Raw genomic sequence first — 72089 nt, forward strand, 5'->3', positions numbered from 1 at the left:
AAAGACAATGTGTTAGTATTATTTCTCATTTCGGGACAGTGGGGAAGCCAAACAAATCACTACTTTGCACCCTATTGGCCAGATGAACATCCAGAAATGCTGGTGTATAGTGGAAACATAACCTGAAATTATTGAGCAATTTATTCCAAACTGCATACAGCCGAAATAAGATGGGAACTTCTTCCATGTGTATTACATTCAGATTGTGGTTTGTTGGTGACCTCTAGGGGTTAGCAGGGAGCATAAAATCCCTGCTTGAAACACTTGTGCTGGACTTCATTTTATCTTCAAAAATTCACTTTCATTTCGCTTACACTCAAAATTTAAATGTGAATCATGCATTAGTACCTATTGCTGGTTTTGCATTGAATCCAGGGGAAGAGATAGGCTAGGAATCATTATGCAGGCTGTCCTGGCACTGGTCATGTAACATAGTGCCTATCAGGGGCGGACTGACAACTCATGGGGCCCCTGGGCAATAGCGGATCATGGGGCCCCTGTGTCCTTGCCCAAACTCAAAAAAGCCTCTGAAAAAGTACCAGGAGCATCTCATGGGGCCCCCTACTGACCTCGGGCCCTCGGGCAGTGCCCGAGTTTCCAAATGGCCAGTCTGCCCCTGGTGCCTATAGATTTCTTATGGGGTGAAGAGCTTTTAGTACATATGGCTATAGGGCTGCACGTAGAATGGGTATCTATATATAAAAATATAGTGAGCGCTCTCAGTAATTTAGCAGCTGAACATACAAGGAAAACGCATAAAAAGTGAGCCAGTGGATGAAGTCAGCCCCGAGCAGTGTGCTGCATGCTGGAGCGTGATTGGTCTGCCTTCTCCTCTCCGTCCTCCGGAGCATGGACTACTAATCTCCGCCGAACACCCGTCTGAGCAGCTATTCCCGTGACCAGACCAGAAAGAAGAGGGGAATCTTCAGGATATTTATTCACATGCGTATTACCAATACGCTTTCTGGTTAGTGCTCATTCTTATCATTTGCACTGGGAATCAAGGATCACCTTTATTGGACTGTGTTTCATCACTACTATCCATAATATATTAATAGCGCTGCATTTTTATATATATGTAGAATGGGTATCGTATGTGATATGTCTGCTTTGAACTGTAACAGTTCTGCTGTGAAAAAATCAATCTCTCTAGATAAATGGTACACATTGCAAGGATTTTTTTAAACCATTTACAAATTCATATCTTTCTCAGTTTTAAAGTCATTTGTTCTTGATTTGCCATACCCTATCCCAAACAGATTTCTGAGTGGGAAGGCCAGCACTCTTCATCATCAGATGAACAGTTTCAGTGTTGTAATAAAAAGAGCTGGGAAAGTCTTAGAAGCATATGGCATGCACAGAAGAAAGAGTGGCCTCCAACTCCTTTTATTCTAAAGCTGGCTAAACACTGGTAGAATTCTGTTCAAATGTTTTTGTTGCGGGAACATTCGATTTTTGAATGTCAAATTGACATTTGTTTTCGACTGCAGTGATGAGAAAATCCGAAGGAGCAGGATGAAAGGTTTTTCTCAAATGAACAAATTTCTAACTGCATATGTGGTTTTCATTCAGGGTGTAAAAAATTGAATGATAAAAGCAAATGGAATTTTAAAGTACTTTAGAACGACATTCGGCAAGCTGTCAAAACTACTGATATGTATGCATAAAATCTTTTTTTATGAATGTTTGTACAAATGTCTTTTCAGGAATCTAAAAGCGTATGGCCAGCTTAATTCTCCTACATATGTACAATGTATGACTGTTCAACTCATTGTTTTTAAAAAAAGGATTACCGGTATTTTATGCTTCTGAATTTGCATGCAACCAGTGCTAAGAAGAGTTTGTTAAAAGCAAGAGTCAACCCAAAAACAGTGTTCACTCTGTCTCCTTCCATTCTGGGTACCAGAAATGATGTAACCCCTGCGTGCATATGCAGGAGTTACATTATGGTCATCCAATGGCCAAAGATATTGATGGGGAACCCATAAGTACCAGTAACAGAGATGGCAGCAGCGCGGGAGCAGTCATCACTGGAGAAGGGCACACTCATAAGGTAAGTTTGCCATAATGTGTAAATATGCAGAGTTCACCCACTTTACTTCCTCTTTAAGGTGTTAAGGGTTACTAAAGCACAATATCCTGGACTTTTTAAAGTTCATTTTATGCACTGTGTTGCAGACATTTAGCCTTGGACTCTTTATTGCAATTTTTCAATACGAACTCCAAATGGACATGGACAAACACATCTGCACTGACCATTTTCCATATACTCATTTAAAAATTAAAGACAAATAAAAATACATTCTCTGTGAGGTAGAAAATACAAATATTACTTCACTTCCAAGGAGATATTCATTCACATTATACAATATTTATCATTATATTTCCAACACCTACTGTATTTCCAACAAGCACAGCTGAAAGTGGTCATCCTTGAAGAACTGCTGAAATTCAAGTCTTTAAGTAGAATGCCAATATCGGATGGAAAAGAAAAATGGAGGTATAGCCCCTAGGAAACAATTGTTAGCTTTTCTTTCTGATGGGTTTTAGCAAAATTATAGCTATATATGAACTGGTTGTTAAAGAGAGTGTCACTTTAAGAAAACTAAAAGCTTCTGATAGGCATGCAGAGGTGCACCGAACTACAGAGGTTTAATAGCACAAATGCCAGGCATTTGTGGTCAGGAACATTTTTGTCCGGTCAGTAGGAATGTGTGGAAGAAGGGTGGGCAGTTCAGCATTATGTGGAAATGTAGAATTGTTGTATGATTAGAACTGTCTGGCATTTGGGTGAAAAAGAGGATTCTGAAAACTGTTGGTTGTAATGTGCAACCCCCTCTGGGCGCCTGCACTTCATACCTGTCAACAGCTATCAGTAATATTAAAGTGAAATGGTCTCTTTAAGTGCATAATTGACACTTTAATTTCCTCCAGTTACACATGTACACTTTGCTAGACGATGCGGTGCCACCTTCATCCAGTCAGCTGATGCTCTAGAGCAGCCATTCTCATCCAGGGTTCTTTGGAAACCTGGGGTTCCTTTGGAGGTTGCTATGGGTCCCTTGAGCTGTGGCTGATTGACCTTATATTTGATGGTGCCTTCATAGTTACAGGACCAATGCCACCTGGTAACGTTGCAACACCAATTATATTTTTAACTGTCTTTAACTGGTATACTGACTACAAAGTCGAATAGGAATCTTCTCACTGAACCCTGATGAATTGGTCTTTGCAGGTGTTCCCCAAGGCCTGAAAATTATTTCAAGGGTTCTTCAAGGGTAAAAAGGTTGAGAAAGGCTGCCCTACAGACATCTGGTATAGAAACCTCAAACGTATCCCAAAGATGATTAAAAAAATGCTAGATATGCAGAAAAATGGATAGCTTGAACCATTGAGGTGGTTTGCCTAGTTGCCTAGTTGTAGGCAGATATATTGCTATAAACTGTTTTTATAGTAAAACTTGAAAACCAGCAAAGTCTCATGAAGGATCTTCTTCCAGCTGTGAAATAAAATAAGAGAGACAATTAAGGCAGAAAAGGATTTTCCGTTGTAATAGTAGTCCAATGCATCTGGCTCTCACAGGGCTCCTATCTGTGAAAAGTGTAATCAATATTTAAGGAGACACCACCAGCAGTCCTATTCCAAAGACTTTGCTTAAAATCATAATGGAGTTCATTTTTCCTTGTAAGAGCCATTACTCCCAGGGCCCCCAGACACCAGATGCTCCAGGGTCACACCTCGGGTCATCATCTGGGTAGTAGATAGGAACTGAATTATTGTAGTAATATTCCAGACGGGAAAGAAGTTTCTTCACCACACCAGGGTATTTGTCTGATAAATCCTGTGTCTCTTTGGGATCACTGATGATATCAAACAGCCAGAGAGATTTTTTCCAAGAACCCAGAGAAGGAATGTCGGTGGCATTTGGTGGGGGAAACCAATGGTCACAACCTTTTCAGAGAAAAGGGAGAAAAATAAAACATAGCATTGAAATCACACAACTGTGGATGGCAAAAACATTTACTAAATCAGAAGACTTGATGAACACATTGACTGATACATGCAACTCTTTGTTCCAAGCTATTAGAAAAAGGAGAGTCCATACTTCTTGAACTTGACAGAGTTATGTGCAAAGATGGAAATTCCCCCTAACATGCCACATAAAATGTATGAAATACAAAGAGGAGACCAAGTGTAGGGGATTCTAACTTGTAAATGCCACCTCCATCTACGACAAAAAGACTATATACAGGGGTAGGCAACCTTTGAGAGGTGGAGATCTACCATGACAACATGGAAGAAAACAAAGATCACTGAGGTGCGACACCCTTTTTTTTTTCTTTTTTAAGATGTTAACTTGCAAGCCCCCAGAGGTCAGAAGTGGGTAGGGTAGTGTACAGAGGTTAGTATTAGGTAGGGCAGTGTACAGAGATCAATCAGATGTATTGCAGTGTACAGAGATCAGTAGCATGTAGAGCAGTGTACAGGAATCTGTATGACAGATGACAGAGGTAAGCAGGACAGCAGTTAGCAGGGCAGAGAACAAGGTGTCAACAGAGCAAATGACAAGAGGTCAGCAGGGCACGATATTGGGGGGAAGTCAGGAAGACATGGTATTGAGGGACAGGAAGGCACAGTCCTGAGAGCATCAGGAAGGCAGACTACAGAGATCAGCACACTGCACTCCGGGGTATAAGTGCCAGAACCTGAGATAGCGCTGTCAAAGCTGGCAGTGGATCCTAGGTGACAGAGGCATTCCCTGACCCGCAGCTGCACATGCTTCGGAGCGGGCAATGCCTCCACTACCTAGGACTCAATTTGACTGCTTCCCTGCTTGAGAGCTCAGGCGAGAAGATACCTGAGCTCATCTCTGCTCTGCCACTTGAGGGAAAAAAGACGAGGCGCACTAAAGGGTCGACAGGTAGATCCTGATTGACAAGTTGCCGAGCTCTGATAAAATATATATAGCTTAAATACAGAAAATAAGATAGTACTATTTGTCATTTAGGTCAAATTGTACCACCTTGAATTATGTCTCAAGGGTTTGAGAGTTTGACACAAAAGCATTTGCATCTATTCCCCTAAGGGTGCTCACAGGTGGATGGATAGTGGGCGATGTAGAAAAGGGTCAGTGGGATAGTTTGGGATTTAGATGCAGGAGAGAGTGGCAGGGATGTTGGCTGCATGAGTGAAGGGTATGGATAGCAAATGCAGGAGTGAGGGGTAGGGATAGTAAATGCAGGAGTGAGGGGTAGGGATAGTAAATGCAGGAGTGAGGGGTATGGATGTTAAATGCAGGGGTGAAGGGTATGAATGTTGAATGCAGGCGTGAGGGTATGGATGTTAAATGCAGAAGGGAGAAGTATGGATATTAAATGCAAGAGTGAGGCCTACATTTAATATCCATTACACTCCATCCTGCATTCAATAACCATATCCCTCATTCCTGCATTTAACATCCATATACCTCGCTCCTGCATTTAACATCCATATCCCTCACTCCTGCATTTAACCTCTTGCCGACCGCGCATAGCCGAATGACGGCTTCGCCGCGGCCGGCCAGTTCTGGGTGGACGTCATATGACGTCCTCCCAGAACGCGCTCTCCTGCGCGCCCCAGGGGGCGCGCACCCGGCGATCTCCGTGATCGCTGTGTCCTATGGACACAGCTGATCACGTGATGTGGTAAAAGGCCAATCACAGCGGCCTTTTACCACCTGATCAGCGGTGTCCAATGACACGCTGATCAGAGGGAAATGCAAGTGCCGGTTCTCGGCTGCACTTTCCTCACACTGTCAGATCGTGAGGAAAGTACTGCCGAGAACCGGCAGTTGTCAGAGCGGGGATCGGCACCGATCATCAGGGCACTGATGATCAGTGCCCTGATGATCGGTGCCCAGCAGTGCCACCCGCAAGTTCCGCCCAGCAGTGCGCCCACTAGCTCCGCCCACCCGTGCCCAGCAGTGCACCCACCTGTGCCCAGCAGTGCACCCACCTGTGCCACTCTGCAGTGCCACCTATCTGTGCCCAGAAGTGCCACCTACATGTGCCCAGCAGTGCCACCCACCTGTGCCCACCCACCTGTGCCCACCAGTGCCACCCACCTGTGCCCACCCACCAGTGCTGCCCACCAGTGCCACCCACCAGTGCAGCCCAGCAGTGCTGCCAGTCAGTGCCACCAGTCAGTGCCCAGGGGTTGTGCCAGTCAGTGCCGCCGCCAGTCAGTGCCCAGCAGTGATGCCAGTCAGTGCCGTCTATCAGTACCCATCATCAGTGTCACCTATCAGTGCCGCCTATCAGTGCTGCATATTAGTGCCGCCTATCCGTGACACCTCATTAGTGCTGTCTATCAGTGCCGCCTATCCGTGACACCTCATTAGTACTGCCTATCAGTGCCCTTTAGTGCTGCCTATCAGTGCCCATCAGTGCCGCCTATCAGTGCCCATCAGTGCTGCCTCATCAACGCACATCAGTGAAGGAGAAAAAATGCCTGTTTGAAAAATTTTATAATAGAAACAAAGAAACTTTTTTTTTTTTCAAATTTTTTGCACTTTTTTATTTATAGCGCAAAAAGTAAAGCGCCCAGCGGGGAGTAAATACCACCAAAAGAAAGCTCTATTTGTGAGGGAAAAATGATCAAAATTTCATATGGGTACAATGTTGCATGACCGCGCAATTGTCAAAGTGCGGCAGCGCTGAAAGCTGAAAATTGGCCTGGTAAGGAAGGGGGTATAAGTGCCCGGTAGGCAAGTGGTTAACATCCATACCCCTCACTCCTTCAGCCAACATCCCTTCCACTCCCTCCTGCATCTAAATATTCAATATGGATATTGAATGCAAGAGGGAGGGGTATGGATATTAAATGCAGGAGCGAGGGGTATGGATATTACAGTAAATGCAGGAGGGAGGAGTATGGATATTACAGTAAACACAGGAGTGAGGGGCATGGATATTAAATGCAGGAGTGATAAGTATGAATATTAAATGTAGGAAAGAGGGGTATGAATGTTAAAAGCAGGAGTGAAGAGTACATATATTAAATGCAGGAGGGAGCGGTATAGATATTAAATTCAGGAGGGAGGGTTATGGATGTTGCATACAGGGAGTTTGGGTATTGAAGGGGGATTCTGTATATTGAGGTGATTAGAAGCTATAGGGAGGTAGTGGCAAAGGACAAGGTCCTGATTCACTTCTTACATTGGGACTCAAACTACAAGCCATACCACTGCAAAACAATACACAAATATTGAAAGCAAAGAATGTAGGTGCATGAACTTACAGTCCTCATATTTGAATGTTTTGTGTAAACATTTCTCGGTATAGCAGATAAATAGTACCTGGATATCCAGTCAGTAGCTTCCATTTCCCATGACGAATAGCAGCATGAATTGATACATTGAACATTGAATGTTCATATTCAGGGATGGTGTTGGACAAGGGTGTTATGGGTTCATTATTTGCAGAACCTAAGAAGGAATAAGTATGAAAGAGCTTTCAGCATGTTATCCTTATATTTACCATCACAAGACTAAATGATCACACAATCCCCATCCAATCACAGTTCAAATTTCAGTTGTGTATATACACTGACAAATATAAATTAGATACATGATGTCCCATAACCACAGTTGAGCGCCAGGACTATTATTATTTATTTAACGTCAATACTGGCATCTAGCACATTGTGCCCATAATGGGCTGCTCTGGGACCAATGGTTTACACACTCAAAATGTATTGCTGTTCTCACCCGTCAACATGCAGGAGCCAAAGTGGTGCCAATCAATCCCCATTAACTGCTCCTAGTGCAAGGAGTATGATCAGGAGACTGCAGATTGTATCACAAGCAGGGGCACTTGACTAATGCTTATCAGTGCAGCTTATTGTCACAGAGGATGTCCAGAAAAGACACTGACACAGCATTGCAGAAATGATTACACAATTCTGTTTGTAAAGAGTGTGTTACTTACATGGAAAAGAGTCCACAAACAAAGGGTCTATATTATGCAGCAGCTCTTTTCTTGGGGATGGCCTTCCTTCACTAATGACAAATACAGAACGGAAAAACATTACTTTATTAATATATGCTAGCAGTATATTCTATATATCTACTCTACTACAACTGGGGGATTCTCTTGGCAAGAAGATAGTTAAAGAAACACATATCAAAATCATTTTATACCATACAACAGCTTTTCTCAACCAGGGTGCCCAGGCACCCTGGTGTGCCTTCAGGCTTCTTCAGGGGTGCCTTCGGGCTTCTTCAGGGACGCCTTGGCAAAATGCCCCAATATTGTATACCAGCCAGCCGGTGGATCAATCCTGCCTTTTAGTACACAAAGTCACAGGTTTTCATTGTGCACTTTTATGACCTTCTAGCTGCCTGCATCCTAACAACCAATTATCAGTTGATAAAGAGGACGTGGGGTGCATGCACATCATCCTTGTTTGCCCCACCCCTGCCGCTCTCCATCAGCACTGGAGTCACATTAACAGAGTAAGGGAGAGAAACAGAGAGACACACTGGAATACTAGTCGGTACCAGTGTGCAAGGTGTATTTGCTTTGGAAGAGTAAATCGCCTCTAACATTGGGTGTACCGGATGTGTGTAGAATAGTTTTTTACATTTTAGAATGGGGTGGCTTAAGATTGTGCAGAATTTTAAAGAGTGCCTTGAGATTATCCATAATTTTAAAGGGTGCCTTGACTGAAAAAAAGGTTGAGAAACACTGTCACACAAGGCAAATAACCTACATCTACATGATATCATGCATAGTTGGTACACATGAAATTATTAATGCTCTGAAATGCCAAAATCAGTTAGAGGATTTCCAATGAAAATGAAAATCTCCATTAGGAATGAAAGTCAAGCTCTACCTTAATAGATCCTACCCCAAAAAGAACAGGGAAATACATTTAGACTTTGTAACATGACATTTCAGGCCCAAACTTGCTGATGTCAGAACGGAGGGTTTGTGAATAACACATAGGTGTAGCTTTGCCTTGTTCAGCCTTGTATCAAAGTAAAGGCAAATATTACAGCATTCTGTCGCCCCCAGGACTGTAGCACAGTTGAAAACTGTGTTAAAGTGGTAGTAAACTACCACTTTAAACGTGTACCTACAGGTAAACTTACAATAAGCCTTACCTGTAGATACAATGAATATCTCCTTAACCTCCCTAGCGGTCTGATTATGTCCATATTTCTGTGCTCAAACGGTACATTTTTTTGCATGGAAATATGTATTTTTGTTATTGTAGGCCTGTAATTTTTAGGAATAACTCACTGAAATCTTTCCGAACAAGAGTCTAGTAAACATCCCGGGTAGGATAAAACGTGAAACACGAAATCATAAATTATAATTTAATAAATAATCATAAAAAATAATAATATAATAATAATAAATTTAATTCAATAATATAATCAAACCAAAAACACTGAATTTTGAAATATAGCGCCAAGTTTGCATATCACTGAGCAAAGTCGCAAAATCGTTTTCAGTGTCTGATGCCGAATTTCCCCACAAATCATTATCACTCAATTCTGGAAGTGGTTCTGATTTACTATCGCTGTTCTCTAGCTGGTCTAAAACCGCTTTTGACCTAAAGGGACGCTTTTTGGACGCCATGGACATTTCTCAGTTTCCAGGCAGAAAGAACAGTCAAAATGCAGGCAGGGCACAGGACAAAGCATTAGGGACAAAATGTATGTGAAATGGTTTGATACAGTAATGTTTTACTATGTGATTTTAGTGAATGTCACTTTTTGTCATTTTCAAATTTCCCGCTGTTACATCCGCTGTATGTCCCGATGCTCGCAGGGGACGGAACCCAGATGACAGATGCCGGCATCCGCCGGATTACATTGCCGGGGACACTGCAGGAGGGACATCGCGGGAGCGCAAGACAAGGTAAGTGATCGAGGGATCCCGGAGCAGCGCTGCAAGGTATTCCCAAGTGTAGCTCAGGGGTTACCGCTTGTGGTACTGAAACTTTACCCCGAGCTACACTCGGGAATACCGCCAGGGAGGTTAATGTGCACTGTTTAGGAGATATTCACATTGGCAATAACTGATGACATCACCAGCATATGTGCAGCAACATTCTGCATTTAGGGTGTAGCAAACTTGCTCATCACAGTTGGACGCGGAGTTCCCCTTTTTTATTAGAAGTATTCCTCAATCCTTTATTCCCTACCCCCTCCCTTCCTGAGAGGCACAGGGACAAATGTGTAAGTGTTAAAAGTTGCCAGCAGGCTGGAGCTGCAGGGGGCCCAGCGCTACAAAGCCCCTCCATAGAGACAGCAGACACTCTGTCCCAAGGCCTGTGTAAAATATCACACCTCCTAATCAAGATAAGATAGTTTTTTCCCAGGACTTGAAAAAAGTTGGAACCTCATAAAACCTAACAGTTAAAGGTGGCAGAATGAAATGAACATTCCTCAAGTCAGGTTTTTCCCCTATGTTTTATGTCATGGATTATGATAAATGTTGGTTCTAATTCAGGGTTCGCCCGACTGACCCCTCCCAAAACAGCGTATTGGCCAGTGTTCAGAGCCACCACCCCCCCCCCCCCCCCCCTGCAGGGGGACTTTAAAAGAAAGGCTGGCAAGCCTAAAAAGCTAAGCTAAAGACATCTCCTAATTTTAACATCGTAACAGCAGGAGATCAAAGACCCTTTCCGCTCTGCATCTTGGATCTGCTTACCTTAAGGCTTAACATGGCAAGTAACTTAACCTTTTAACTTCTTCCTGTTATCTCTTTGCAGTGCTGGGCTGTTTCCTATTTTTTATATATACAGTAAATATATATCTTAGTTACATCTTTTTCTGTAAATATTTTATTGCACCTGTTTGACTCTTTTAGTAATAAATCTTTATTTCTTAAAGTGTTAAACTGTTTCTAAAGCGTTTAATTGCAATTCACGAATTCCTGCCTTTTGAAGAGACGCTACCGTGTTTGTTTAATCCTCTGCCCAATCTGCCTGCGGTGACCGTATTGGACAGGAGACTTTCAACCATTACAGTGTATATTGGATAAAGAGAGTTTCCCCTTTCTCTGTACAAAAAGGGGTGGTGGCAGTGAAGGGTTAGTTGCGTGATTAACCCGACCCAGTAACAAGCGCATTCAGGCTGCCGGTGCGTCGATTGTGTTCCATTAGCTGGACAATCGTTGTGCAGGGCGCAGCTGAGTGTGGCATTGTTACGCGCGTCACATCGCGGTTTTAGATCGGCCGGTCCTTTGGTCACGAGTTTGGTGAGAAGGTCTGGGGTCTGACGCCGCGGGCGTGACGTATTATTGTTAATCGCGGTTGTGCGGTTGTCGCATGTTGAGGGTGGCGATCAGGCGACCGTGACTTAGGGCACACAGAGTGCAACTTGGAATGCCACGCAGCCAGGGACCGACTGACAACTCATGGGGCCCCCAGGCAATAGGGGATCAAGGGGCCCCTGTGTCCTTGCCCAAATTTAAAAAAGCCTACGAAAAAGGTACCAGGGGCATCTCATGGGGCCCCCTACTGACCCCGGGCCCTCGGGCCGTGCCCAAGTTTCCAAATGATCAGTCCGCCCCTGTATGCACCATCCCACGATCATGACTCATTTACAGAAGTGACATCATGGTGGCCCAGGCATTCAGATGTCGCAAACTCGGCAGGAAAACCAGGTGAAGATAGAAGCACCTGGCAGAAGTGACAGCGCAATGTTGGAGGGCTTCGTTTGAAAGGTAAGTTTGCCATAATGCATATATTAGTGCATATTAGTACACATTATGGAATAAAACTGAAGAAGGTCCCCAAAAAAAAATTATTTATATATATATTTATATATACACATACATACATATATGCACACACACATATACTGCACATACAGTCAGGTCCATAAATATTGGGACATTGACACAATTCTAACATTTTTGGCTCTATACACCACCACAATGGATTTGAAATGAAACGAACAAGATGTGCTTTAACTGCAGACTGTCAGCTTTAATTTGAGGGTATTTACATCCAAATCAGGTGAACGGTGTAGGAATTACAACAGTTTGCATATGTGCCTCCCACTTATTAAGGGACCAAAAGTAATGGGACAGAATAATAATCATAAATCAAACTTTCACTTTTTAATACTTGGTTGCAAATCCTTTGCAGTCAATTACAGCCTGAAGTCTGGAACGCATAGACATCACCAGACGCTGGGTTTCATCCCTGATGATGCTCTGCCAGGCCTCTACTGCAACTGTCTTCAGTTCCTGCTTGTTCTTGAGGCATTTTCCCTTCAGTTTTGTCTTCAGCAAGTGAAATGCATGCTCAATCGGATTCAGGTCAGGTGATTGACTTGGCCATTGCATAACATTCCACTTCTTTCCCTTAAACAACTCTTTGGTTGCTTTTGCAGTATGCTTTGGGTCATTGTCCATCTGCACTGTGAAGCGTCCAATGAGTTCTGAAGCATTTGGCTGAATATGAGCAGATAATATTGCCCGAAACACTTCAGAATTCACCCTGCTGCTTTTGTCAGCAGTCACATCATCAATAAATACAAGAGAACCAGTTCCATTGGCAGCCATACATGCCCACGCCATGACACTACCACCACCATGCTTCACTGATGAGGTGGTATGCTTAGGATCATGAGCAGTTCCTTTCCTTCTCCATACTCTCTCTTCCCATCACTCTGGTACAAGTTGATCTCGGTCTCATCTGTTCATAGGATGTTGTTCCAGAACTTTGAAGGCTTTTTTAGATGTCGTTTGGCAAACTCTAATCTGGCCTTCCTGTTTTTGAGGCTCACCAATGGTTTACTTCTTGTGGTGAACCTTCTGTTTTCACTCTGGTGAAGTCTTCTCTTGATTGTTGACTTTGACACACATACACCTACCTCCTGGAGAGTGTTCTTGATCTGGCCAACTGTTGTGAAGGGTGTTTTCTTTACCTGGGAAAGAATTCTTCGGTCATCCACCACAGTTGTTTTCCGTGGTCTTCCGGGTCTTTTGGTGTTGCTGAGCTCACCGGTGCGTTCCTTCTTTTTAAGAATGTTCCAAACAGTTGTTTTGGCCACGCCTAATGTTTTTGCTATCTCTCTGATGGGTTTGTTTTGTTTTTTCAGCCTAATGATGGCTTGCTTCACTGATAGTGACAGCTCTTTGGATCTCATCTTGAGAGTTGACAGCAACAGATTCCAAATGCAAATAGCACACTTGAAATGAACTCTGGACCCTTTATCTGCTCATTGTTATTAAGATAATGAGGGAATAACACACACCTGGCCATGGAACAGCTGAGAAGCCAATTGTCCCATTACTTTTGGTCCCCTAATAAGTGGGAGGCACATATGCAAACTGTTGTAATTCCTACACCGTTCACCTGATTTGGATGTAAATACCCTCAAATTAAAGCTGACAGTCTGCAGTTAAAGCACATCTTGTTCATTTCATTTCAAATCCATTGTGGTGGTGTATAGAGCCAAAAATGTTAGAATTGTGTCGATGTCCCAATATTTATGGACCTGACTGTACATACATGCAGCCAATGATCAATGAAAGTCTTCCAGCATGTCTGTTTGACAGAAGCTGATCTAACAATTGACTTCTGCCAAACAGAGAGGGCCAAGCACAGGTCAAAATTCATCCGGTTCCTTGAATCTATCTGTATCCTGCCAAACTCAGATATGCCAGTGTAAATGAGGCTTTAAGCCCCGATTCACACTGAATACGACTTTGAAATCGCTTGACTTCATGCACAGATGTCTATGCAGGTCATTACCCGAGATCGCATAAAAAAAAGTGCAGGAAACTTTTTTCAAATCGGTGCTGCACCGCAAAGTCGAAGTTGCACTGATTTAAATGATTCCATTGCTGCCCATAGGGTGCAAATTGTAATGCGATTTGAAACTTCAAATCGCATGACAAGTTGTGCTGGTGTGAATGGGGGGGTAGGTGACGTGTGTGGACGCAATGTCACTCCTTATTGGTTGGTGGGCAGAGCTATATTTTAAAATATAAAAGATGAGGTTGCTTTGAGGAAATAGATACCAAATACTCCATGTCTTAAAATTGTGTGCGCCCGCGATAACGCCAAAAAACTACGGTGCCCAAAAATCACCATAGGCGATGCTTTAAAACCGTTACAGATCATTAGTTTAGAGTTAACTAGGAGCTCTTGTGCTAGAATTATTGCTCTCACTCTGACGTTCGTAGCAATATGTCATATGTGTGGTGCGACCGTGGTTCACATACGTGTTCACAATTTAGGCTTGAGTTCACACAGGTGTGCGAGGCAATGGGGGTTACGTCTACTTTTTTGTTATTTTAATATATTTTATCATAATTTGAATTTTTAAAACTTTTTTTCTTTTTTTTTTAATTTATTTTTACTTGATTTTTTTACTTGAGATCCCAGGAACCACTGGAGGAGGGGGGTCGCCAGCGGGAAGGGGGGGGGGGGCACCGTGCTGCTGGCTCTGTGAAAATGATCGGCAGCTACAGAGCTGCCACATCACTTTCCAGTGGCTGCTTCAGACAAATTAGGCGGCCGCGAGGCCCCAGTGGGTGAAAGGACTTAGTCAGCCACCTAAATTGCCTAATTAGAGAGCCGCTTCTGCTTGCAGGAGACAAACAGCAATATAAATACCACAGGGGCTCTTAAAGTGGAACTTAACTTTATCTGAGCTCCACAAACTAAAAATGTTATTTCATTCATTTTTAATATTCAGTGCAATCTCACCCATCCATCCTTGCCTCCATGCTTTATTTTGTTGAAACATATTTTTAAAAAACACCTCTTAGCATTTTTAGCCGTGACCATCTTAAGAAAGAGCAGATGGTTCATGTAGTATTTACTTCCTGAAATCCATCATCCCTTAGCTCAGACATGCATGCATGAGGGTGTGCTTAGCTGAGAAAGCCCCTCCTCCTCTCCTCCAGATGAAAGAAAAAAAATGCCCATGAAGACTCCTGAGATGGATGACATTTTGTCCTAGGCCAGAAACCAGGAAGCAACTAAAGAAATCTACGTACTTATGCTAGCAGCACAAGGATTACAAATAGTTAATGCTGATTGAGAGAGTAAAGTTCTGTTTAATTTTCACCACTGTATCTGTTTAGTAAAGAAAAATTACCTGATTGTCTCCCATACATCAAAGCCATCAAGGGGCTTCGTCCCATTGGTAGATCCTCCTGCTAGGTGTACTAATGTGGGCAGCCAGTCTGAAATATGGATCAGCTCTGTGTTTGTGACTCCAGTCTGCTTTAACAAGGGGCTTGTAACAAAGCCCACTCCTCGCACTCCTCCTTCCCAGAGGGTCCACTTCCTCCCACGCAGAGGCCAGTTGTTTCCCCCTGATAAGGTCTGACCACCGTTATCTGTAAGCAAAATGTTGGAGTTATCAATCTGACAGGAAGCTGAGATAGCAATGCAAATAAAATAATTTTCTAATTTTGGCAATACTTGATACACTGAATAGTCTAAGAAATGTACAATCACTGGGCCACTCCTAGCCTGAGCAACAAAAAAATCCAGATCAGCATATGCTATAGCTCCTATAACTGGAACAACACGGGATACCCTACTCCGTAATGCTGTCTTCACTCTGTATCACTTGAAATGGGTCATGCATTGTTTTGGCTCCTCTGGCACAGAAGCTGCACAGTCGTATAACAACTTATTGATGGAATGGCCTCTTACATGACCTAGTGACTGTTCCATTGAAATGTACCCATTGGACTTCTCAGGCCTTCTGCTTACTAAGCTGTACTGTATCTTTCTAAGTCAAACAAAAGGAAAAGCAAAGTAGAGAGCAGCGGCGTTGCTAGGAGGGGGGTGCAGACTGCACCCGGGTGACCAGGGGCCGTAGATAAGGGGGTACCACCAGTCCTCCTGTCACACTGGGCCCCGGCAGCTGGGTGAATTGAATATGGGCAGAGAGTGTGATTGGCACAGCAGGGGGGCAATTACTGGAACCAATCCCCTGTATGGCTCTCTCTGCAGCAGGTGAAAGCTGGCTTTTTCTCCTCTCCCACCAGATGGCTTTCAGCTGATACAGAGAGAGCCATACAGGGGATCAGTTCCAGTAATTGACCCCCCCTCCCATACCCATCACCCTCACTGTGCACCATACATTCCCCCTGCTACCCAGGCCCCCTTGTGTGCCCCTGCCTTGCTGCCAGCTCCCTTCCTCTCATTCCCACCGGCAGCTGCAAGCACACAATAGGATCCTTCAGGATGGAGAGTGCGAGAAGGGTCCGGTAAATATGTCACATTTACCTGCCTCTTTCTTTCATGAATGAGCACAATGTGTGTTTAGTACCGATCACTCACTGTGTTCGTTCATAACTGAAGCACAGAAAACTTTGGGGTTTTATTGGGGGGGGAGGGGAGCCATTCGGGTTGGCTGCAGTTGACACCTGCCAGAGGGGTGACACCCGGGTATCGCCCCCCACCCCAAATATAAATGAGCCCTTACAGTCTTGATAAGGCTGCTTTCACAGTGATACATTGTGCTTTACCCGCACCGAGGGTGCAGCACAGTGCATCTGTGGCTTGCCTGTGGGCTAGCTGCGTTCTGCCATAAACATCTATTATATCTTGCTGGTGCGGTGTCTTTCTGAAACGGTCCCAAAACTCTTACATTCAGTTTGCGGTGGAGGGACACATCAGAGGGCTCTAAGGACCACATGTTGAGCACCTCTGGTGTATACAGTATGTACAATTTAAAAAATGACAGAACCCAACTTCCAAACAAGTAATGTGGATGCACGGCTCTCCTCTACTGCGCTATTGTATTCTGACAGTGTAGGCTCCCCCTATTAGAATGCACAGATCAGCACTGCAGCAATTGCCTACAAGCGCTGATCAAATGCTGGTTTTCCAGCATGACTGTTTGACAGAAGGTGGTTGTTACACGGGCTTCTGTTTAACAAAAAGTAGTACACACAGACCACTTGACCAGCTGATTTTCGGTATGCGTGTACCCGGCCTAACTCTCTACTTCATCACTCACTTCTACCAGCCTAGCTTATTCACTGCCAGGAGATTGCTGGTCATTTCTAAAATAAGGCAAGATATCTCCCTCACCTAACATAACATGTATATCACAACACATTCATTTATTTCCTCAGATGACCTCATCAACACATACTTTTATTTGATGCCTGCCTATCCACCTGCCCCCTGGTCCCCATTCTCTCACACCTACTATGGCCACCCTTTAGCTCTATTTTTTTCCTTAATCACATCTGCAATCTCTCCCTATCTACTGCCATATTTCCCTCTCCTCCAAAATATACACCGGTGTCCCCCATACTTAAAAAGTGCTCCCTGGACCCCTCCAGTCTGACCAGCCTAAGGCCCATCTTGCTCTCCTCTCCTTGCACCTCCAAACATTTTGAATGCCTAGTCTACAATTGTCTGAGCTATCACTCCACTGTTAACAAGCTTCTCGACTCCTTACAATCTGGCTTACAGATCCAACACTGCACAGAGTCTGCCCTCCTAAAACTTGATAATGACTTACCAACTTCTAAACCGACGGCCACTACTCTGTACTTATAACCTTAGACCTTTCTGCTGTGATACATATAACCACCCGCTTCTCCTCCAAAAACCTCCGCTCTCATACAGTGGTGTCACTATGGGGGTGTAGTTGGTGCGGACCGCACCCAGGTGACACACTCAAGAGGTGTGATACCATCCCATCCGTGACAGTGCACTGATCGATATCTGCTCTTTCCTGCTCCTGCTATCACTCCACAGCGGCAGGACAGAGTACTGTGGGAGGCTAGGGGGGGATGGGACCTCAGGATCTAAGGGGGTGCTGGGGTTCTTTCAGTTCTGCCCCCCCCAGCCTGGCCCTCTTTGGTACAGTGTGCCCACCCCTGCAGAGCTCCTCTCCCTACACCCGCACTCAAGGATGGGACAGGGAGAGCAGCCGACACAGTCAACGAAAGTGAACAGTGAACTCTGGACAGGAGAAGTGGCAGTTGTTCAGGCTTTCCTGTCATAAGAGCAATCCTTCATCATACAGAAGATGACACTGGATTGTGCCAACATCAGACTGTACATCGTATGAGTACCCACTCTACCCACATTTCCTGCTGCCTGGAGAACAGCAGTCCTTGGAAAAGATGGGGGCAGGTAATCATACAGTGCACTGTCTAATGTTAGAGCAATCCAGTGTCATCTTCTGTATGATGAAGGATCACGGTCATGACAGGAGGGAGAGCACAGCTCAGCCTGAACTGTTGCCACTTCTTCTGTACTTCCTGCCTGTAACATTCAGGGGGAGTGGGGTGGAGAATTGTACTGGGAACACAATGGGGGGGGGGGGGTGAGGGGTGAACAATCATTTGGGCATTGATTGAGAAGTATGTGGAGGAGTTATGCTGGCATGAGGAAGTGGGGGAAGGGTATGTGTTATGAAACAGGATTTCTGGGGAGGGGGTGGGGGGTCCACTAAATGCCCTCTGCCAGCACTGACCCTATGTCTTCTTCTCTGCTGACCACTGTACTGTACAGTGCCCTGCTGACCCCCTGTACACTGCCCTGCTGACCCCTGTACGCTGCCCTTCTGACCCTTTGTCCTCTGCCCTGCTGACCCCTGTCCTCTGCTCTGCTGACCCACTGTAAACTGCCCTACAAATCGCCAACCTTATCCTCTGCCCTGCTGACGCCTTCTACAATGCCCTACCAACTCTCATACACTACACTGCTGACCTCGCATCTTCTGCCCCCTGACATTTATTACTGTACCCCCACATTGGACAGGCTAAATCCAGCAGTGCTCATAAAACATGGTGCGGGGAGGATGACACCATGTTTTACCACACCAGATGACAACAGCCCTAGTGACGCCACTGCTCCCATAACCTCCAAGACTGGCGTTTCCTAGTTCCCCTTCTACCAATCTCAACTCTTTTGTCTCTCCATCTCTATTCTAAAGACACCCAAATCTATTTCTCTAATCCTCAACTCACCTCTTCTGTCTCCTCATGCATCACCAATTGATTACTTTCACACCAATTCCTCAAAACCCATTCTCTCCAAAACAGGTGCTAGGGAGACTCTGACCTCTCCTTTCGGCCCCACATCCAATCAATCACTAAATGTTGCCTCTTTATCCTCTGTAATATTTCCAAATTCTACCCCTTCTTAACTAATAACACAACAAAGCTATTAAATCACTCCCTAGTTATCTCTCACCTAGACTATGAAGCTATCGCCCCTTCAGTCTATCGTGAATGCTGCTGCTAGACGTATTCACTCTACCAAGCTTTGGTGGCCGTTGCCCCTCTCTGCCAAAGCTTTATAGAAGCTGTATTAGTTTCCATGAATGAAAAACGCTCTATGAATGAAGGAGGTGTATTTTTCACCCACCCATCCTTCATTCAGAGAGTGACTCTCAGTGTCTATAAATTGGGGAAGGAGGCAGAAAGGGCAGGCATAGTCGGCACTCTTCTCAAGTGCATATTACAAGTCCCTTGGTTCATATTAACCCCTGCAGTACCAGAAGATTACAGCTGCAGGGGAAGGAGGGGAATCATTGGACAAAGAATTTCAACTAAAACCACAGCCAGCAGCAAAAGGAACACTTTCCATGGATTTAAAACAGTGTCCCTTTTTTAATTCTGACTAAACTTGGGCTTTAGTTCACGTCAGAGCATTGAAATATGAATTCAGATTTGCTATGAGTTACTGCAATTTACACACTGGGTGTTATTTAATAAAACTGGAGAACAGAAAATTTGGTGCAACTCTGCATAGAAACCAATCAGCTTCCTGGTTTTATTGCCAAAGTTTAATTCAATAAGCTGAAGTTAGAAGCTGATTGGCTACTATGCACAGCTGCACCAGATTCTTAGAGCTCCAGTTTTAGTAAATCCACCCCATTTCTCTTTGCTGATAAAGAAATGAATGTGTGTTCAAGAAGAAAACTTTTAGATAGTTATCTTCCATTAAAAGTCCTATTACCTTTATCTACAACCCAAAAAATAAAAAATCCTCATTTACAAGCACATTTAGCTGTGATCTCCTGGCACCTGTACCTTCAAGAGAGTCTTTATATCATCTGCACAAATTCCTGCATATTTTTCAAAACTAAAAATTATCTATTGTCACACTGAACGTGGTCAGGCTTACATTTGTTGAGCTACCTGTGGAGCTTCAAGGACAGCTCCAGCACAGAGGCTGCAGTCCGCTCTCAGCATGCAGACATAGAGAACTCCGGCCCCCTCATTGTTTTCAGAACATCAGAGCGGAGCACCATGTGTTAGTGACTCTCAATACTTTCCACCTGGTGAGCGTCACAATATGTCTGCTGCTCAGCAGGTAACAATTTGTTCTGACAATTATCAGAGCCTTGTGCCAAGCTGCTTTATGTTTTGTACAAGATATTATTTGTGTGGGCTGCGATAGATGTGACAGATTATAAAATGAGAGACAATGTACCTCTCATCTTTATAAAACCATTTTATGGGCTGTATATAGACAGTTACTGATTCTGCTCTGCAGTTGTGCCCTAGGGTGACTTTGCTGCTTCTCCATAAATAGCTGAGCCTGCTCAGTAGGTGGGGGAGAGTTTGGTTAAAGTGAGAGGCTGGAGAGCAGGAGCCTAGGAGGGGGCCCATAAAGATGAGGGATCACCCACAGGCAGAGGAACTGGAAAGGAGGAAAGCTCAGGACCTCACCAGCGCCCAGAGAGGGGACCACCTGTGCAGCAGGGAAGGAGAAGTCCAGGCCTGAGAGCAGCCATCGACCCATCACCTCACAGACAGAAGGTGTGAGTAGACCTACACCCCCTGGGTCAGTAAGGGGGAGGAGCACTGTAAAGTGAAACTGGATTAGCTTGCTAGCTGGGGCTGTATTACCGTTTAAAGTGACAGGCACTGGATTCCCTGCCCAGGGATTCCTTAAGACAGCTGGAAAGAGGTGTATCTTGGGTGGTATGCTAGAAAAAGCTGGCTAGCTCTCTGAGAAGAGAATTTTGCTGTTTAAAGAGACTTGTACATAGTTCCAGGAAATTGTCTGATGTTGCCGTTCCTTGGGCATCCCATACACCCCTTACCCCAAGTTCAATTCCCCAAATAAAAAACAAAAAACAAGCTCAAGGACTGATTACTGTCTCTTACATGCAAGTCTGTGTGGAAAATGCATGTTGCCTGGCTGTGCAGGACCATAGGGGGACCCAAACCTCAGCAAGTTTAAGGGGGTAGTGTTACAAATAGGTGAGGTATATCCGAGCCATAGTAATCTTATGGGATTGGGAATAAGGAATAGCTGGGCTGCACCCCTTAATCCAGGACATAGCCTGCCAAATATATCTGGAGATAGAGGCTGAATGTGAAGGTGATAGAACTGCTCTGTATAATGTTACACATTTATAAGTAAAGGAATGAAGAAGACTGACAATCGCTTATTGGGAACAAGTTCTGAATTATCCTGTGTGAGAGTGCCTGCAACCAAGAGTGTATGAGTAGTCAATATAACAGAGTTTTCTTGAACAGAAACTCCAATACATTCATGTGACATCAATGCAAAAGGGAGGTGCACTGGACCAGCATGGTCATTGCTCGTGGCCCACCAGGGGCCTCCTTACAATTGGCCTAGTCAACAGGATGGGGTATGTGACCACATGTGGAGAATGTGCCAGCCTTGCCAGTTGGGCCTTGACCATAAGGCAAAGCTGAAGAATGAGTGGCATTTCAGCAGCAGTAAGTGAGTGTGAAATCTTTTTGGATGATGTTGCCAGAGAAAGAAGTGTGTTTCGACTCCCATGAAAGAGAGCCTCTGAAGTTGGGGTCCGGCCCTATATCTCGGTACCAATAAGTTGAGGATCAATGGTGGATACTGGGATACAGTTTATGCCCAGGAATGGACTGGATTTATTTCTGTGGTATCAGAAAAACAATGGTGGCAGAATGCCAATGCTGTAACCGTGTAACACTGATCATTCCCCCCTCCCCCTCCAGGTAACTCTGTGAACAGTGCCATGCCTAACTGTTCAAGATGCTCCAGAAGTGAAGGGAGCCTTGGGTTCCTTTTAGCACCTGGGAGGAGAATGGAACATGGGAAAAGATTTTGCTTGGCAGAAATGCAGATTATGGGTCCTTGGTGATGGATCCCCTGGGCTTTCCTGGCCCCAGTCAGTCTTGGCTGGTAGAACTGTGGAAAGACTCCTCAAATTATCAATTGAGTATACTCAGCCCACAGAGAGCGTGTAGGAATGGAATTGGAGGAAGCTCAATTGATAGGTGTGGAGTCGGCTCTGAGTGTGCTATTAACCACAACCAAACAGTAACTGGAAGAACCACAGCAGTCTATGCAGAAGGGGCTGGAGAGGAATACCAAGGTGACACATGTACCTCTGGAAGTTGCTCGTGAAGGGGAATGTTTCCCCCTGACAGGATGGATTGATGCTGTATCCCAGATAATGTGGAGCTATTAGTGGATTGGGTGGATGCTATGGGTCCTAGTAAGTTGTTTGGAGTGCTGTGGACAGCAGTAAGACCTCCAGTGGAAGTGGCACAAGTCCCAGCTGTGGGTGCTTCCAGCCAGCTAAAGAACCCTAGTGCTCCAGTGAGTCTAGAGGAGAAGATCGATGACATTAGTATGAACATTGACAGCATCTAGATTTGGGCAAATAAGTGGACTTGCCTAATCCTCATTGTGTTTGAACTAATTTTTATTCTTGTAATTCTAAGTACCCTGTTTTGTAGTGCTAATGTAACCATTCTATGATTGGGTTGCTAACTGATAGGAAGAGGGGTTCCTCCAGATCTTCAATGTTCTGGGTTATTGTGCATTATTAGTGTTTGTAACATAGTAAGGATAGGTCAGGTATTGCACCTGTATCACATCTATGTGTATTTAAAAGAGAAGTAGGGATTTCGTTTTTTTTTTCCCATTTATACTTACCTAGGTGGATGTAGCATCGGTTCAATGCTGCATTTGTCCCCCTCCAGTTCTAAGTGTGAGAACTCAGCGATCACATGACCACTTAGCGCTACGTTCTCTGTCCAGAGAGCCGCTCTGCAAACACCCCCCATGCACTCACAGGAGCATTAGGCTATGGAGAGGAAAAGAAAGCAACTGGCTCAGGCTCTTAGCAGCTCACTGAGAGGCTGAGCCAGGTGCTGCTCCAGACACCGGAGTGGATCCCGACTTTAAAGTCGGGATCTTTCCCCAGCAGGATCTGCTGAGTGACGTCAGCTGACAGCGGGCTTCAGCCCGCTGTCAGCTGAAAACAGGTCATTGCACTCCTGTGATCCACAAGGGAAGTACAGCCAAAAGAGCTTTGACTGTACTTCTCCTTTATGTGACATCTTATATTTTGTTCAGTATTACAGAGTGTTTTTGAGGTTATGTCATCAGCCTTCCAAAGATGCCATGCCATTGATAGGGAAAGAGGGGGTTAAGCAGGGGTTAATACCCTGTTTTGGAAAGTCCTGATCCTGGGAGTAATTGAAGGATGAGTTGTCTTCTCCCTAAATAATGGCACTGCAGGATTGAAGTAGCAGATGTTCATGGGAAGTAGTGACCATAAGCAATGAAAATGTGAGCTACAGGGGACTTCAAGAAATACCCCTCTAGGGTAAACCCTAGCCATAGATGGGTGTGGTATATATAAGCCAAGGAAACCTTGTGGGGTTGAGAGTAAGGAAGAGCTGGGTGGCACTCCCTTATCTGGTACATAACCTGCCAAATATATCTGGTGAGAGAGGCTGAATGTGAAGGCGATAGAACTGCTCTGTACCATGTTAAACATTTATACGTAACACAATGGAAAACGATGACTCTAAAGTAAGCTGGTTGTTTGCTCATTGTAATGCTTCCTGCCAATGCACCTCCAATAAGTATATTAAATCATAACTAAAAAACAAAACCTATTTGTAATCAGTGATCTGCATATTGTACATACAGTATGTCATTATAGGTACAGCAACATTAGATGATTGATACATGTGGGGAAGTAATGTGAACATTGATTATTCGTTATACGCCAAGCCTCCTCACATTTTTCCTAAAATGTATGCTGTGAACAGCAAAGTTGGACTTTGACAATTGTTAGACGCAGCTTTTCACAGATTGGTGAATCTCTGTCCGTCTTTACTTCTGAGACACTCTGACTCTCTAAGATGCTCTTTTTATACCCAATCATGTCACTGAGTTGTTGCCTTAATTTAATTATTTATTTGAAAAATGTTTTCCAGCTCTTCCTTGTTAGTACTACTTACATTGGCAGCTTTTTGTTGCCCTGTCCATTTTGAGACGTGTTGTTGCCATCAATTTTAAAATGACTGTTTTTCTTTTCTTAAAATGGCACATTTTCTCAGTTTAAACATTTGATATGTTTTCTATTGTGAATAAAATATGGGTTTATGAGATTTGCAAATCATTGCATTCTGTTTGTAGATTTTAAACAGCGTTCTTGGAATTGGGGTTGTACTTTTATGGAGCATTTATACTGTATAAGCTCAAGCATATTTCATTCATCACAATACGTTGTGTGCCATTGTGTATAACAAGTGAAAGCTGTACAGTGATTCCTGTAGATGACACTTGCAGGGGTGGATATGTTCCATAGTATCAAAAAGCAGCACCCTAAAAAAGAAACATTGTGTGTGTTTGGTGCCCCCCAGTGGTAAGTAAGGAATGTAACAGCTATGCATAAAATCATCCTCAAAATACGTTTGTTTCTCTACACATTAAATGAAATACAATGAAATTTCAATAAAATGTTACTCTGGCTGATCTCATTTTAAGACCAATTTTTGGAATGTTAACTCATCCAAAATGTACTTTAGTTTTCAGTCCAGTGGCTTTATACATCTCACTAAGACTTCATTCACATGACTGTAAAAATGTTACTGCTGTTCTTACAAATGAGTTTTCTAAAGTTCCTGCATAATGATCAGTAAAGTATTTGCATACAGATGCATTTAAATGTGTAAAGACGCATACCTATGCGTACATATCCTGTTTTTATGATCATTTCTTTTTCCCCTTGTTTAGACCTAATTTACACGCGTACAAATGTGTATACATACATAAGCATACAAATCGCATATTTCTAGTTGCAGATTTTTGGATTCTGTGTTACTGATCTGAAAGCAGCTCATGTTTACGCACCTGTGTGAATGGCTCCATTGCAAACAATGTAGCTGTGTTGGGATCTTTCATTTTACGGCAGCATCTACAGGTGAGTAGGGCTAGTAGTGATGTAATTGATGCGTGGGCAGGGTTGGCAGCTGTGTCATCAACAGGTGGGCGGAGACAATCATGCGATAATCAATAGCTGGCCATGGATGGGTGTGCTGTCATCTACAGGTTGGCAAAGCTATTACTACCGCCATCAAAGGGTAAGCAGAGTCAGTGACATCGTCATTGGGCGGGTAGGACTATTAGTGCCATTCACAACAGGTTGGTGGGGCCAGTATTGATGTCATCGATGTGTGGATGGGGCCAGTAGTGACATAATCAATGGGTGGCTAGTAGTGGCGTCATTAACCAGTGGGCGATGTCCAGTATTGATGCCATTAACAGGTGGGCGGAGCCAGTTTTTACATCATCAACAGGTGGGTAGCACCAGCAGTGATGTCATCAATGGGTGGGACTAGTGGTGACATCATCAATGGGTGGGTGGCGTCAGTTGTGACATCATCAACAGGTGGGTGCAGCTGCCATTATCACTGGGTGGGCATGGATAGTAGTGCCATTATCAATGGGTTGGCAGGGCTAGTAGTGATGTCATCAACAACTGGGCACCACAGTAGTGACGTTATCAATGGGTGTGCAGGGCTAGCAGTACCGTCATCAAAGGGTGAGTAGAATTGGTAGTGTCATTATTACTAGTTGGGCGGAGTTAATAGTGTCCTTGTCACTAGGTGGGCAGAGTTAGTAGCGGCGTCATCAGGCGTTGTTGTGTTTAGCATCATTGATCTCACTGAGATTCCAGTTAACCTGAACATCCCCATTGGTTGCCATGTTTTCTAAACTTAGGGTTTACCTGTAGAGAAGATCAGGATGGTGTTGTCCCAGAGACCCTTCTGCTGCAGTGCTGCTGTGACATTTCCCACCGCCTCATCCATGGCGGACACCATCCCGGCGTAAAGACGTCTGTTCTTGTCATGGATGGAGCTATAAGGCTCAGTGTACTTCTCAGGAACTTGTAGAGGAGAATGGACAGCCTGGAAGGCCAGATAGAGGAAGAGAGGCTGCAAGAAGAACACAGATTTGTGAGAACCAGACAGTGAGAAGCTATCACAGAAAAATCAAAACTGAATGCATTGGGCCAACTTGTCTAGATGTCAGTGTACATATCTGATACCCAGAGGACCCCCGGGGAAGCTGACAATGTAGTAGCCAGTTATCATACAGTGATAACATCGATCTTCTGGTTCTGAGCAAGCGACTTCCCATCTGTACTCTGGCCATAGGGGGAAGGGGGAGGGGGTCACCCACTCAGAGCCTCCACCATTCTCAGAATGCCTTGTATTTTTGTCAGTAAATACAAGGTGTTCCGTGATTGGACTAGGTGGAGATTGTGACATCACTGCCCCCCTGCAGCACCTATTCCATCCAGAGATTGTTCTGTATTCATTTAAAAAAATACAATGATGGTGGTGGTGCTGAGCAAGTGTCCCCCTGTGTTCAGTGCACAGAGGGGAAGACACTCACATAGCACCCAGATCACAGCTATCAGTGCTAGCAACAAAGCAAACATGATGTCAACCTGACCTTCCACACGATACATGCCGTTATACATGTGCATTACAGAACCAATTTGGATATAATGTCGGTGTCACTATGAGTGCAGGCCAGAAAGTTCTAAGGCTACATCCAAGGATCCATCAGCTGAAAAAGAGTTCAGACAGTAGCGGGATGTTGTAATATAGATTCCAAAGGTGCTGTATATCAAATTGTGTCCCCCTCCTACAAAGGATAGCAGTACATTCCAAATTTGCAAGAAATAACTTACTCAGGGGTAGAGTTGAACTTTATCTCAGAAATGCACCCTGTGTCTTCATAGTAGAATGCCCCAGGTTATGCGGCCCTTAAAATGCTTGGCAGGGTATTTAAAGAGTAACTCCACTTTTGCTGACAAAAAAACATTCCCCTCTGGGTGATCTATGTACATTGCAAGGATTTAACAAACTCTGTTGCCGATTCCTACCTTTTGTTATTCTGAAAATATAGCTTTTGTTTGTCGGTGTCCATGAGCAGAGTGAATCTGTATGCAAGTGGTTTCATAATTATGGATCAGCTGCTGCACCTACAGGGCTCTAGTGAGGAAAGTGGCAGGGTCTGCGTCCCTTTAGATGTGATTTCCCTTTGGGAGTATCTCACCAAAAAATTACATTTTTGTTGCAGGGGATGCTGAAAATCTGACTTGTAACTTAGTGCAGACTTCTGGGAAAATCAGTAAGCCAATCACACAAGCAAGAAATGTCATTTCTGGGGGGCGTTCTGTACAACATCTGTGTACAGAACACCTCCAGGTAGCCATATTGCATTGCATTTTACAGATTACAACACTGCAGATTGAAAAGGAAAGGTCATTTTTTTACATAGTAACATTTGATTACAATATGAATAGTGTTAGTTTTTGTTTTCTATTTGCTCTTTTTTTCTCACGGAAGTGGAGCCACCTTTTAAGAGTACACACAGGTACCTCTATGTGCTTATTGTCTACGACTGCTGAAAGTTGGGCATGTTTTAAATAACTATTGGTTTACAAAGATAGAGGGAACAGTGGCTCCTGCCCAAAGTGATCCAAATTGGCCCTAGTATGTGAGATATGGACCTTCGATTGTATAAGGGTCGGATCTAGATTATGTGATCTGGTGGTGCAGTAAAAAAAAGAAAAAAAAAAAGTCAGGGGGCATAATGTCAATAGTGTGACAGATGCAGAATACCAGTATTCCTTGTTCATTCGGCTTGCTTCTGTACCATGAGCCTCAACCCAAGTAACATCTGATAGGTGGTGCAGAGGGGGTGCAGGAGTGAACAGGGAACACTAGTATGCATTAGGCTGTCATTAGATTAGGATGATTATACCCCTTACATCAGGAGTTCTCATCAGAGTTCTCCCTTACATCACCATCACAGTTCCCCTTTACATGAACTGTCCTCATCAGATTGCCACTTACATAAAATGTCCATATCAGAGAGCCCCCTTACCTCAATTGCCTCAACAGAATTCCCCCTTTCATCAACTATTCACATCAGAGTGCCCCTTTACATCAGATGTCCTCATCAGAGTGTCCCCTTATATTGAATGTTTCCATGCCCTGCTTACATCAATTGCCTCCATCAGAGTCCACCTTACATCAACTGTCCCCATCAGGTCTCATGGATTAGTGGATGCAGAGATCTGGGTGGCACAGCTGAATGAATATGTAAAGTGCTGAGTAATTGATGGTGCTATCCATCTATATACACAATATATATATAGTAAATATACTATACACACATATATAGTAAATAAATTACAGTTGCGCGCACCTTCTCAGACTTGTGATTAGTGATGACATCCACAGCTCTCTCTGTAAATAGGTGAGTGGAGTATTTCTTGTCATACCCTTTGGCTGGTTCTTCTCCATCCCGAAAGTCAAGCGCACACATGGTTTTGTTCAGAGCAACAATTTCATAGCATCTATCATGGCTGTAATAATCTTCACCACCAAGAAGATATCCTGAAATACAGAACAAATACACTGCTCAAAAAAATTAAAGGAACACTTTGAAAACACATCAGATCTCAATGGGGAAAATAGCATGCTGGATATCTACACTGATATGGACGGGTAATGTGTTAGGAACGTAAGGCCCCATCGTTTGGTGGAAATGAAAATTATAAACCTAAAGAAGACTGAATTTAAAGACACCCCGAAAATCAAAGTGAATAAATGATGCAGCAGGCAATTCCATTTTGCTGAAATTTCATTGCAGCAACTCAAAATGGTACTCAGTAGTTTCTATGGCCCCCACGTGCTTGTATGCTGCCTGACAATGTCGGGACAAGCTTCTAATGAGACGACGGATGGTGTCCTGGGGTATTTCCTCCCAGATCTGGACCAGGGCATCACTGAGCTCCTGGACAGTCTGAGGTGCAACTTGGCAGCGTCAGATAGAATGATACATGATATCCCACATGAGGCCAGGCATTGTCGTGCACCAGGAGGAACCCAGGACCCACTGCACCAGCATAGGATCTGACAATGGGTCCAAGGATTTCACCCCGATACCTAAAGGCAGTCAGGGTGCCATTATCTAGCCTGTAGAGGTCTGTGTGTCCCTCCATGGATATGCCTCCCCAGACCATCATTGACCCACCACCAAAATGGTCGTACTTAACGATGTTACAGGCAGCATAACGTTCTCCACAGCTTCTCCAGACCCTTTCACATCTGTCACATGTGCTCAGGGTCAACCTGCTCTCATGTGTGAAAAGCACAGGGCGCCAGTGGTGGACCTGCCAATTCTGGTGTTCAATGGCACCCAGTAGTGACACTGACCATAGCCAAAATGCAAAACTATTGAAAAACAGTCAGAAAAGATGAGTAGGAAAAAAATGTCAGTGGCCTCCACCTGTAAAACCATTCCTGTTTTGGGGGTCGTCTTATTGTTGCCCATCTACTGCACCTGTTAGTAATTTCATTAACACCAAAGCAACTGAAACTGATTAATAACCCCCTCTGCTACTTAACTGACCAGATCAATATCCCAGGAGTTCAATTGACTTGAAGCTATAGTCTGATTAAAAAGTGTTCCTTTATTTTTTTGAGCCGTGTACATAAAAACAAAACTGTAGCAGTTGTCAATGTTACTTCACTACCATGGGGTCAGTTGATCCATGTTTTCACCTACGTTTCACACAACTTTCACCTAAGATTTATCCAAAATTCAAATAAGATTCCTTTAGATTTCTTTAGAAAATGAGTGATTCTTGGGTGAAAACCCAGATAATGCTACATTTGCACAGATGACTAGCCCCGCAGTGAATGGCAATGGCAGGAATCTGCTGATTTCAGTTGCTGTTTTTTGCCACCTGTGAGCAGCTATCTGTGGTCACCAAACCCGTACACTTTAATGATAGGTCAGAAGCAACTGCAGCTATCTGTGGCTGTTCACACAGCCAGTGATTACCTGCAATGATCTCTGCTGGATGCATACAAAGTGCAGCAGCCGGAATCCTGCCACTACCATTCACGCCAGGGCAAAATACCAGTGCGAATGTAGCCTTATTGGTACAGTCAGTTCCCCATATTAAGTCAGAACAACCTGTCACAATGAGTTGAAAAAAAACCATCACTGGTGATCTGCCAGAAATCCAGAGTACGTCTAATTTCCTCAGCCGAAAACAGAGCCCAAATCCCAAAACAGTGTCATTGGGGCTACTGCCACTGTGTACTCTAAGAACCCCATAGACGATACAATTTTCTTTCTTTCCACCATGGGTGGAAGGAAAGAAAAATTGCTTGAATCCCTCCTGCAGCACTATTGTGGGAACCTTTCTGGCTGACAGAACACAATGCTCACTGCTGGTGGTTATAGCTGCCAGGAGTAAAACAGAAGTCAAACAATGGATCGACTTCAATACAACCAGCCTGCCCATAAATAGTCCGAATATTGGCCAGTCCCTGCTGAACCGGCCGAGATTCGATCCATCCATGGCCAGCTGTACTGCACAGTATGTAGGTAAAGGGCTCTTGAAAGATGTAGTTCTAGAAGGCATATCAATGTCATTAGGAACGGATCTCCCAGCAGCAGTTGCTGGAAGAATTGTACAAGCCTGATGATGATATCACAGGGAGCTAAGAAGGAGGGTTCTCACAATATCATTCAGGATAAAAGAAAAACATGAATGCTAGGACATGGTCTAGACTAGAGGAATAGACAGAGGTTTGGGGGTAAAAGAGTGGGTGGAAAAAGTGAAGTGTCAGGTTAAAGGTATGATCTGTGTGATTCCATGCTGTTTGCTTGGTAATGTGACAAGGCAACAAGGTAGCCCCAGAAAAGGTTATGTAAGGTTTCATACTGATGGGTGTGTAAGGCAGGTGCAGTCTGTTTTCTCCACTGTAGGTGGGGCTTGACCCGAGTGGAATCACAGTCCCGAGAAGAAGTCCAAGGGAAACATGGTTTCTCTATAGTTTCCTGGGTCAAATGTAGTAGCGTTCCGGTTGGCTGTGCTACGGCCATATGGCCCTTGAAGGCCATCTTGGGTCAGGAAGGTCTATTTAAGCCGAGTTTTGACATGTATTTTGTTAGCGGCTAGTGTAGGGACAGAGACCACATTTGTCAGAGACGGCAACTAGCTATAGGGAAAGTTTCCTGATGAGGAGGGAAAGGCTAGGGACTCACTAATCTATCAGAAGTCTCCCCTCTTGGGACCAGACCGGCTAGGCTGCACTTCATCGTCCAAACAGATGCTGTCAGTACCTCTCCTCAGCTTTCTGTGACTACGTGATATCGTTCTCCGGCTATGGTGTTTGTAACGTTGGCATTGTGCTTAATACAAGTTTCAAGTTTTGGACTTTGTGTTTTCACTGCCCCCACCACACTGTACCTCCCCAAAGGTATGGTTGTAAAATGCAGTCATTCCAACTTAAACTCAGCTGCAAGCTTTCTAATGGAAATGCCGTGTTTGACAAGAGAAGGTTGAAAAGGTGACATTCAGCATCCAAACAAAGGCAGTCAACGCAAAGCAGGTCAAATGCAGCCTCTAAACTGTCATGTGCACTGCACTATTAAAGTCAATAGCAATTTCCTGACCTGCTGCTGATGTGCATTTCAAACCGACTTCAAATGCCAGCAAAACCACACCATTGTAAATGAGCCCTAAGCATCAATAAACATTACCAAAAAACTAATCACCTTATAGCAACCATATACTACAGTAGTGGAGTTAACTGGCAAGATCATATGCAATCCCTCTAATGTGATCTTCTCTTTTAAGTATATTAGCAACTGTATGCCCACTCTGGAATAGGCAAGTTTGGGGATGTGGGGGTTGAAATGGCAAACGACAAGTGTGGTGGTCAAAGCAAATGGGTTTTAGTGGTGTGGCAAGCGTCAGTGGTGAAAGTGAGGGGCGATGGAGGTCAGGCATGGTAGTGATGGGGGGGTTGGTATGTAGGCATGGTTGTGGAGATCCAGAGTAAGCAAAGGATGAGGGTCAACAGTGTAAACACAGGGGAGAGCTCAAGCATAATGATGGTTGCTGGAAGAGGGGAGAAACTAGGGTAGGGTAGGCATGGTGGTAAGGGGTTGTCTAAGTATCCCATGAGAATATGATTGAAAGCACAAAAGGACCAGCACTGGAGCCAACATTTTTGTGAGTAACCGAGGAGGAGAAGAGAGGCTGAATGGAAGGGCCACAAACTGATACAGTGGCCCTACATCAAAACACAGAATACGTTGGTGACTGGATAATTGGGCACATGTAAGTAGGCATCTTTTATGTTCACCAAAGCCAGAAACTACCCCAGGTGAAGGGAGACAATGGCACATCTGGTTAACTCCATCCATACATTTTTGGGGCTGATTATTCAGGTTTGGGTGAACAGCCACAAATGCAGATTGTCAAACTGGGATGAGTGTCTATGTCTGTGCATCTGCTGCATCCTGATAGACAGCACCTGGCTGAAGCCAAGGAGTGAGCTTTTCTCTGGTTCAAACCCCCTCATATGCTTTTTCTCTCCCCTTATGCAGTAGCTCTGAGCTCAGTATTTGAGAGCTCAGTCCTGTGATGGTGAAGGTAAACAGTAAGGATTAGGCTTCTCTTAGCAATGTTCTAGCAATGTCCTAGGGGTTTTCCAGTCAGGTTTCAGGAGGTATATAAATGGTCTACACCAGTGGTCTCAAAACTGTGGCCCGAGGGCTGGATGCGGCCCTTTGCTAGCCTTTATTCAGCCCTTGGGGCACTATTCCTAACACTGCCACCAAAAGTGGGGCAAAATTCCCTCAGCTGGCACCAGCAATGGTACACTATTCTTCCCACTAATATCAATGATGGGGCCCTATTCCATCCACCAACATCAATGATGGGTCAATATTCCTTCCAGTGATAGCAATGATGGGGCACTACTTCTCCTCCTACTGACCACAAGCACTATGCAACTGAACACCACACCTGAAACCTTGTTTACTTTCACCAATGTTGGGCCTGAGACTTTTTCTACCCCCCCCGCTGACCACAATCCAGTCCCCCTAAAGTCTAAAGGACAGTAAACTGGCCCTTTGTTTGGAAAGTTTGGAGACCCCTGGTCTACACCAATAGCACAGGAATAAATCAAGTCAAAGCTACACAGTTTGTTTTTATCTACAGACCCCCTTACATGCATAAACATTTTTTTGGTAAAGGTGAACTATGCCTTCAAGTAAGAAAGCCCTGCGGTGCCATGGTGCAAACATCGTGGTGCAGTGGAAAAGGATCAAACACAAGATATCAAATTTGTAACTATTGTTAGGAGGCTCACACGGCAGACAATCCAGGTATGTGTGTAGCAAGGGATAGGGTGGTGGTTGTTTGTCACGTCCTCCTTGTTTTCCAATTAACTTGTTGGGCGCCAAGTCTGGGAAACACAAGAGGTCTACCCCTGGTTTCTTCTGGGCTATGCTAGGCACCTTGTACAGGGTCTCTCTCTCTCTCTCTCTCTCTCTACTGTACACACATGGGGTACATTTGCTTTAGTTCTGTTTTCAAGAAAAAGCACAAGAGGGCGCCTCTAAGTGCTGTATAAAAACACTTTTTTAAAACCAACCTTGTTGCAATCACATGGGTAGACAATTAGAGCACTTGTAGTCATACACAGGCCTCAGCATACAGATCCGGAAATCCATCAGTATTGGTGTGAAGGATGGAAACCAACAAGGGGTGAGCGAAGGACCACTGAATACCACCACTGCGGAGGATCGTTACAGACGTGGAGCCGGAAGTGGAACGGAAGCCAGAATGGAACCACCGTGGAACACACGACCGGACGTGACATCAGGAGGAGAATCCCAGGCCTGGGTAACCTAGGTGATGCATTTTGGAGCACCAATCAGCTCCTTTCTCAAACCTAATGTCAGGGCAGGAGCCGAGGAACGGACAGGCAGGCCTAACAATGTAACGCACTGGCTGACGACAACCACCACCCACAGACCGAAGTCCCTCAGGGCGCGGAGTCTAAGTCCCAGGCTGCCCTTCACCAGGGCCCCTGATGGTGGGGATGGACTTGACGCAGCCAGGAACCAGGTCGCGGCCCCCGAGACACCTCAGCTGCGGTAATGGCCGCCGCCAATGGCGTGTAGCTGGTGGAAGAAACAAAAGAGTAGTCAGACAAGCCCGGGTCAACAACAACAGGACAAAACAGTACAGGACTGTAGGTGGGGACTGTTCTGATATTTTGACAACTGGGACCTCCCCCGTTTATGCATATCGCTTACGTATGGCCTCGGTTTGGAGGTGGTAGTTATTCCGATCATTTTTGGTGATTGGGCCTGCCACCAACCACGCCCATACCGTCCTACTACCAATAAATTGGAACACTGCTCCTACAATCAATTAGGTTTGAAAAAGGAGCTGATTGGTGCTCCGAAACGCATCACCTGGGTTACCTAGGCCCGGGATCCTCCTTCTCCTGACGTCATGTCCGGCCGTGCGTTCCATGGTGGTTCTGTTCTGGCTTCCGTTCCACTTCTGACTCCACGTCTGTTACGATCCTCTGCATCGGTGATTTTCAGCTGTCCTTTGGTTTCCATCCTTCACACCGCTACTGATGGATTTCCGGATCCGTATGCTGAGGCCTGTTTATGACTACAAGCTCTCTACCTGTCTACCCAAGTGAGTGCAACAATGTTGGTTTTAATGAAGTGATTTTATACTGCACTTAGAGGCGGCCCCCTGTGCTTTTTCTTGTCATGACAGAAGAGAATTATTCCAGTCTCTGGTGGAGCTGCCAGCTCAGTGCATAGTCCTATATGGACTAAGTTTATGATTGTGGACTCTTAAATATTTATCCAATTGTCCTTAATTGTTTGATGTGGACCAGGGTTTGCGCCATAGATTTTAACAATTTAGTTCCGTTTTCACAAATGCCCTGGGACAAGGCTGAGGTTGCCATCAGGGAATACTCAACCGTAGGGAGGGCCTTTTCTCTCAGGTCCCCATGTAAATGTATACTTTCTGACTACAGCTTGCAATTAGGTGGGCCCTGCCAAACACTTACCACAGCCATGTGTCCAGTGTTTCCCACTACTGGTCAGCAGCATGGACCTCTACCGTGCACATAGCGTGGGCTCCAAACGTGCACTTGACTTTAACTCTTGAGTTTCTATGCCTTTGTACAGGATAGAGACCTCTGCAGTGCAGTCCCCTTCTGATTGCTAAGGGAGACATAATGGGGCATAGGGAGTGCTGACAACGTGGCTAGAGGAAATTCCACCTATAACAGGTACACTCTACGGACAGGCTGCTCGCTGACTGTTCCTTCATTGCTCATGGCAATCACTTTTGTAACTTGCATTAAGGAGATTCTTAGCATGTTAATTCTTCATACCCTATGTGTTAGTGACCCAGGCTGTGGACTTAGTGCAAAGTTGAGTCAGTTACTTGCATAGCAGGGCCCTCTGAATCCTATTGTATTCATTTATATTGTAATTGTACTTTCTATCCTTTTGTTGTAAAGTGCTGTGTAAACTGTAGGAGCTATATAAATCCTGTATTATAATAATAATAATTACACCCCTTTTGAGTAACTTCAGACCAGGCAAAAAGTTTAAACGCTTCACTCACCAAAGTGCCACATTACAAAGCCAACACAACAGTCCATTTTCCTAAGTCCATAGTCCCTAATCATAACCAGGCTATGTGCTGTACCAGCATACCTGCAGAGGTGAGTCCATGTAGTTGTGACATCCAACAGAAGCAAATTCCAGAAGTTCGGGGTGAACCCCAAGTCGTTAAGGTGTACAAGATAGATGAGCCATTCTTACGCCTTTCCTGGGTGGCATTGTCTTTAGGGGTTCTGTGGAGGCGGCCAGGGCCAGGGAGGTGAAATGGCCTTCCCTCACAGTAGATTTTAGAGTACAGGCCACCGGCTATCTGTGCACTCTCGGACCCGGCCCACTGTCCCAATTTATACTCACACGTGCAGTGGGTCAGTCCCAAGAATCTTGGCAAAGGACCGTGAAATCACTAACCTCTACACTCCTAGCTGGTACAGCACCTACCTAGCTAATTCTAACCTGCTTACATGTGTAAAATAATATGATGGAAATGCAATTACAATTATCTGCATTGTATGGAAATAAAGCCATATGATCTGAATTGTCCAACAGGGAGGAAGGATAGGGGTCAACCTCCAAGTTGATCTCCATGTCCTGTATAATCACATTGCAAGACTGTTTCTTGTTGGTCTATGGAAATCCAGGAGATTCTGCACATTCTTCCTGTGACCTTCCCTCCCCTTTTTGCCTATACAGGGGGAAAAGACAAGAGCGTGGCTACTGACTGGACATAACATAGGTGAGCACTGAAGAAAAAAATCTTGCAGCTGCTGGTCATGTCAGGGAGCCAGATGCATCACACTGGTTGTAAGAAATGAAACGGTATACCAAGTAATGCACAGTAAGGACCCATGTCTAGAAAAAGCTTGATACAGTAACTGTTTCCCAGAATGCCCTGGTATAGAGCAGTACTCTGTCAAGTAAGTGGGTATGTGAGAAGAATACCAGCATTGGACTTGATTTGGTGGCCCACACAAAAGCCCTCGGTATTCCATGTCCACCACTCTCATCTGAGCAGGACTGATTTTAGCCCTGCATTGAATATTATTACAGGTATTTATATAGCACCGAAAATGTACGTAGCGTTGTACACAGATTTTACATTTACATCACTCCCAATCTTTTAGGAGCTTGCAATATTCCTACCTTAGATTCCTACCTTACATGAATACATACACATTTTACATCCAATTAAAAAAAAAAAGCCAATTAACCTACAAATTGGTTTTTGGAGTGTGGGAGGAAACACACATGGCACAGGGAAAATATGCAAATTCCATGCAGGAAGTGTCCTGGTTGTATGCGACCCAAGGATCACCCAGCTCCTTACCAGGATTAAAACCGGAAGTTGGAAATGGCACACATGTTTGAGATTCATTTCCATTATGGTATGGACAGGGCTGCTGTTAGAAACCACAGGGTTCCATACAGCCAATCTGACACCCCCCCTCCAAAAAAACACAGTTTACTATGCTTCAGCCATGAACAAACACAGTTAGTGATCAGTAACGATCACTCATTGTGTTCATTCAAGAAAGGAGGGAGCTGGTAAATGTGACGTATTTACTGGACCCTTTCCCCACTCTCCATCCTGAAGGATTCTGTTGTGGAGAGGAGAGGTAAGGAGAGGATGGAAGCTGGCAGCACTGTGGGGTGTGGGCACATAGAGGGGCCTGGCCACAATGGGGAAACATATGGTGCACGCGGAGGGTGATGAGTGCGGTGGGGTGGGGGGGATAATTACTGGAACCAATCCCCTCTATGGCTCTCTCTGCAGCAGCTGAAAGCCAGCAGGAGGGATGGGCGAAGAAGCCAGCTTTCAGCTGCTGCAGAGAGAGCCATACAGGGGATCAGTTCCAGTAATATTTTATTTCTAAGCTTTCCTGTAGGTAGAAGTCACCAAGCAGTGTTTACACCACATTAATTGGAATGTAGTGCTCCAGGACGCATTACAAACAGAAATCTATTGATAACAGATTTAACATCATCTCACCAAAGTAAGTGTCAAATCCTCTTCGGGTTGGCAGACAGTCTTTCTTATACATGCCGAGGTGCCATTTTCCCACCATATGTGTGACATAGCCAGCGTCTTTCAGCAACTCGGGTAGAAGCTTCTCATCTAGAGGATAGCAATGGGGCTGACAGGGCCATATGATCTCATGCTGCAATCCTGTATGAATCTATGCATCAGAAAAACAGCAAATAAGAACAAGATCAATGTATAATGATTTAGTGATTAGCTTAAAGGAGAACTCTTAATACATTTTTTTTCAGTGCCCAATGTTCCTATGTCCTTTCTGAACATAACTACGAGGGTGCCCTTCCTCTCTGGCTGCAGCCGTTCAACAATGTAATTAGCAAAGAGAGGGCTGCTTGGTAACCGGTGCCTGTTTTGGCTCCAAGCACTTGCCCTAGACAAGCAGCAGTAATAGGAATAGGAGGCTAACACATCCCTTCTACCTCTGCATTCCTCTTGCTCCTCTTGGGCAAGTGCTTGGAGCCAAGACAAGGAGCATTGTTGGACAACGGCGTTGTCTGACCGTGTAGCTAGGCTTACAAAGCATGAAGAAACATGGGACAAATTGCATGTACTTTGTCCCCTTTGGGACAGAACACTAAAAAAAATATTGTTAGAGTTCTTCTTTAACATTATTACTTATTAAAAACAAAATAACATACTAAATGTCAAATTAATTTGGAATTTTACTGTAAATACCTAATCCTGTACCTTCTTCCAGGACTCTGCATATAACCTGGAGATAGAGAAGTATGGAAAACCGGGTCTGTTAGTACAATCCGTATCTTCAAGTAATTCTGCGACATTGGCCAGCACATCTCTTAAAATTTTTTTTTTTTTTTTCCAAAAAAACGTTTTATTGAAGTATGAAAGGTAAACAAATGATAGACAGATACGGATCGCAGTCCGTGCAAAGTTTCTAGTACGTTCTCCCGTAACGCAGACGGGATCAAGACAATATATTAATTTGTATAACATCAGAGGACGGAGTTCCACAGTAAAGCAAAAGTGATAGACGTAACCATAGCAATACTGACAGTAGCATGTACTTTCGATAATTATGGTATACACTAGGCTCTATGTAAGGAAAGTATACATAAGCGGATTCTGAAGTGGTCGTCAAAAGTATCCTCTCAAGGCATCTATGACATATATTTCCATCTCAAAAAAAAAATGTGGGTTACTGTTGTAGAATATTGTTACATCTGTATAGCTATGGGTGTTCCGTACCGAATGAGAATAATAGCTAATTAGACTATGAGAAAAGAGGGTGTAAATGAGAGAAAGAAAAGAAAAGAAAGAGAGGAGCGTGGGGATGGAGGAAGAATATGAGATGAGATATCAAAATGAGGTGGGAGGAGACGCACATGACAAATAGAAGGGGGGAATGGGGAGAGAGAGATGGAGAGAAAAAAAAAAAAAAAAAAAAAAAAAAGAGAGGGGGGGGGGGGGAAGTGGTTGGATGATCAGGTTCATATTTAAATAAGCATAACCAAACCAGTTACATCTATTCGTAACAGCCTGGCAGTATCTAATTCATCTTTTTAATTAGCGATACAATTCAGTGAATGACCGTTAATGGAGTTATTGCCGAGGTGAAAGTTCTAGAGGCCTTCGGTGTCTCCAAATCTTTCTCGTTCAATCCCTCAGCAAGCCAAGGTAAGTATCAGTAGTTTGGAAGTGGGTCCAACAAGCCCAAGTCCTCCTGAATCGCTCGGGGTGATCTTTTGCCACTGAGATCAGTTCCTCCATTTCAGCAATCCTCTGGATCCTAAGAATCCACTCTCGTACGGTGGGAATATAGGCTGATCGCCAATGAACAGGGATACACTGCTTTGCCGCATTTAACATGTGTAATGCAAGGGACTTACGGTAAATCCTCACCGGAAGGGAGGAGTGATGGAGTAGACATTGTGCTGGTGTAAAGTCTAGGGTGTAAGTGGTTACTTGTCTAATGATGTCCAAAATTTGTCTCCAGAAGGGCTGCAACAGCGGGCATTCCCACCATATATGGAGAAGAGTACCATTTGCCTGGGAGCATCGCCAGCATAAATCTGGCACTTTAGGATCAAATTTATGAATCACAGATGGAACTCTATACCATCTGGAAAAAACTTTGTAGTTGCTTTCTTGTGTAGAAACACATATGGAACCTTTATGCATGTGATCGTAAATGTGGTTCCATTCCTCAGGTGAGATTGAAATTTCTAGATCATGCTGCCAGGCTGCACAGGCCTTCAGTGAGTGAGATGTATTGGAACTTTCCAATAGGGAATATAATTTGGATATTACATGCCTCTGTGGGAGATCTGTAAAGCAGAGTTTTTCGAAAGCAGTAAGCGGTCTTGAATAATCCTTTAGATGTGGGGAGTTACGTAGAAAATGGTGGATTTGTCTATACATCCAAGGCGTTAAGGTAAGGGCTGGCCACGCCTTTGTAATGTCTTCTCTAGATCGGAGCTTAGAATCTTTGAGAAAGTGACGTACTGTTAGGTTATCTTCCCGTCTATACCCAGCGAGAAAGGTCGTAGACATCCCTGGAATAAAGTCCGGGTTCAATTTGATCGGAGTGAAAGGGCTCGGAGAGGAAGAAAGTACTTTTTCCTGAAACACTTGCGCGCTACATCGTAAAGTGGGACCTATAAGTGGGTGCATCCGAAATTCAGAAGGGACATGGGCGGTTTTCAGCCATGGGGAGGTGGAAAGTGGTATCTTCGAAAAATCAGCCTCCAAACCGACCCAGATCTTATGAATGTGATTCGTGGTCCAGTCTACTAATCTGGCTAGGTGGCAAGACCTGTAGTAACGAGAAATATCCGGTAATCCAATACCTCCATTCTTCTTGGACATAGTGAGTTGGGTGAAGCTGATTCTTGGGCGTTTATTATACCAAAGAAAGGAGGAGCAGAGCGTTTTATATGATTGAAAGAATGAATTTGGTAATTGAATTGGTATTGTTTGTAGTAAATATAATATTCTGGGGAGCACGTTCATCTTAAGTATGGCTGCTCTACCAAACCAAGAGAACCAAGGTTTATTCCACATCTGAAGGTCTTTGGAAATGTTACGTAAGAGGGGTAGAAAATTTGTTGCATATAGTTCGGTAAGATGGGATGGTAGTTGGATACCTAAATACGTGATAGTTTCTCGTTGCCAGGTAAAGGGAAAATTTGATGTCGCTTGTTTAACCACCTCCGGTTTTAATGATACATTAAGCGCTTGGGATTTAGAAAAGTTAATTTTGAAGTTAGCCAAATACTGAAATAATTTGAAATCCTGTAACAAATTAGGTATCGTGATATGAGGATCTGTCAGGAAAAGCAGTATGTCGTCAGCAAAGGCTGCCACTTTATGCGTTTTGCCATTGATCAAAATCCCTTTAATGTTGGCATTATCTTTGATGCAATTCAATAAGGGTTCCAGTGTAAGAATGAATAGGAGAGGTGACAGAGGGCATCCCTGTCTGGTCCCGTTGCTAATCAGAAAAGAGTCTGATAGGTGTCCGTTCACTCTCACTCGCGCTGTGGGGGCTTTATATAGAGACATAATATAGGTCAAAAAGCGCAAAGGCAGTCCAATGCCAATCAAAACTGCCTCTAGGTAATCCCAAGCTAGTCTGTCAAACGCCTTCTCGGCATCTAAAGAGAGAAAGAATCCGGACTGTTGATTTTGGGTTAACCAATGATGTATATTTATGGCCCTTATTGTGTTATCTCTGGCTTCTCTTCCCGGAACAAAACCCACCTGATCCGGAGATATGATGGATTCTATAACATGTAGTAGACGATTAGCCAGAATCTTGGCAAAGATCTTCAGATCAACATTCAATAGGGAAATTGGTCGGTAGTTCGCTGGGGACGTTGGATCCTTATTCTCTTTGGGTATAACCGTAATGTGAGCCTCGGAAAGATTGCGCATGGACTGCCCCGGAGTGTTTAATGAATTGAAAGCCTGGAGAAATGGGAGTGCTAATACGTCAAGAAAAGATTTGTAATAAGAATTAGTAAAACCGTCAGGTCCTGGACTTTTACCAGGTTTCAACTGCGTAATAGCTTGTTGTAGTTCCGCTAACGTCAGAGCACTCTCTAAATCTTTTGCTTGCGATCTAGAGATCTGTTTAGGAAGATATTGTGTGAGGAATGACTGTATAATGACCTCACGTGGCCTAGTATCAGCTGCTGATTTGGACGGTAGGGATAAATTATATAAATTAAAGTAATACTCCTCAAATTCCGCTGCAATATCCGACGGCGTTTTCAGTGTGCGTCCATTTTTGGAATGGAGCTGATATACGTGCCGAGCAGCCTTTTTGGATTGTAAAGCCCGAGCAAGAAATTTGCCACTCTTATTTCCATGTTCGTAGAAAAGTTTTTGTTGAAGAATAAAATTACGTTTAGATTTCTTTTCCACTACCTCGCTGAGTTGTTTACGTGCTTGCTCCAGTTCAGTAAAAGATCTTAATGCCATAGATCGTTTATGGGAGCACTCAAGTGTGCGGACTTTGTGCAATAATGCGTTGAATGATGCTTGCGCCATACGTTTCCGTTTAGACGAGATAGATATTAGAATTCCACGTATCACACATTTGTGCGCTTCCCACCGTACGAGAGGGGATGTTTCCGAGGATGCATTTTCTTGAAAGTAGTTCGTCAAAGAACTACGGATCTGAAGAATAACTGATGCGTCCGTTAGGAGAAATGGGTCCAGTCGCCATATTTTGGAAGTACTTGGTGTATCCAGGAATTGCAAAGAGATCATAATCGGGTGATGGTCTGAAAGGATCTTCGGTTCGATCGAGGCTGACTTCAAGGCGTATAAATCTTGTTGCGAAAGAAAGAAATAATCAATTCTTGAATGGCGTTTGTGAGGCGCAGAGTAAAAGGTGTAATCTTTGTCCGAGGGGTGCAAAGTACGCCATGCATCATGTAGGAGAAGGTCTTTCAATTCAATTTTAATTTGCTTAAGTGCTTGAAACGGGATGGATGAGACCCCCGAAGATGTATCTTCCAATGGGTTCAATGCTACATTAAAGTCGCCGCCTAGAATCACAATACCCGATTGAAATGTAGCAAGTAACTTAGCTATGTTACGAAAAAATCCTACTTGTGCTGTATTGGGACTATAAATGTTGACTAAGGTAAGTGGTTTATTAAAGAGGGTGCCTTTAAGAAAAAGGAATCTTCCCTCAGGATCCTCGAGCGATTCAGAAAGTTCAAACGGAAGAGTTTTGGAAAGTAAAATGGATACCCCCTTGGCTTTCACCTCCGTATTAACCGAATGGTATGCCGTGGGATAATGAACATTGGAGAATCTAGGGACTTGGTCTGCTCGGAAATGAGTTTCTTGGATAAAGAGCACATCTGCACGAAGGCTTTTCATGTAGGTAAGAAGTTGCGAACGTTTTTCAGGTACGTTTAGGCCCCTCGCGTTAAGAGAGGCCACGGAAAGTGTGCGAATTGACCGATTCGATGTGTGGTTGTTCGTCATTGTGTAATCTACCCAAAAGGGTTGCTTAAGGGCAATATGTGTACCAGAAAAGTATCACGCGGGTAGGGAGAGAAAAAAAAAAAAAAAAAAAAAAAAAAAAAAAAGGGGGGGGGGGTAGAGGGGGGCAGGGGTGATGAAAAGGGGAGTAAAGAATAGTATAAAGACTGTAAAGAGACTAGTATGAATTAACAGAAAAGTTAAAATAGAGACGGAATCATAAAGGAAAGATTCAAGAAATTTGAAGAAGAAGAAAGGAAGTGTTAGGTGTATGCCCCATAAACCCAAATGTATGTATGAGGCTATTTCCCTTCCACTTCCTTTAAAGATTATATTCCAGAGGTAGAATAGACCAGCTACTCTATCTCATAGTACAGCTCCCAAGAATTGGTTATTTGCAAAATGTTATCTGGGAGTCTGAAATTAGAGTCGGAGGGTATTCAAACCCAGAGACGGCCGATTTGATAAAATACAGAATAATCTGAAAGAGGCCTAACTCTCCTGAGTAAAAGGTGTAGAGGGGAAGTAATCTAACATGAGGTGTCCTTGACACATAAACGTAGGTGGGAAATGGCTCATTGAAGACGAGAAATAAATAATGTGTAGCAGGGGGTGGATAAAGGCTAGAGTATCTAATGCCAAAGCATATAGAGCAAAATGGTGTATGTATCCACGTGGACCGTATCAAAGCTCAAGAACAGTGAAGCGTAACTATATGAGTGGAATTGAATGTGTATCAGAGAAAGAGAAAAAAAAAAAAAAAAAAAAAAAAAAAAAAAAACCCCCATAAGTTATGAGAGTATTACATGTGAATGTGGACAGATACTGAGAAAGTACAAGTCACTTGCGCATAGCTTAAATTAACTGTAAATACGTTTTGTTATCACAGGTAAAACATAATGCAATCTATAATCTGTCTTTTCCGTAAAGATGTTGTAAACCAAGCTAAATAAACAACCAAGTCAACTAACGAGAGATTTCCATACGCCATCTCAATTGCGAATAAAGATATCTACTTCACATGAAACATTACATGATAGTAGCAACAATATCACTTATGAGTAAACTGGCGTGTAGGCCTCAGATCAAACCTCTACTTAAACCGTATTCTAGAGACAATAGAAATATGAGACCCAACGCGGGGATGTAATATATCGCTGAACACCCCGTTGCTTACCGAACAGATACAGGATGGTGGGGGGGATGTGTCCAAGAATCCGTGGCCCAAAATGATCCCGTTACTGATCAGAGCAGCTAAATTTTTGGGGCCAAACTAGACCCGACCACGGAATAGACTGTTAACGTAAATATCAAATATGACGGTCCCAACTCCCATAGCTGAGATAGCACCCTAATCATATCTAAGTAGAAGGTATGTAATAAGCCAGGGCCCAAATTGCATAGTGAGGCATTTCCCATTGCTATGCAGTACGCAAACCATTTAAGGAGAGCGATGGGGACGTGCGAGAATACTATTAAAATATTGTTTACAATGATCAAACCAAAAGATAAGGGTCAGAGATATTTATGTATAACGGTACATGAAGGTGGTCCGGAGTCCCAGGAATCCAGATTACAGCATCATGTCTTAGTATACAGTAGGAGCGAAATACGCCTCTCCGTGCAATAATAAGCCCTATGGGCTGCTATCCTCTGTCAAAACAGTAACTATATGTGTAGAGGCTAGGCCCAAGGCGAATCAGAGTTTATAGAGAGATAGACATGACATATAACTTTCAAAGACCATAATAGTAAGATTCAAATAGTAGGATCATAAAGACTCCCCAACCACCTGTAACACGTTCTCAATATAGTGGGATCCAGAGAGGCAGGCCGCAGCCCAAACAAGGGCTTAGCCCGCATCTCTGGATCCCAACCGCGTTTTCGCTCCTATATCCGACAGGGTTCATCATGTATTATGTTGGGCCTTTACTTACCACGCTAGTAAATTGTAGCACTGGTAAGGATATTCACAAGAATATCAGTAGGGTTGTCCTGACCTAGCTCATCAATACCACAACCGAGGGTACAACAACAATTATATGCCAGCAAGACAAATATATATCACTGAGAAATAATATACGTAAAAGTTTTAACAACGTGATACGATACACATACCCTCAAGTCCAGACTTCAGGTATACCAGAGAAGTTAGATATGACATATAACGGAACCTAGAATACAAAGAGAAGCGCATACTCGATCCACTAGAGGAGTAGTCTCGAAGTGCGGGGTTGCTTATACCCCTTCGCCTTAGTAGGTGGTAACGGGGAGAAGTTATTCATGGCGCGCCTTGCGGTGTGCAGGTGATGCTGGTAGACTGTCTCCAGTAATAAGCCTCCTACGAACCGGGGAAGTTGAGGCTTGATGTGTTAACTTGCGTCGTCTGTCTCCGCTCGAGGGGCCAGTAGATTGTGCTTCCATAGGGCCTTCATCTGGCTGCGATTGTAAAAAAGGTTCAGTGGACCAATTTGGAATGTCAGGTAATGGGATACTCAAGATTTCACAGAATGGTGCAAGATCCTCCGGAAACCTCATGAGAGCTGATCTCCCCAAATGTGTTGCAGAGAGACCAAACGGGAACTTCCAACGGTAGGCGATACCTTTAGAGCGAAGTAGATCTAGTAAAGGGCGTAGGTCTTTCCTGCGTTGTAGGGTAAGATGGGAAAGATCTTGGAATAGTTTAATTTCGGAATCCTGGTATAACAAGCGTTGTTTATCTCGAGCTCTGCGTAATATGTCCTCTTTAAGTCGGAAGTCGACTAGACAGCAAACTATATCTCTCGGTGGGTCAGAATCTCTGCCTTTAGGACGCAAAGCCCTGTGGAGGCGTTCAAACTCAATTGGAGATTCATGTGGTCTTTCTAAAAGATCATTAAAGATGGAGAGAAGAGTTTGGGCAAGGTGGCTAGGCTCAATTGCTTCTGGTACACCGCGCACCCTTAAATTGTGTCTTCTTCCCCTATTATCCAAATCTTCGATGTGACGATCGAGTTCTCTTAGGTGCATGGTGTGTGTGTCAACCTGCTTACGCATATCATGGATAGCAAGGCCTTGCATATTAACTTTATCTTCTACCATGTCCAGCCTATAGGCTACTGCCTGTAAGTCAATGTGTAGCTCAGCTATTGCCGAGGAAAGAGACTCTTTGATATCCGACGCAACCGCTTTCAAGTCTCCTATGGTGAGGTGAGCAGGTTCAGAACGACCCGCTGCGGCAGCCGCCGCCATGCTCAAAGGCTGAGAAGAGAACTCCTTTGCAGGCGAATGCAATGGGGATGCAAGGGCGGATGAATCCGCGTGATCCGGAGTGTGAGATCGAAATAATTCCGGAATGCTGCGATTAGCCGGACCACCTGTACGGCGAGGGGATCTGGAGCGAGGAGTGACAGCCTTCTTATCTGCTTTCCCCATGTCGGCAGCGACTCTTGATTCTGATTGCGTAGCCCCACCTACGTGTGTCAAGGCTCAAGGAATTATATTACCATTTTCTCTGGGGTCAGACTGTGTCCCCCAAAACTAGAAAGTGAAAATAGGGATAGATAGTGGAAAACAAGCCCTAGGTTGTACTGTACGTCTCCACGTGCTTGAGATTAAAGGCGAGACAAGGAAGACACTTATTTTGCTGTGGAAATGCAGTGACTATCGCTGCCTTCCCTGTATATGAATCTGTGGGTGATGTAACGTCCGTAAGCCTAATCTCAGCACAGCTTCCTTTTTTTTATGGGCTGTAGCAAGGTCTCCGCAATAAGCCGGTGTTCCCTGGGTTTGTGTGGGGGATGTCTCGATGGACTCCGGAATGCCGGTAGTTGTCTGAGGGATGAGGTATGCGCGCTAGGCAAGTGATCCTCCTTTGGGTGTGATTGCAGCCAGCCTGTGTAGGGTGGGAAAGGTCCTGGGCCCACTAGGCCGCATTAATCCTCGCCACACCTGTATCCCATATGGGGGGGAGGGAAGGTGATCAGGATGCTCCTCCAGGACGTTCTGACAGGCACGGAGGGATGACAGGCAGCAGACCACAGAACGAGCGGGAGGGGGGGTTATCAGTCCTCCCCCTTCCTGATCCTGCACCCACCTTCACACCACCGCTGACCGGCCCGTCGTGCACCAGAGGGCTCCGCGGCTCCACTCGGCCGCAACAGGCCGCACCAGATCGCCACCCCAGAACGGCTCGGAGGGATGACAGGCAGCAGACCACAGAACGAGCGGGAGGTGGGGGTCATCAGTCCTCCCCCTTCCCGATCCTGCACCCACCGTCACACCACCGCTGACCGGCCCGTCATGCGCCAGAGGGCTCCGCGGCTCCACTCGGCCGCAACAGGCCGCACCGGATCGCCACCCCAGAACGGCTCCAAAAGCGCCTCCGGCTGCCCGGCCGCAACGTAGCAGGGACGGGTGAGTAACCCGCTCAACCCTACCCTCTCATACGACCTGGATGCCAGTGGAGCATATATCGAGCCGCCGGAGCTCCAGGTCATGCGACTTGTCCGGTCGCCATCTTGGACACGCCCCCCATCTCTTAAAATTAACCTCTACAACATTTTAATATTTTAAAAGTAATAGCACTGCCTAAGGATGCATTCACACTTGAAGCTCCGAAAAAGCTCAAACTTAAAAAAAATCAATTATTCCCTATGGTGCCTGTTCACACCTGATCACGTGGACAGGTACCATAGAGAACAATTGATTTTTTATGTTTTAGAGTTTTTGGAGGTTCGAGCTTCGAGCCTCAAGCTACAAAACTCTCAAGTGTGAATGCAGCCTTAGAGTAGACACCTCAAGATGTCCACCATCACCCTAAAGTGGACCTTCAACCTCAAATTTCCTAATATTATTTCTCATACTCTCCTTTGTCAGAATATACTGTATATTGATATTTTTTCTTCTTTTTGATAAGTATCTTTTTTGATCCTCACTCTGTATTTCTAGCCTGGATGAGAATGACAACACTGGTAGTGCCCACTGCTCGCTGACTCTGTTTCTAGCCTAGGCGAGAATGACAATGTTGGTACTGCCCAAAGATTCCTGGGATATGAACATCATATATCTCAGGAGTCTTCAGTCAACTCCCAAAACGTGGCATGTGCAAGCTCCACCAGTGTTGTGCATGCACACTCAGCATTTCTGCCCAATTTCCTTTAGATTTACCTTCAACTATGTAATGCAAGGGCCTGCCTAACTGGATACAATTGAAAGTGTTGTTTAGGTTTGACCTCTTATTATATGGTTTTTGGTAAATCTAAAGCAAAACTCTCAAGAAAAATTGTATAATGTTTGGCCAGCCTAAGGCCATACACTATACAATTTTCTTGAGATTTTGCTTTAGATTTATCAAACCTAAAAGAGCCTTGCATTACATAGTTGAAGGTAAATCTAAAAGAAATTGGAAAGAAATTGTAAGAAAATTGTAAGAAAATTGTAAAAATAGTGTATGGCCAGCCTTATGCAGGCCATAGACGGGTCGAAAAACGGCCATTTTTTAAAAAAAAAAAAAAGGAAAATCGGTCGTTCAATAGGCCGACGTTACCACCAATGGTAAAAAAAAAGATCGTCCGATTTTCATCCCGTCTACGGCCGGCATTTAATTACTTCTGTCCCTTGCAAAGAGCTCCGCTATTATATTTGACAAGAAAAAGTATTGCGGTTGCAACATTGTATCTATTTGTATCCATTTCTAATACAGATGTTTTTATTCGGATATAAATAGATACATTGTTGCAACTGCAATACTTTTTCATGTCAAATATAATAGCAGACTGGAATTCTTATTATTTTCTTCTTTTTCTTCTTGCAGGTCATGGCTCATGCGCAGATTTTTTATCGGTAAAACGATCGGCCAATTTGCCCATCATTGCTGGGAAAATCGGCCGATCGGCAAAATTGGCCAATTTTTTTCCAACTTTACCGATAAAAAAAATGTGCCAAAACCCCGAAAAACGGCCGACTAATTAACCCATTTTTTGGCCGAAAAACAAATCAGCCAATTTTTGCACTTTTAGTGGGTTAATTTTTGACCCATCTATGGCCTGCATTACTTATGAGAGAATGTTCATAACAGATGACTGAACAGTGTCATTGACAACCTCTAAAGTAGGCAAATATGCAGCCTCATAGCATGTCAATATACAGTAATAGACCATGGCTTAAATCAACCCATTTAACCACTTGCCCTCCAGAGGATTTACCCTCCCCCCTTCCTGACCAGTCCATTTTTTGCAATACAGCGCTGCATTACTTTAACTGACAATTGCGCGGTCATGCAATGCTGTACCCAAATGAAATTTACATCCTTTTTTCCCACAAATAGAGCTTCCTTTTGGTGGTATTTGATCGCCTGTGCATTATTTACTACAAACAAAAACAGACCAACAATTTAAAAAAAAAACTATATTTTTTACTTTTTGCTATTAAACATGTCCAGTAAAAAAATTTTTAAAATCTAATTTTCGTCATAAATTTAGGCCAAAATGTATTCTGATACATGTCTTTGCTAAAAAATTACCAATACATGTAAATTAATTGGTTTACATGAAAGTTACAGCGTTTACAAATGGCGGTATAGATACTGGAATTTTTTTTTTTCACTAGTAACGGCGGTGATCAGCAACTTATAGCTGGACTGCGGCGGGCATTCTGACACGGGGGGGGGGGGAACTGACTTGGTGTAACTGACATCCCCAGTGACACCAATACAGTGATAAGTGCTAATAAACTGTATCTACTAATGGCACTGGGTGGGTTAACATCTGGGGCGATCAAAGGGTTAACTGTGTGCTGTTTTACTATGTGGGCTATGCTTTACACTGTAAACACACTGCTTTGTATGGCAAAGTAATGCGCAGGAGCGACAGGAGAGATCTGTATTGTTTACATACAGGTCTCTCCCCCCGTTGGTAATACCCGGAGATCGCAGGGTGCTGGCGGGGAATCACCCGAATGGCGGCACAGGTAGAGTGCCCCCTACCTGGAACCCAGTATATATATATGAGATTTTGCGCACCCGTGCCGCCATGTAGTAGTGTTTCTGCTGTAGGGTGGCACGGAAGCGGTTAACATGACTACTGATTGCAGATGCAGGTCTAAGCTTTGTGATATAACACAATGCTGCAGTGAAGTAAGCATTAAGCCGGCCATACGTGGGTCGAATTCAGAAAGAATTTTCTTTCGAAAATCTTTTCTAAGAATTTTCGTTTGAATTTCGCACTGTGAGTGGGTCACAGAAACGGTTGATTTTTGTGTGACCATCAAAATTGAGTGATCAGGCATGTTGGAAATGTTTTGAAAAACAAACGAATTTCGAATAATGGGAGAATCATGCAAGAAATATAAAGCAGTGACCTGGAAAGAAAAGAAAATTCTTGGCCATGAAAATTCTTTTCTGTAGCAACATGAGAAAAAAGGCTTGGTTGGTTGAATTTCGAAATCAATGGTGGCACTATCGCATTACAAAACACACATAATTTCCAATTTCCGAAAGAAAATTAGTTCGGAATTCGACCCATGTATGGCATACATTATGCCGGCCATAGACGGGTTGAAAATCTTCCAATTTTTCGGGCGAAAAAAAAAAATCGGCCCATTTTCGCACTGTCAGTGGGTTAATTGGTCAGCAGTTTTTCGGGTTTTTTACCCAGTTTTTCTATCGATCATGTTGGAAAATTCACGGCCGATTTTGACGGTTGCCCGATTTTCCCGACAGCGATGGGCAAATCGGCTGACCGTTTTACCGATAAAAAATCCGCGCATGAGCCGTGACCTGCAAGGGACAGAAATTATGGGGTGAACTTGATGATTTTGTCGGCTGATTGTTTTTACTGTTGGTGGTAACGTCCACCGACCGATTTTTCAGGTTTTTTTTTTTTTTAAATCGGTCGATTTTTGACCTGTCTATGGCATGCATTAGTCTTGATATCAGATGTCTTAAGCAAGGCAGATTTAGCTGGTGCCTCTATTTGTTACAACAGTCGGTTATACACTCACCAGCCACTTAGGTACACCTGTTTAATTGCTTGGTAACACAAATTGCCAATCACATGGCAGCAACTCAATGCATTTAGGCATCTAGATGTGGTGAAGATGACTTGCTGAAGTTCAAACCGAGCATCAGATAGGGGAAGAAAGGGGATGTAAGTGACTTTAAACGTGGCATAGTTGGTGTCAGACTGGCTGGTCTGAGTATTTAAAAAAACTGCTGATCTATTGGGATTTTCACTCACAACCATCTCTAGGGTTTACAGAGAATGGTCCATAAAAGAGAAAATATCCAGTGAGCGGCAGTTGTGGACATGAAAATGCCTTGTTGATGTCAGAGGAGAATGTGCAGACTGGTTCGAGATGATAGAAAGGCAACAGTAACTCAAATAGCCACTCGTTACAACCAAGGTATGCAGAATACCATCTCTGAATGCACAAGACGTCGAACCTTGAAGCAGATGGGCTACAGCAGCAAAAGACCACACCAGGTGCCACTCCTGTCAGCTAAGAACAGGAAAGAGAGGCTACAAATCACACAGGTTCACCAAAATTGGACAATAGAAGATTGAAAAAACGTTGCCTGGTCTGAGCGTCTCAATTTCAGCTGTGACATTCAGATGGTAGGGTCAGAAATTGGTGTAAACAACATGAAAGCATGGATCCATCCTGCCTTGTATCAACAGTTCAGGCTGGTGAGTATGGTGTGGGGGATATTTTCTTGGCACACTTTGGGCCCCTTAGTACCAATTGAGCATCGTTTAAAATGTCACGGCCTACCTGAGTATCGTTGCTGACCATGTCCTTCCCCTTATGACTACAGTGTACCCATCTTCTGATGGTTACTTCCAGCAGGATAATGCACCATGTCACAAAGCTCAAATCATCTCAGGCTGGTTTCTTGAACATGACAAGGAGCTCACTGTACTCCAATGGCCTCCACAGTCACCAGATCTCAATCCAATAGGACACCTTTGGGATGAGGTGGAACAGGAGATTCGCATCATGGATGTGCAGCAGACAAATCTGCATAAACTGCATGATGCTTTCATGTCAATATGGACCCAAATCTCTGAGATATGTTCCCAACACCTTGGTGAATCTATGCCACGAAGAATTAAGGCAGTTCTGAAAGCAAAAGAGGGTCCAAACCAGAACTAGCAAGGTGTACCTAATAAAGTGGCCACTGAGTGTATACTCTGCCCGCAGACTAGTGAATGAAGCCAGCCTAAATATCAGTAACCCGGGTCAATTAAGCCATATGGATAGACAGTTTAGGCAGAGAAGTTATATGGCTTCCAGCGCTGATTGGATGCCAGTTGGATGCTGATTTTCCTGGCATGCCACAGAAGCCGCTCATAAGACGGACTTCTGTAGAGCAGACAGCTGAACACACGGGCTGACAGTCAGCCAGTTCCTGCTGAACCAACTGTTTATGGCTGATTTTTGGCACGTGTGTTCCCAGTTCAACACAGGAGGTGTGTTACTGGCCAGATCACCAGGTGAAAAAGAGGGGGAAAAGCCTAAAAAAGAAAACGAATGCAGCCACTACATTGAAGGATTGATAAGCTGCAATATATTACATTTTTGGTTTTGGGTTTATTACCACTTTAATTTGTTACTTGTCCCCAGGAGCAGAACTACACGACAACTGGGGTTCCCAGGCACCACAAATGCAAGTGTGTTTCATGCTGAACACCTATACATCTGCCTATATATGTCTATGTGTATGAACCCTCAAAGCAGAACTTCATTTAAAAGGGGACCATCTGCTTTATCCCCCCCCCCCCCCTTCTATGCAACGGTGCCTAATTTTGAAAGGTACCCACTCCCACTTTCGCTCAGATTGCCTAGGAGATCTGAGCAGAGGTTGAGCCCCCCTCTCTTTGACCACAGCTTTCTGGGACATAACGCAGGTCCCAGAAGGCTGCAGGACCATTCACAATGCGCATCGCAGCTCACACATGTGCAGTGGGAAGCCATCTGTGAAGGAGTCACATCCTGCTTCCCACATGAAAGATGTGGGCGCTGGGGACCTGAAGACTGGTGAAGAACCATCTCAGGTGAGGATGACCCTGGATCCTTGAATGGGTGAGTGTCCTTTTACAAAATTCGTAGCTGCTGACTATTAATTTTTTTTTTCTAGGGTGAAGAACCGCTTTAACGTTGTACCTTGTATGTATTTTCTGTGTTGTATTGAATTGCACTTCTCTGTCTGCCAATCCGAAATGAACGTGTCTGGGTTTGGAGGTTGCCAGGAGAACGGTACTTGCCTGACTGCATTGTGCCAAGTGTAACGTTTGGTGGAGGGAGGATTATGGTGTGGGGTTGTTTTTCAGGGGTTGGGTTTGGCCCCTTAGTTCCAGTGAAGGGAAATCTTAAGGCGTCAGCATACCAAGACATTTTGGACAATTTCATGCTCCCAACTTTGTGGGAAGAGTTTGGGGATGGCCCCTTCCTGTTCCAACATGACTGCGCACCAGTGCACAAAGGTAAAGCCATAAAAACATGGAGGAGCGAGTTTGAGGTGGAGGCATTTGACTGGCCTGCACAGAGTCCTGACCTCAACCCGATAGAACACCTTTGGGATGAATTAGAGCAGAGACTGCAAGCCAGGCCTTCTCTTATGACATCAGTGCCTGACCTCACAAATGCGCTTCTGGAAGAATGGTCAATCATTCCCATAGACAGACTCCTAAACCTTGTGTACAGCCTTCCCAGAAGAGTTGAAGCTGTTATAGCTGCAAAGGATGGGCCAACTCAATATTGAACCCTACGGACTAAGACTGGGATGCCTTAAAAGTTCATGTGTGTGTAAAGGCAGGCGTCCAATACGTTTGGCAATATTGTGTGTGTGTATATATCTATATATATAGATAGATACTGTATGTACAGTATATAAAACCATTTAAAGCGGAACAAATTTTCTTTTTCTATGCTAGGTAATGTGTAGGTGTGACCCTTCTAGGTAGTTATTACCTCTAGCAGAGATCACAGTACTTACTTCCCATCACAATGTCATCTCTTCTACAGGACGGAGCCATCTTTGCTCAGTTATCATGCATGGTCAGCATCTACTTCCTGGATTAAGTTCTTTGCTCAGATATACCATTATGTTACCTGGTACCTGTGCCTTTCTTGGTTGTGACCTACAGTTGTGGCCAAAATTATTCAACCCCCAATGCTGTAAAGGGGTTTAGGGACTATAGTGTACATTTGGAATTGTATTCAGAATCAAATCCTACAAGGATGTTGTAACTACCCAAATGCAACTAAAATGACATCAATTGTTTATGTAATACAGTAGTAAATGGTTCTTATGTGGTTTCTTCATTGCCACAATTATTCAACCCCTTAAAGACTACCACTCTGAAGAACAGAGGTTCATACAGGTGCTTTCCATCAGGTATTGAAAACACCTGTGGATGTCACCGAGCAGCAATCAAGCATAATAAGCACCAATTAGGCAGCTTTAAAATGACTGTGATACTCAGCTCCTTCTAGACATTTACTGGTGTGGTTACAAACATGGTGAAGGCAAGAGAATGGTCCAGGAAGACAAGAGAAGAGGTGATTTCTCTTCACAGGAAGGGCAATGGCTATAAGAAGATTGCAAAGATGTTAAACATACCAAGAGACACCTTAGGAAGCATCATTCGCAAATTCAAGGCAAAGGGCACTGTTGAAACGCTACCTGGTCGTGGCAGAAAGAAGATGCTGACTTCGACTGCTGTGCGCTACCTGAAGCGTAGAGTGGAGAGAAGTCCCCGTGTGACTGCTGAGGAACTGAGAAAAGATTTGTCAGATGTGGGTACAGAAGTTTCAGCCCAGACAATAAGACGCACACTGCGTAATGAAGGCCTCCGTGCCAGAACTCCCAGGCGTACCCCCTTGCTGTCTCCAAAGAATAAGAAGAGTCGACTGCAGTATGCCAAAAGCCATGTGGACAAACCACAAAAGTTGTGGGATAGTGTTCTGTGGACTGATGAAACAAAATTAGAACTGTTTGGGCCCATGGATCAACGCTATGTTTGGAGGAGGAAGAACAAGGCCTATGATGAAAAGAACACCTTGCCTACTGTGAAGCATGGTGGAGGGTCAATCATGCTTTGGGGCTGTTTTGCTTCTGCAGGTACAGGGAAGCTTCAGCGTGTGCAAGGTACCATGAATTCTCTTCAGTACCAGGAGATATTGGATGGAAACGTGATGCAGTCCGTCACACACCTGAGGCTTGGGAGACGTTGGACCTTTCAACAGGACAATGATCCCAAGCATACCTCCAAGTCCACTAGAGCATGGTTGCAGAGGAAAGGCTGGAACATTTTGGAGTGGCCATCGCAGTCACCAGACTTAAATCCGATTGAGAACCTCTGGTGGGACTTAAAGAAAGCAGTTGCAGTGCGCAAGCCTAAGAATGTGACTGAACTGGAGGCCTTTGCCCATGAAGAATGGGCGAAGATACCCGTAGATCGCTGCAAGACACTTGTGTCAAGCTATGCTTCACGTTTAAAAGCTGTTATAACTGTAAAAGGATGCTGTACTAAGTACTAAGATTGAATGTCACTTGGGGGTTGAATAAAACTGATAATGCTGTGAGCACAGAAAAGACATTTGTGGTTATTTCATTATAACTGTTATGTTATATTTGTCTGACCTACAAGTGCCTCTTTAATGTAAATGTAAGCAAGATGACTGAATGATCAAAAGCAATGTCAAACTGGCCAAAACACTCAATTTCAGTGGGGGTTGAATAATTTTGGCCACAACTGTATATCTGACAGAGATCATCCCCTGCTGTAGTCTTCCCTTGTGACCTGCTACAAAGTTCCAGTACTGCAGTCTTGACCACTAGTGGCGATGAGACAAAGAAAATGCTTCCTCCTACAATATAGTGTGTGTGTGTGTGTGTATATATATAATTTTTATTATTATTTTTTTTAAGCATGTTTTATTTTTATTTTACATAGTTAGTAGAACAGCAGTGCCATAGAACCTGGTGTCTAAAACAAGGCATAACAATTAGGCCAGGGAGAGTTCCAATAACAGAATAACATTGAAACAAACAACACTTGTACAACTGGACACACAACATTCATACTCCCTTCCTAATGGTAAAGCCCAGCTCCAGGCATATTAGAAATTTTCCCTTGCAATGGGGCTGTAGTAATCATAGTCTGTAGCCATTTTACAGGCATGCACAATCTTAAGGACTTGACCTCCGAAAGGTTTTATACTGTTCATGACCAGGACATTTTTTTTGCTATTCAGCACTGCTCTACTTTAACTGGCAATTGCTTGGTCGTGCAACACTGTACCCAAATGAAATTTGCATCACATATTTTCACCAAATAGAGCTTTCTTTTGATTGTATTTAATCACTGCTGGATTTTCAATTTTTGGCAAAATATACATATAACTACCAAATATTTTGAAAAAAAAACAGTTTTTCTTGATTTGTGTTTTAAAATTTTGCAAACAATCTTTCTTCATACACTTAGGCCAAAATGTGTTGTGCTATATTTCTTTGGTAGTGCTTTACAGTGTCATCATATAACTGGTGTGGCAGTGATCAGGGATATTGACTAGTGACAGTATGTAAAAAAAAAAAAATTGAAATCATTTTTTATTCAATTTTTTAAACTTTTTATTGTAACATTATCTATCTATTTCTATTTGAGGTACTTATACAGCACCGTCAATTTACGCAGCACTTTACATATATATTGTACATTCACATCAGTCCCTACATACTTTCATCAGAGTAGTTCAGTGTCACCATAAAGGGTAGAAGGGATTGTTTTGTATTTTCTTTTACACTGTTATTGCTTATAACAGTGATGATCACTGTTACAAGCAATAGTTTTTGGTGTCATGAATGACTTTCCATTCATGACAACTTGCTTACTGTTGGCATGTTGTGATTGGCTACAGCTAATCACATGGTACAGCCCTTCATGACAGTTTGCTTACATAATATTATGTGATCACTACGATTGATCAGGTACCGAGCAGTGTGATCTGTTGTGTCCACTGGACACAGCAGTCACAGAATTGCACTGCTTCGTACCCCAGAGGGCACACTAGTGTGCATGCGCCAGGCAACATACCAGTAAGTCGCCTGTCTGTGCCGCCCGCCCGCCCACAGGAAATGCACATGTGTGGGCAGCAAGTGATTACATCTTGACATGTTTGGTTTTTATTAATTCAGTGCAACAGCTTTTTTTTATATTTTATTTTATTCAATGCCACATATCAGTACCTACCAGTGCACATCAATGCCACATATCAGTGCCCATCTGAGCTGCCTTTCAGTGTCACCTATCAGTGCCAGTCAGTGCCACCTATCAATGTCAGTCAGTGCCACCTATCAGTGCCAGTCAGTGCCGCCTATCAGTGCGCATCAGTGCTGCCTATCATTGCTGGCAGTGCTGCCTATCAGTGCCAGTCAGTGCTGCCTATCAGTGCCACCTATCAGTGCCACCTATCAGTGCCATATATGAGTGCTGCCTTTCAGTGCTAAATACCAGTGCCTCCTTAGCGCACATCAGTGAAGGAGAAAAATCACTTATTTACAAAATTTTATAACAGAAACTAAGAAAAAACTTTTTTTTTCAAAGTTTTCAGTTGTTTTTGGTTTGTTCAACAAAAAGTAAAAAAACCCTGAGGTGATTAAATACCACCAAAAGAAAGCTCTGTCTCAAAAAAGTGATAAAAATGTCATATGAGTACAGTGTTGCATGACTGCACAATTGTCATTCAAATTGCAACAGCACTGAAAGCTGAAAATTGGCCTGGGCAGGAAGGGGGTAAAAGTGCCCAGTAGACAAGTGGTTAATTTAGCAGACAGGACAGCCCCCAATGCCATGTGACCAGCCTCAGTCATGTGATTGTGAACTGAAAGTACTGTGTACACAGAGACGGCACACTGAGCGAGCTGCAAGAGTCAGACAGACATGCTGATGAATAGAGGCGGACGGATAAAAGTGTCTTTGCTATTAGCAGGTAAAGGACGGGAGAAGGAGAGATTACAAGGGAACTTTACGAAGAATGGAGTAACTGTGCATGGCAACCAATCAGCTTCTAGCTTTCATTTTCAAAGTTTAACAACAATCTAAGGAACTAGGTTAACAAGATGAAGACAGAAACACCAACTATGCACGGCTGCTCCAGAGTCTGTCTGTGAACCCCCTCGCTCCCTATAATAGGGTCACTGACCTGGTATCTGCCGCTCATCAGCTGGCTCCGGGATGGGGTGCACAGAGGCTGCACATAGTACCCCCCCAGCCTCACCCCCTGCTCAGACAGCCGGTCCAAATGGGGGGTTCTGATTTCCGATCCATGGAAGCCGACATCGTTCCAGCCCAGATCATCAGCCAGTATGAATAGGATGTGTGGGGGGGAGCCGAGCACAGCCCGGCACAACATCAGCCCGATCCATCCGCACAGCAGAGCCTGGAGACCCAGCATGGTTCCGCCACCGACTACGGACAGCTCTTCTATTTCATTCAGGAACTGGTTGCTGAGCCCAGGGACCGCCCTGCACCCTCCTCCCTTCTGAGATGTCACAGATGGTCGGAGGAAGCTGGGTTGTCACGCTGTGATCCTGCTCGAGGGAGCCTTTCTCAACCTCTGTACCGCGGAGGAACGCTTGAAATAATTTTCTGATCTGATTAATGCTTTTTTAGTTAATTTAAAATGGTTTTCTAAGGGACACGTTCACATCTATGCTTTTTTTGAGTTGCTGCATTTTTGAAAAGGGTCAGGGACTTTTTAAAATGCAAAATGTAGTGTTTTGCTACAATAGAGTTCAATGGAGAAGCAGCTGAGACACATGTAGTGCATTTGTGCTGCGTTTTTTGTTTTCTGCCCACTAACAAAAAAATTTCCACTTTAACCAAAAAAAGCTGAAAAAATACAAAACGCAGCAAAAACGCGCGTGTAAAGCACAATGCAAAAAGCATTATAAAACAGATCAAAAGCAAAAAGCACAGCTGTGAACCAAGCCTCATTAAATCCCCCTGGTATGTCAACGTATCAGGATGTCGTACTAGAGAACAGAATAAAGGCTAACATGCAGCCACGGCACCTCCTGCCTGGAGTTTGCATGTTCTCCCTGTGCCTGCGTGGGTTTCCTCCGGGTACTCCGGTTTCCTCCCACACTCCAAAGACATGCTGGTAGGTTAATTGGTTCCTATCTAAATTGGCCCTAGTATGTGTATGTGTGAATGTTAGTTAGGGACCTTAGATTGTACACCCCTTGAGGGTTAGGGACTGATGTGAATGTACAATATATAAGTAAAGCGCTGCGTAAATTGACACACTATATAATTACCTGAAATAAATAAATAAATGCACTTGTTAAACAAGAATTTCCAGATGTTTTTTGTTGCAAAAATATTTAATTCAGTGTTAAGAACACATCTGCATATGGGTTTAGTGGCAAAATATAATATACATTCACATGAGTGTTCAGTATACTCTGTACTGCCCTAAGGAATATGTCAGCACTATAGAAAAACAGGAGTTAGGGCCGGTTCACACAACAAAAATGCACTTCAGATTCGTTCTGAATGAGTTTCTGCATGCACGTTTTTTCAGGATGCATTCCAGATGCTTTTTTTCTTCTTTCCTGTTTTTTTTTCCACTGTACTAGTGTCCAGTGCGTATTTGATGCGTCCCAGTGCATTCTGGTGCTTTTATGATGTATTTTACCGCTTTCCAGTGCAGAAAAAATGCAGCATGTTCTACTTTTTTTTTCTGGATCTGAAACTCCCTGGAAATGACCGCAGTGGTGTGAACTATGCCATTGGAAACCATATAACTTACTTTCCATGTGAAAAAAGCACACTGGACTGTATATGGTTTGAATTGGTCGTTAGGGTTACTTTCACACTAATCTGTTGCAAAAACACATGCATTTTTGCCGTGTTTTTACTGCATTTGCGGTGCGTTTTTAACATGACATGACTAGAAAATTGCACCAAAAACACACTGCTGGTGTGGTTTTTTTTTAAACATTTTTTATTTATATCAAGGTTTTGGTTAAGTACAGAAGCAGAGGAATGCCACCTCAACAGCAGTCAACTCAAATACAGACAAAAAACATAATAAAGCAACCGTACAGACTAAACCTTATTGTATCACATGTTTAGTCGAGAACTCGTGTTAAATGAAAAATCTCCATAACAATACAGAGGAGGTCCGCATCCCATCTGCCAGCACAGAAAAAGAAAAACAGATAGAAAAGGACAAAGAAAAAGAGAATCAAGGACAGAGGACAGAGAATCAAGGGTAGAGATTGGGACTTCAATCCACTAAGCGTCGCAGGGACTCATGATCACTAGAAGAGGTAAAGAGGGACCAGTGGACCCATTTATGCCAGAACTTGTCTTCCTTGCCACGAACTGCAGCCATCATACTTTCTATTGAGTGGATTTCGTCAATCCTATTCAACCACATAGAGAGAGATGGGGGAGCCTCCTGTTTCCAGACAGAAGGTATGCATGCCCGAGCAGCATTATTCAGGTGTACTAGAAGAGAGTTCTTGTATCATTTCCTCAAGAGGTCCGAGTGGAGCAGTAGATACCTGGCCAGGTCATCATCTAGGTCAAAATCAGTCAAGCATTTAATAATCTCTCTAACTTCTGACTAAAAATGGGCTAGTTTCCTATAGGACCAAAAAATATGAAGGAACGAACAGTCCCCTTCCTTACAACGCCAGCAGACCTCCGCCGCCTCTGGATAAATCTGGTGTAAAGTGACTGGAACCCGATACCATCGGGCGAGCAGCTTGTATCCCAATTCCTGATATCTGTTCGACAGTGAAGAGCGGTAGGCAAAATATAAAATATGGTCTCTCTGTTCAGTTGAGAATTCCCTGCCCAGCTCTTCTTCCCACTTAAGTAGATACAGGTGGTACAAAAGAGTCAGCAGGTTGACTGAGCAGTTTGTAGGCCAACAAGATTGCATGAGAAGTGGGATCGGGGTTGACACAAATATCCTCAAAGGGTGTATTGGGTCCCAGGCCTACCCCCCCTGTGGATCAAAGAGGCCAAAAAATGAATGAGTTGCTGTAGCCTCCAATCATCTAAGGGTGGCGAGAACATCCTCTGTATTTTCACCAATGACCTCAACTGCTGGCCAGCTATGAAATCCCTGAGACGGAAACGTTCTCGAGAAAAAAAAAGAGACAGAAATTTACCTTCTGAGATCCCCAGCCAGGATTGCCTAATACTGGATATAAGCACAAAATCGTAAAATGCACAAGTCGACCACCTTCGCGGCTTTTCAAGACCCCAATAGTAGCTCCTACCAGAGGGTGAGTTCTGACTGCTGGAATTCTGCTGAGATCCAGCCATGGTAGGCAGTGAAGAGGAACATCCATCGAACACTGCTCCATCTCCACCCACTGTTTATGACCTCTGTCCCTACACCAAGTAAGGATTCTGGCCAAATGTACCGCAGAAAAATATCAAACAGGGTCCAGAAAGGCCATCCCCCCCTGTTTTTTTTACAAGTAGGTATGAGAGATACATAGATGAGATTTCGCCCAAATGAACCGTTGAAAAACACCACAAACCTGCTTCAAAAACGTCAAAGGGATTGCTTTTGGGAATGTCTGGAAGAGATATAGAAGCCGGGGCATGATGTTCATTTTAAGTATGGTGCTTTTACCCGTCCACGAGTGAGCAAAGTCTGCCCACTTGTGCAGGTCCACTGTTATAGCACGTAGGGCAGGGGGAAAATTAGCCTTGAAGATCTGATCTAGGGTGTGAGTAATTTTGACCCCTAGGTAGGATATAAAAGAGAAAGCCTCCTGTAAAGGAAATGAGGCGCAGAGAGTCCAAAACCTAGACCTGGGTGTGGAAATGTTCAGAAGCTCCGATTTATGGTTGTTAATTTTGAAATTCAAGAGGGATTCATAGCGGCTCAGCTCCTCCAGGAGATTTGGGATGGAGACATCTGGAGTTGCTACAAAAAACATAAGGTCATCGGCGAAGGCCGCCACCTTATGTTCTGTCTAGCCCATCCATATCCCCATAACATTCAGTTAAATGTCTTAAAACAGGTTCTAAAGTCAAAATAAATAACAGGGGTGACAGAGGGCACCCCTGCCGAGTCCCATTCGACAAAGAGAAGTAAGAAGAGGTGGCCTCGTTGGTTCTAACTAGCGCTAGTGGGTGAGAATAGATGGCTTCGATCCAGGTAAGAAATCCCTGTCCCACTCCCACATGTCTAAGCATCTCCTTCAGGAAAAGCTTGTCCACCCTGTCATAGAGAGTTTATGGGAATGGGCCTAGTGAATGACGTTCAGGACCCTGGTGGTATTGTCTTTGACTTCCTTAGTGGGCATAAACCCCACCTGGTCAGGGTGGACTTTTTCCTGAAGGAGAGGCCATAGTCAAAGTGAAAGAATTTTTGTAAAGATTTTGAGGTTGTTCAAAAGTGAAATGGGCCTATCACTTTTACATTGGGTGGGATCCCTATCCTCCTTTGGGATGACAGTTATATAAGCTCGCAGAGAGTCCAATGGCAAGGGGTGGCCCTCAAGGATGGAATTGAAGGCAGCCAGAAATCTAGGCACCAAGGTAGGTGCAAATGCTTTATAGTATGCCCTCATGAGACCATCTGGCCCCGGTGCTTTCTGAGGCTTAAGGAACTTGGCTGCGCACAAAAATTCCTCTGTCGACACTGGCATCACTAAAACCTTCCGCCTCCTCTGAAGAGATCAAGGGTAATCCCGAATCCATCAAATATTCTCCAATACGTCGCTTTTTGGTAACAATTTGAGTGGGCATCAGGGGACCATTCAGATTATAGAGTGCCAAGTAAAAGGAGCGGAAGGCCTCTGCAATCTCCTGTGAAGTATAACTCCGTTGACCCTGCCCCTTGTCAAAAAAGTATATAATTTGTAAGGGAGAGTTCCTGAAGGGAACGTGCTAACAGTCTACCAGGCTTATTGCCATGTTCGTAGAACAACTGACGGACTCTCCGTAATTTGTTCTTAGTGTCGTGAAGAAGCATGTCCGCCAATTTACTCTGCTGACCACCTAGCTCAGCCACTACTGCCTGAGACAAGGGGGAGGGGAGAAGAGAGAAAAAAAAACGGGTAGGAGTGTCCTCCGGCAGGATGTGCCAGGCCCCTTCCTTATCTAGGAAAAAAATAAACAGTAATGGTTGCTGTAAAATTGTCCTCCAGCAAAACCCTTCAGGTGTCTAACTGTTTCAACCCTAAAGCAAGGATAAAGGGGGCATACAATCCAAACTGTACCACCAAGCGACCCTTCCAAACCCTTCCCTAGGAGATCACTCACGGAAATGTCAAGTCAGATCCCATCCAGACCCAACTCCAGACTCAGTATCCTAGAAATAATAGATCCAGACCAATTGCCCCAAACACATAAACACAGACAGATGGATAGTACAAGTTACAGGTAGAAAAACCTGGCTGTCAGCCGACAGCATCAGGGATAGGAGAGGAATACCCCGAAGTCACAATTTCCTCCCCGCGGATCCATCTGATTGATTTTTTTCACATTCCATCTTGTAGATGATGGACGCGACCACTGCGGCAGCGGCAAAGGTTGCGAGGAGAAATCCAATGTCATCCAGTCTGGGACAGATATGGCTGGGACACCCAGCAGGGAAAAAAGGTCCGGCAGTTGAGCTGGAGTACGTAGTGTCATTGAGTGGTTACCTTTCCGAACTGATAGGAAGAAGGGAAATCCCCAGCAGTAGGTAGCATCAGCATCCCGAATCTTTTCCAGCAGGGGTTTTAGGTTACAACATGACATGACATGACTGAAGAGTATGTCTGGAGAGGTCAGGGAGGATTTGGATAGTCACCCCATCAAACGAACCTCTATGCCACGTTCTACGGAGGATCTCCTCTTTTAAGTTATAGAAGTGCACTCTGCACAGGGTATCTTGAGGGTGCCCCTCTTCCATAGGAGCCGGTCCCTGAATGCAGTGAACTCTATCAAGTTCCAGGGCAGCATCCGGAGCTCTATCCAGCATCGTGTTCAGAATAGCAGTCACAGTGGTACAGAGGTCACGGAGTGAGGTGGCTTCTGGAATACCCCGCAGTTTAAGATTATTCCTCCTACTCGTATTCTCGAGATCATCTTGGTGCAGGCTCAAGGTATACAAATGTTGCCGATAGTGTGACACCGTGGATTCTAAGGCCGAGACTCTTTGCTCCATGGCTGACTGTCCCATTTCAAGCACATCTACCCAAGCAGTAAGAGTTCAGTGTATCCTTAACCTCCCGAAATTCTTCCTTAAAAGTTTGCCTCAAGGTCAGAGCTAGCAATTGAATATCCCTATTTGTAGTGAGGGTGGCTAGGAAAGCTTGCGCCTTAGGATCCGACAGGCAGGCCGGAGGGCCAGAGGTATCAGGCCATGAGGTCAAACCTTCCATCTGCCGAGATACTACATCAGCCTGCGTGAGATCCGGTGGTTCAGGGGGCAAGAGCTACTGGGGAAACTCAAATGAAAGATGAGGCAGAGAGTCCTGTAGTATATGAGCATCCCCGTGTTGCATCTGCTACGCCATGTGCTCTGGGCGCCATGCTGATTCCCTCAGGAGCTCCGGCTGCCGCCGCTCTGGGAGAGAAGAAGTCCAAAACCAAAGAGCTTCGGGTCACCAGACCAGTTCCTTGGGGCTTCCTGCCCCCGTTTGGCATAGTATCAACCACGGGTAGAGGCTGGCGACCACACTGTAGCACGGGTCAGTGCAGAGCTCCTGAGAGACACGCCCTCACTCCGCCATAGCGTGACCACGCCCCCCGCTGGTGCGTTTTCGATTGATTTTAATAGGAAGGTATGTTTTCGGTGTGTTTTTTTATTGCATCAAAAATGCAGCAAGCAGGACTTTGAAAAGGGCACCTGACCTGCAACAGATCAGTGTGAAGTGTTCCATAGGAATACATAGTCACAGATTTCTCTTTTTTCAACTCTAAAGCGGAAGTAAAATGGATCAGGGTGAAAGAAGCCTAAGGTCTATTTCACACGGGCGTTCTGTATGTCCGTTTTTCATCTGTCCATTTACAGATAAAAAACGGACACCTGTGTATTTCTATGGATTAGCAGATGTAAACGGATGATCATCTGTTTACATCCTTTAATGTCCGCATCCGTTAACATCCGCTTTTTTGAATGGAAGAAAGCCCTATTTTTCTTCCATTAAAAAAAAAACAGAGCGGATGAAAAAACGGATGTAAACGGACAAAAAAAGAATGTAAACGGATGAAAGATGGATGTAAGCAGATAGAAAAAGGATGTAAACAGACAAAAAGCTGTTGTAAATCGATGAAAAATGGATGTAAACAGATGTAAAAGGACAAAAAATGGATGAAAACAGATGAAAAACGGATGAAAAACATGTAAACTGATGAAAAACGGATGTAAACTGATGAAAAAAAGATGTGAACTGATGAAAAACTGATGTGAACTGATCCATTTTTTCTTGGAAAAATGGTGACTGAACTGATGAAAAAAACGGAACGCCCGTGTGAAAGGGGCCAAAAGCAGAACTAAATTTTGATTAAAACACCTGCAAGCAAGCAGGCTGTTGATCGCAGAAAAGACATGCAATGTCAATTTTGCATTAAAATATATTTATCTGCCTGCTCGCAATTGCGCATGTGGAGCTCGGTTTACATTCCGGCACAGTGCCTGTGTGTTGGGATGACAGTGCTCCCACACTGATGGCTCATACCATGCCAGCCAATCAAGACTGCTGAAGACCAGCACCCAGAAGTTGCCAAGAAGTAGCGGCCAGTGCCAGCGCGAGACATAGACCATTAAAGTAGTGGTAAGTAAGGCAGACTTTAGTTCCGCTTTAAATAATCTAAAATGGCCATAGATGGATCTTTGTTTGGTTGATCAGCCAGCCACCTCCCCACTGTGCTATTGTATTCTGGCAGCAGGGACCCCACCACTGTCAGAATACACGGATCAGTGCTGCATGCACTAATTGAAAGAAAATGCTGCAACACTCCCCACTAAAGAGAAGCTGATCTAATGATCGGCTTCTCTCGAAAGGAATTTATATAGATGGATCAAAACTTAGTTGGCCCCTACTGAATTTCAATCGATGTATGAGCAGTTTCAGACACTGTACATTTTCTCTATTTTGATTTTAACAATAAAAGTAATAATGACACAATTACCATAATTATAACTAGAGATGAGCGAAGAAATGAAAAATTCGATTCGACTGATTCGGCGAATTCGTGGACAATATTCGATTCGAGTCGAATAAATTCACTGTGAATTTAACTTAAAAAAGGGTGTTTCTAGGCTTCAGAGAGACTTAATATTAGTGCAGAACACTGTACCTTTAATTTAAATGCCCTTGGAGTCTGCTGGGGAAGAGAAATAATACTGTCTGTCAGTATGACATGCAGATGAGTGCCGTCGATCTTAGAATCACTGCACACTTCACTCCTTTGGCCAGTCACGGGGCCAAAACCAGTGTTTGGAGCCACAGTGTGGCGGTGGAGGCAGCAGCAATGGGAGGCCATACAGCAACCTATGACAAAATGGAAACCAGCAGGAGCGTGAGGAGACCTGAAAGTGGCACATGGCAGAGTGGGAGCAATGGGAGGCGGTACAGGGACCCAGGTCACACTGTGGGCCCAGCAGCAGCGTGACCAGGCGGTACGGGGGCCCATGGCCGATATGGGGCTTGGTGGCACCTATGGAAGGCCTGTAATCTGCCAGCAACCTATGACAAAATGGACAACCGCAGGAGTGTGAGGAGATTTCAAAGTGGCACATGGCAGAGTGGAAGCAATGGGAGGCCGTACAGGGACCCAGGTCACACTGTGGGACCAGCATCAGCGTGAACAGGCGGTACGGGGGCCCATGGCCGATTTGACCTCATTCATCCCATAGTCCTGCCGACTCACGAATAGCGTGGCCTCCTCAAAGGGCCTGAGCAAGCGCAGGTGTCACACATGAGCTGACAATGGCTGACATCTAAGTTACACAGGGAGTACCTTTATCCGCTTTTAACATCAGGAAATCTGTGATGGCCTTTAGCTGTTCGTAAAGGCGGTCTAACATATGTAGGGTTGAATTACACCTTGTTGCAACGTCACAGCATGAGGAGTCGGTACGGGGGCCCATGGCAGATTACATGTCTGGCAGCAGCAATGGGAGGCCCGTAATCTGCCAGCACCCTATGTCAAAAAATTTAACACACCAGCAGTGTGAAGAGACCTGAAAGTGGCACATGGCAGCAGAGTGTGGCGATGGAGACAGCAGCAATGGGAGGCCGTACAGGGACCCATGACAGACTCTAGACTTGGCAGCAGCATGAGGAGGCGGTATATAGGGGCCCATGGCAGATTAGGGGCCTGGCAGCAGCTATGTGAGGCCCGTAATCTGCCTGCACCCTATGTCAAAAAATTTAACACACCAGCAGTGTGAAGAGACCTGAAAGTGGCACATGGCAGCAGAGTGTGGCGATGGAGACAGCAGCAATGGGAGGCCGTACAGGGACCCATGACAGACTCTAGACTTGGCAGCAGCATGAGGAGGCGGTATATAGGGGCCCATGGCAGATTAGGGGCCTGGCAGCAGCTATGTGAGGCCCGTAATCTGCCTGCACCCTATGTCAAAAAATTTAACACACCAGCAGTGTGAAGAGACCTGAAAGTGGCACATGGCAGCAGAGTGTGGCGATGGAGACAGCAGCAATGGGAGGCCGTACAGGGACCCATGACAGACTCTAGACTTGGCAGCAGCATGAGGAGGCGGTATATAGGGGCCCATGGCAGATTAGGGGCCTGGCAGCAGCTATGTGAGGCCCGTAATCTGCCTGCACCCTATGTCAAAAAATTAAACACACCAGCAGTGTGAAGAGACCTGAAAGTGGCACATGGCAGCAGAGTGTGGCGATGGAGACAGCAGCAATGGGAGGCCGTACAGGGACCCATGACAGACTCTAGACTTGGCAGCAGCATGAGGAGGCGGTATATAGGGGCCCATGGCAGATTAGGGGCCTGGCAGCAGCTATGTGAGGCCCGTAATCTGCCTGCACCCTATGTCAAAAAATTTAACACACCAGCAGTGTGAAGAGACCTGAAAGTGGCACATGGCAGCAGAGTGTGGCGATGGAGACAGCAGCAATGGGAGGCCGTACAGGGACCCATGAGAGACTCTGGACTTGGCAGCAGCATGAGGAGGCGGTATATAGGGGCCCATGGCAGATTAGGGGCCTGGCAGCAGCTATGTGAGGCCCGTAATCTGCCTGCACCCTATGTCAAAAAATTTAACACACCAGCAGTGTGAAGAGACCTGAAAGTGGCACATGGCAGCAGAGTGTGGCGATGGAGACAGCAGCAATGGGAGGCCGTACAGGGACCCATGACAGACTCTAGACTTGGCAGCAGCATGAGGAGGCGGTATATAGGGGCCCATGGCAGATTAGGGGCCTGGCAGCAGCTATGTGAGGCCCGTAATCTGCCTGCACCCTATGTCAAAAAATTTAACACACCAGCAGTGTGAAGAGACCTGAAAGTGGCACATGGCAGCAGAGTGTGGCGATGGAGACAGCAGCAATGGGAGGCCGTACAGGGACCCATGAGAGACTCTGGACTTGGCAGCAGCATGAGGAGGCGGTATATAGGGGCCCATGGCAGATTAGGGGCCTGGCAGCAGCTATGTGAGGCCCGTAATCTGCCTGCACCCTATGTCAAAAAATTAAACACACCAGCAGTGTGAAGAGACCTGAAAGTGGCACATGGCAGAGTGTGGCGATGGAGACAGCAGCAATGGGAGGCCGTACAGGGACCCATGACAGACTCTAGACTTGGCAGCAGCATGAGGAGGCGGTATATAGGGGCCCATGGCAGATTAGGGGCCTGGCAGCAGCTATGTGAGGCCCGTAATCTGCCTGCACCCTATGTCAAAAAATTTAACACACCAGCAGTGTGAAGAGACCTGAAAGTGGCACATGGCAGCAGAGTGTGGCGATGGAGACAGCAGCAATGGGAGGCCGTACAGGGACCCATGAGAGACTCTGGACTTGGCAGCAGCATGAGGAGGCGGTATATAGGGGCCCATGGCAGATTAGGGGCCTGGCAGCAGCTATGTGAGGCCCGTAATCTGCCTGCACCCTATGTCAAAAAATTAAACACACCAGCAGTGTGAAGAGACCTGAAAGTGGCACATGGCAGCAGAGTGTGGCGATGGAGACAGCAGCAATGGGAGGCCGTACAGGGACCCATGACAGACTCTAGACTTGGCAGCAGCATGAGGAGGCGGTATATAGGGGCCCATGGCAGATTAGGGGCCTGGCAGCAGCTATGTGAGGCCCGTAATCTGCCTGCACCCTATGTCAAAAAATTTAACACACCAGCAGTGTGAAGAGACCTGAAAGTGGCACATGGCAGCAGAGTGTGGCGATGGAGACAGCAGCAATGGGAGGCCGTACAGGGACCCATGAGAGACTCTGGACTTGGCAGCAGCATGAGGAGGCGGTATATAGGGGCCCATGGCAGATTAGGGGCCTGGCAGCAGCTATGTGAGGCCCGTAATCTGCCTGCACCCTATGTCAAAAAATTTAACACACCAGCAGTGTGAAGAGACCTGAAAGTGGCACATGGCAGCAGAGTGTGGCGATGGAGACAGCAGCAATGGGAGGCCGTACAGGGACCCATGACAGACTCTAGACTTGGCAGCAGCATGAGGAGGCGGTATATAGGGGCCCATGGCAGATTAGGGGCCTGGCAGCAGCTATGTGAGGCCCGTAATCTGCCTGCACCCTATGTCAAAAAATTTAACACACCAGCAGTGTGAAGAGACCTGAAAGTGGCACATGGCAGCAGAGTGTGGCGATGGAGACAGCAGCAATGGGAGGCCGTACAGGGACCCATGAGAGACTCTGGACTTGGCAGCAGCATGAGGAGGCGGTATATAGGGGCCCATGGCAGATTAGGGGCCTGGCAGCAGCTATGTGAGGCCCGTAATCTGCCTGCACCCTATGTCAAAAAATTAAACACACCAGCAGTGTGAAGAGACCTGAAAGTGGCACATGGCAGAGTGTGGCGATGGAGACAGCAGCAATGGGAGGCCGTACAGGGACCCATGAGAGACTCTGGACTTGGCAGCAGCATGAGGAGGCGGTATATAGGGGCCCATGGCAGATTAGGGGCCTGGCAGCAGCTATGTGAGGCCCGTAATCTGCCTGCACCCTATGTCAAAAAATTAAACACACCAGCAGTGTGAAGAGACCTGAAAGTGGCACATGGCAGCAGAGTGTGGCGATGGAGACAGCAGCAATGGGAGGCCGTACAGGGACCCATGACAGACTCTAGACTTGGCAGCAGCATGAGGAGGCGGTATATAGGGGCCCATGGCAGATTAGGGGCCTGGCAGCAGCTATGTGAGGCCCGTAATCTGCCTGCACCCTATGTCAAAAAATTTAACACACCAGCAGTGTGAAGAGACCTGAAAGTGGCACATGGCAGCAGAGTGTGGCGATGGAGACAGCAGCAATGGGAGGCCGTACAGGGACCCATGAGAGACTCTGGACTTGGCAGCAGCATGAGGAGGCGGTATATAGGGGCCCATGGCAGATTAGGGGCCTGGCAGCAGCTATGTGAGGCCCGTAATCTGCCTGCACCCTATGTCAAAAAATTTAACACACCAGCAGTGTGAAGAGACCTGAAAGTGGCACATGGCAGCAGAGTGTGGCGATGGAGACAGCAGCAATGGGAGGCCGTACAGGGACCCATGACAGACTCTAGACTTGGCAGCAGCATGAGGAGGCGGTATATAGGGGCCCATGGCAGATTAGGGGCCTGGCAGCAGCTATGTGAGGCCCGTAATCTGCCTGCACCCTATGTCAAAAAATTTAACACACCAGCAGTGTGAAGAGACCTGAAAGTGGCACATGGCAGCAGAGTGTGGCGATGGAGACAGCAGCAATGGGAGGCCGTACAGGGACCCATGACAGACTCTAGACTTGGCAGCAGCATGAGGAGGCGGTATATAGGGGCCCATGGCAGATTAGGGGCCTGGCAGCAGCTATGTGAGGCCCGTAATCTGCCTGCACCCTATGTCAAAAAATTAAACACACCAGCAGTGTGAAGAGACCTGAAAGTGGCACATGGCAGCAGAGTGTGGCGATGGAGACAGCAGCAATGGGAGGCCGTACAGGGACCCATGACAGACTCTAGACTTGGCAGCAGCATGAGGAGGCGGTATATAGGGGCCCATGGCAGATTAGGGGCCTGGCAGCAGCTATGTGAGGCCCGTAATCTGCCTGCACCCTATGTCAAAAAATTTAACACACCAGCAGTGTGAAGAGACCTGAAAGTGGCACATGGCAGCAGAGTGTGGCGATGGAGACAGCAGCAATGGGAGGCCGTACAGGGACCCATGAGAGACTCTGGACTTGGCAGCAGCATGAGGAGGCGGTATATAGGGGCCCATGGCAGATTAGGGGCCTGGCAGCAGCTATGTGAGGCCCGTAATCTGCCTGCACCCTATGTCAAAAAATTTAACACACCAGCAGTGTGAAGAGACCTGAAAGTGGCACATGGCAGCAGAGTGTGGCGATGGAGACAGCAGCAATGGGAGGCCGTACAGGGACCCATGACAGACTCTAGACTTGGCAGCAGCATGAGGAGGCGGTATATAGGGGCCCATGGCAGATTAGGGGCCTGGCAGCAGCTATGTGAGGCCCGTAATCTGCCTGCACCCTATGTCAAAAAATTTAACACACCAGCAGTGTGAAGAGACCTGAAAGTGGCACATGGCAGCAGAGTGTGGCGATGGAGACAGCAGCAATGGGAGGCCGTACAGGGACCCATGAGAGACTCTGGACTTGGCAGCAGCA

At 44.9% G+C, this 72089-nt stretch overlaps 1 protein-coding gene across 1 annotated transcript; it reads right to left on the reverse strand.

The window, feature by feature from the left end:
* Window positions 1–2181: 2181 nt before the first annotated feature.
* On the reverse strand, window positions 2182–58764 carry ARSB (arylsulfatase B). Its single transcript, XM_089658362.1, has 8 exons — window positions 58451–58764; window positions 37757–37943; window positions 28495–28685; window positions 25997–26204; window positions 15116–15359; window positions 7968–8038; window positions 7337–7465; window positions 2182–3951 (listed from the first exon to the last, which is right to left on the reverse strand). The coding sequence occupies exons 1-8, from the start codon at window positions 58700–58702 to the stop codon at window positions 3695–3697; spliced, it is 1539 nt and encodes a 512-aa protein (XP_089514488.1). The 5' UTR covers window positions 58703–58764; the 3' UTR covers window positions 2182–3694.
* Between the last annotated feature and the right edge of the window lie 13325 nt (window positions 58765–72089).

The sequence above is a fragment of the Staurois parvus genome, unplaced genomic scaffold, assembly GCF_062004578.1.
Source record: "Staurois parvus isolate SC_StPar_1 unplaced genomic scaffold, SC_StPar_1.0 ptg001065l, whole genome shotgun sequence".
Classification (NCBI taxonomy): domain Eukaryota; kingdom Metazoa; phylum Chordata; class Amphibia; order Anura; family Ranidae; genus Staurois; species Staurois parvus.

What these genes read in the sequence shown, in the direction of transcription:
- ARSB (XM_089658362.1), bottom strand. Translation starts at nt 58,702, where the DNA reads ATGCTGGGTCTCCAGGCTCTGCTGTGCGGATGGATCGGGCTGATGTTG. An exon ending in CATCCTGATCTTCTCTACAG is followed by an intron (nt 15,360 to 25,996) that starts GTAAACCCTAAG and finishes TTTTGCTTACAG; the next exon opens with ATAACGGTGGTCAGACCTTA. An exon ending in GCTACTGACTGGATATCCAG is followed by an intron (nt 3,952 to 7,336) that starts GTACTATTTATC and finishes TTCTCTGAAAAG; the next exon opens with GTTGTGACCATTGGTTTCCC.